Raw genomic sequence first — 72089 nt, 5'->3', positions numbered from 1 at the left:
AATAATTTAATTAATTATAAATTAATGTAATTAATGTAAATATCTTATAATAAATTATTTATACACAATAACTTTATCTTTGATTAGAAAAAATTCACATTGCTAGTCCATATCATTGTTGAGTGAATGCTTTTCTAATAAAAATATATAATTAATATAAATATGTCAATCTGATCTATTTAGCCTTGTTCAGGATTTACATATTTATATTAATTACATATATTTTAATAAAAATGCGCTCACGAAACAGTAACAATATAATATTCACATTATAGTATGATATTGAATTCGACAATAATCTAAATGTTTTGTAAATATTCCTGCTTACAATGTTTATTAATAATAAATATTTATTTATTTCCTCTTATTATATAAAATATAATATATAATAATAATATATAAAATATAATATATAAATTATTAATATATTTGGAACAACTTTGTAAAATTAATTTTATATTTGGTGCAATGAATTAAATAAATATAAACATGTACACATTGCACGGAATAGAGTCAAGTTATGTATTCAAAATCTCTTTATATACATATATTGAGAAATCAAAAGCTCTTACTTTTTTAAATAAATTTATCTAAACTGTGTAAATATAAACATAAATAAAAGAAGTTATATACAATTAATATTTTTTTATTTTGAATTCAATTATAATTGTTGTTTAATAAATATTGTCGGAATCATTTATTATTATTATTATAATAAGTCCATTATAATTTAATTATACTATTCAATTAAAATTTGTTTTTAATATTCATAATAACATGTTCTACAAAATTTTTGTACAATTTTTTTATATAATTTTTTTTCATTGGTATTCACTGCTTCGTGAAATAATTTATCATATATCAATATTTAAAAATAATATTTCTAGTTATAATATAACTTTTTGAATCCATATTATCTCTATTGGATTTAACTCGCAATGATATGGTGAAAACTTTAGAACAATATATTATTTATATATTATATTTTTTCTTTTATATATATATTTATTTTTTTACTATTTATTTATATTTATTTATTCTATTTATTCTTTTCTTTTTGTTATTTCATATATATATATATATATATTCAAAATATTATTTTTTTGTTTTTTTAATGATATATAGCAATTATCTTCATCATATCTTTTAAAAATAATATATCATTATTTATTATATGTTGAATATTGTCTTTTTTCTACTGTTATTTTCTACTGTTAAGAATTTTTTTTAATTTTACAGTAATGATATAAAGCATTGTTTACTACAACTAAATTTTCTTCAATTTTCTTTCTTTCTTAATCATTTTTGTAAGTCATTTTTTAAATTTTGTTGAGTTTATTTCTGATAATTAATTGATTTTTGGATTTAAAAGTCCATAAAATATCCTCTACGAAACTATATTAATTATATAACTATCGATATGCGTAGTTATTATAGATAGATGCTTTCTCTGAATCATCTTAATTGTCATAAATAACTTCTTCTCCATATAGCAATTTTTTATCTTTCAAGAAATTGTTTCGTCCTCATTTTTCAAACTTAAAATTAATACTTTTTAATAATTTATGAAATAAATTTTCCTTAAAATTAACAGAAATTAACATTTATTATTTAAAACTTTTTTTATTATTGGTATTCTGATGATTTAATTAGTAAATTATTTGTTTTATTATACTCTTTAAAAAATCATCTATTTTTTCAGAAATTTTCTTATGATTTTTCATTCTCTGACGAAATAATATTCTTTCTAATATATAATTTTTTTGTTTCGATTGATCAAATAATAAAAACATGATCACAAAATTAAATAATGCTTATATTACAAAATATATGTTAAATTTTATCTTTCAGAAATTGAAATACAAATAATTATTTTCATGAATATATTTTTAATGGATTATTTTTCATTTCTTCTTTAAATATTTATGGCAATATTCTTCTGATTTGCACTAAAATAATCTCTTAATGCGTTTTTTTAACATATAATATATTAATTTTCCCGTTCATCTTTTATTGAAAAAGATGATATAATGAAAAATATGTATAGTAATAGAATTGTAAAATTTTTCTATAATTGTAAAAAAGAATATCTTAACTTTATTAAAATTGAATATGCATAAAAAAAAATTCAAAATCTTATACTCTATAACATATCTAAAAATAATCAAAATTATTAAGGAAATTCGTTTTTTAGATAATTATCAAAGTTAATATACAAAAATGTAGATTGAAATTTATTTATTAAATATAAGTATATAATTATTAATTTATATATAATAAGCACATAAAGTTTGCATTAAACGAAGACAGAAATAGAATCAAAGCTCTTTTATATTTCCATTATTTAAAAGGAATATTTTTATACTCTTTCTATACATATAATTACCTCTAACTAAATGTCTAAATGTTTCTTCTAAATAATAATGTTTATATAGTTATTTCTAAATGCTTATGCATTAAATGCTTCTTTTGAATAATGTCCCTTTGCATGTTTTTTATCATATGTCCTGCCAGTATAACGAACCGATAATTATTGTCGTCGAATTAATTAGCAGTAGAAGAAATAATAAGATATATTACTATAAGATATCAATATCTAATATGTTTTCATATGTATGCGAAGTATAATTTATTAATGGAAAATACTCTATGATCAAATAATATTCTATATTGCGTTATTGTCTATTAAAATTATATTTATTAAATTCTATTTTGTTCGATTTCTAAGTTGAATAGTTTTTAAAAATTATGTCAAAATAGATGACATAGATGACTAAAAAAGGATTATATTTATATTATTTGGTTTTTAGCTTTTTTTCTATATTAATTGTTCTTATTAATAATATCGGAAAGCAAGTCATATGAAAAATTCTATAGACTATTAGTACCATTATGTGTTTTTATGGTTCATTTTTTTTAATTTAAATACAATTCTTATTTAAATACAAATGATTTAATTAATTTCTCAAATGTATTTGTCTGTTATTATTAATATATTTCAGCATATTGTATGCTATCATATATTTTACATATTTTATACGAGTCTTCATTTATTCGATTAAAAAAAAATACTTTAATTAATTAAGTTGCAAAGTATAATTAAAGAAATGATTCTATATGTTAAAAAAGAATAAAATTTTGTGCATATATGTCTTTAATAATCTTTTATATGAAAAAATCATTACATTTTGAAATCGCGATTGATTTTAATTAAGATTAGAATTTACATTCTTCTAGAATTTGTTCCAATTTTTCTGTTCCATAATAAACAGATACTTTAAAATTTTATTATATTGTTTTTTTTACTTATCAATATGCTGGATATATATATATATATATATATATAATATATAATATAATATATACATAATATATAATATATTTAAACTTATTTCTATTCTGATTCATGGTCATAAGATATGAATATTTAATTAAAGAATTAAAAAAAGCTACAAATATTGATATATATTGATTATTTATTTTAGAAAACAATTATTTTTAGAAACTATTTTTTTAGAAACTAAGTTTTTTATGTTTAATTAAATTTTCTCATTCATCATAACAAACTCATTTTTATTTGTTATAAATATATAGTTTCTTTATCTAGATATGTAGAAAATGAATTGTATGTCATAATAATCGTAATTGTTATGATTCTGATATTATAATGATTAAAATAAATGAAATATATTATATAATACTAATATATAATATAACGAAATATTATTGCAATTTATAACATATTAATAGAATTCACCACTTGTTGTAGTAAAAATATAATTTTTAACTACAACTATTATATTTTATTTATATTATATTTTATTATATTATATGTTATATTATATTTTTTAACTATAACTATATCTCTTCTCGTGGAAATTTATATGTATATTTATCAACCGATCACAAATTGCTGGATATATCAAATTTATATTTTGAATAAATTAAAGGAAAACAAAAAAATGATCAATCTTTAAATGATTATAATTTTGTCAAAAATTATATAATAATTTATTTAAATCACATTAAATTAATCATCCTTGAAAATTTTTCAATTTTTCAATCAAAAATTTTTCATCAAAAATCTAAACAGAGTACGATAATAAAAATGATTATTCTAGAAAGTCAAACAAATATTATGTTAATTTAATAATTTTTGTTCATAATTTAGGTTTGCACAAAAAGATCATGTTAAGAAAGAATGACACAAAAAATTGCATGATTGGATTTTTTTTGTTTAATCCAATAATAAAATAATACAATAATAAGATACTTTATAATTTTTGAGTATATATTGCTTTTATTTGAAAAAATAACATTTTGATAACATTTAAAAAAACAAAAATTTTCGTTATTTTAAAAATCTAAGTCTATCTTATTTGTAATTATATAGGTGTTCCAAAAATGTGGAAATATCCATTAACCGAAGACATTTAATTTCAAGCAATATTTTCCTTTGCTTTATTAGTGCTTTATTAATAAATTATTAACATTAAAAAACATTGGCTAATCATGGAATAGCTTAGTTGCATAATATTGTATTTCTATTTACTATTTTACTTTTTTTTATTTTATCATATTATAAAATACGAATAGTTTAAATTTAATATCGTTTATATTAATTCGTTAATATCAAAACTATGATTTACTAGTATGATTTATCTTTTTTGTTTTTTTTAAAAATATAAAAATAAATTGGAATAAATTTTATTTATAAAAATCGCATGCAGAAATTCCTTATTATTATTAAAAGATAAAGTTTTCATTAAATAAAAGAAACATAATTATCAATAATAATTGTTATAGAAAAGATTTTATTTTTATCATAATATGTGAAGTTTCAAGTTTCATCATTATCAAAATTATTAATATTTTGTATAGATTAGAACCTTGTATAGATTAGATATTTCATATTTGTATTCTATGTTTATTTCATATTTCTACTCTATATTTATTCCTTTCCTTCTATGTAATTCAATATAATTTATTTATTTATATTAAAATATAATATTTACTAAAATAATATTAAATTAATAATATTAAATTAAATAATAATATTAATTTTTATTAAAATAATATTTTTTATGATATTTATGATAAGAAATTTATTATTATATTATATTATTATATTTTTATAATTTATTTTTTTAAAAATATTATATTTTTTAAATATAGAATTAGAAAGGAATCATAATGATATTTTAATATTATATAATGTATTACATAATGTATATCAATATTAAGAAGTATTACTTATTTAATAATTTATTCGATGAAATAATATTTTATAGAATAATGTTTAGAATAATTAATTTATTCTGTAAACAATTATTTTATAAAAAATAATTTTTTATTAAATTTAATTATATAATAATTAAATTTTTTTTATTAAAAAAATTATTTTAAAAAAACAATTATTTTATAAGAAGATAAGTTTTTAATTTCAATTTATACATTTTTGTTTGTTATTTTATAAATATTTTCTTTATTTAGATATGAGCAGAAGATGTAAGTTATATTTGTTTTAATCATATAATATGTTATACCATAATATTAAACACAATTATTATGATTTTCCTTGATATAATAGTGATTAAAGTAAGTAAAATACATCGTATATTAATATATAATATGAAATAATACTGCAATTTATAAATAGAATTTATTTGTGAAAATACAATTTTTAACTACTAAGTATATTTCTTTTCGTGGAAATTTATATATATATATATATATATATATATGTATATGTATATATAGTTATATATTATATATATATATATAGCTTGCTGATAATATGTTAAATATAATAAGATAAGTTTATATTTTGAATAATTAAATTAAAAAATTATTAAAAAATCATAAAAAATTATCAATCTTTAAATTTAATTTCATAATACAAATTGTAATTCATATAAGTTATTTCATTAAATTAATTTGTTATTAAATATTCTCATTAAATTAATTTATTGTCTTTTTTTAAAAGTTTATCGAAATTATGTCGCAAAAATCAAGATATGATAAATAAGTATACTCGTTATAATATAAAAAATTGCTATTACTTTATTAGTATATTTGTTATATACAACCATCATTGGTTAACCATCATTGAGAATTTTTTATCAGAAAAATGAACAGAATACGAGAGTAAAGATAGTCCATTTTTAAAAAAAAATCAAGCAAATATATAATTCTAATAATTTAATAATTCTTATTCATAATTTAAGTTTACACAAAAAAAAATTGTGTGCAAACAATTTACTTGAAAAGAAATATTAAAGGAGAAAAAGATTTAAAACATGCTATAAAATGATAGGATTTTCTATGATTTTCAATATTTTTCGAAATTATATGTATTTAAATTTTACATTCATATAAAGTATTCATATACATTCATATAAAGTATTTTTTGTTTAATAATATATATTGGACATAAATACACTTAAAGTAATTACACTTAAAATACTTAATATTTAACTTTATTCTTATAGTATATTCTTATTATATAAACCTAGTATAATTTTTTATAATTATCCCTACATTATATATACATACATGCATACTTCTCTCTTTTTTCATGTTATATTCACATTCGTATTTATTAAGCTTCATTTATACTATAAATAAATGCCAATCACATTGATTGGTATAATTACACATTCATACTTTTCAATTTTGAATTGTTTTTACGAAAAATAAATAGGATAAAATAATAAGACATCTAAAAAATAGAAGACCCAAAAAAATAGAAAAATGAGTTTTTTTTATTTCAAAATGAAAAAATTTTTAATATATTTTTGTATACTTAATTTGAATTCGGCTGTAAAAAATATCATGTTAGATTTTTGCAAAATATATTCTCGAAACTATAGAAAGAAATCTACATTGATTTATAAAAATGTTAATGGTATATTATAGTTACTATAATAATTTTATATATAATTATAATTACTAATAACTATAATATTACTATAATTAATAGTATAAGAATTTTGTTACTATTATATATAATATATATATATAAATATATATAAAAAGTCAATTTTTAAAATTAGTAAGCACTACATATGGGGTGAGATGTTATTAAGCAGCAAATACTGATTATATTTTTATAAGTAAATGATTTTTTGTTGTTCTTTATCATTCAATCAAGAAAAAATAACAAAACATTATTATTAGGAAAAGTAAATAATGGAAAAAAAAAAAAGAAAAAAAGATTTTTATTTAAAATTAAAACTTTTTTTTTATGTGTTAATAGTATCATCATGTAAATAAGGTATCTTAAATCTATTTATCATATCCGGCGATCAGAGTACGACCTGTTCTCTTTCAAATCAGGCTTGTGCCCTCAAAAAATTCTTTTCCAATCGAAAAGATCATATTCGGTGAGGCATGATAATCAATAATATCACGACTTTTAGAAAAAATTCATTTTTATTTTCGCATTTTTCATTCATATAAAAATATACAAAAAAATTAATTTAATTAATAAAATTAATTTAAGATGAAAATAGAAATATTTCTTTTTATGTTTATAATTTTATAAATATATATATAATCCAATTTTTTTTTCATAAATAACGTTCATTTCAAAATATTTTAATTTTACCATTGATTATAAGTGATTTATAAAACTCACTTTTTTCTAAGAACAATCGATTTTTCATAATTTCTAAAATATAAATATCTTTCACGAAGTATATATGATTCAATATAGTCCGAACAAATATTAAAAATGCAAAAAATTTTGTTGACTACATTGATTTATCAAATACTAATAACTTTTTTAATTAATATTTTGTTATCAGAACTTACTTTGTATTATTATTGTATTGTTCGATAAGAAAAGTTAATGTTCAAACATATGCAAACATTATGACGAATAAATAAAGTATACTTATACATAAATATATATTAATATTTCAGTATATATTAAATGCTCTTTCCATCTTTATAATTTTGTGAGCTAATGAAAATAATTCAATGAATGCATTGTCAATAATTGTTATATAATAAAGTTTGTTATGATTAAAGGATATTTAATATTAATCATAATGATGATGATAACTTCATTATTTAACTCCATAAATAAATTATTACATTTTTGTATTAAAAAGAAATATATATAATTTTTTTGTTATAATGATACTTCAAATGTTAATAAATATCTATGTTTGTTAATAAATATCTATGCAAGACAAAACTATAAATGATTTTCAATTTCGAGACTATATAATATATATAGTCGAGATTCATGTACTAATATTCAAATTTTATACACAAAGTGTTAAAAAAAAAGAAGAATTCAAAAAATACTAAGTATTCATCGAGAAGAGCAAAAAATACTCAATCAATATATATTTTGATAAAATACATCAACGAATTTTTGTTACTTGAAAATGAAATGATTACGCATTTTTATATATTGAATCTGAAAAATAGTAAAAATTATGTATCTATCATCTATCATGTAATATTTAAAGAAATAAATGAAAAAAAAAATATCAATTTTTTACGAGCCAATTTTAGAAAATATAGTCAGAGAAAATATATTATTTTTTAAATATTATAATATTTAAAATATAATATTTTGATCAAAAATAGAAATATCTTATAAATAATATTGCAATATCATTTATGTAATAAAATTTCTCAAAGAAAAGACGATAAATTTATATATTTTTAAATAAATAACTTTCTTATATATACGATATATAATAATTAAAAGCAACAAGCTTTGTATAGAAAATCATTTAACTTTTTAATACGAAATCTTAATAAGAAAATATTTTAATTTGTTTCTATTCAAACAAAAATAAACAATAATGATTTATCTATGATTTTAAATGAAACATCAATTATCATACAATATCAAATATCATGAAATTTGCTGTATTTATTTGAATAAATAACAAATTACGTAAATTACAATTTGCATAATTAATAATGAGAAAAATAAACATGAATATATTTCACATTATATCATATTTATGTATATTGTACGATATATTATATCAGAATTCAGAAATAATCATTTGTATATCTAAAATGATATGAATTGCTAAAAACTTTATTATATTAGCGACACTACGATATTATCACATATCAAGCTGAGCAATCTTTCATTGTTCTTTCATTTTATTTAATGCAAACTTAAAATATTTATAACTCATTAATTAAAAATTAATGAACATATGTATAAATAAACTTTTTTTTACTTTTGTTTTAATATCTAAAAATTATTCTCTTAAAATTAATTTTTCAAAGAGCAATAAATACAAATAAAATATTATCCATAATTAATGGAATTATAAAGAGTAAAATTAAATTTTCAAATTTATTGTAATTAAACAACAAAATTTTTCTAATTCTATACAGTTATTTGATTTTTTAAAAAAAATTTTTAGTATTCATATTTATATTTTAATTATATAAACAATTGTTTAAAATATGTTATTTGATATAAATAAAATATGTTAATTGAATTTTCATTTATCAGTGATAACTCAAAAAAATTCTTATATGTTATAAAAAAAGTAATAAATTATTTTAAATTTTATATATATATATTTATATAAATTTTTATGTAATATATATATTTTATATATATATATTTATATAAATTTTATATCATTTTAGTTCTCTCGAAGGATATTTATAGATAATATTTATAAATATATATTTTTAATTATTAATGATTTCATCAAATTTATAAAACTTTATCCATGCAAATCAATTACTTAAAACGATTAAACATTAAAAAATTATTTTCGAAATTATAATTAATATAATATACATACATAGATTAATTAGCAAAAAATGAATATCGGAAATGTTTAAAAAATTTTTTACTATAATATTTTTAATATTATAGTAAAAGTTAATATTATAGTAAAGTTTAATATTTCATTATTTCAATTAATTTTAATGATCATTATAGTTCATTAATGATTAAGTCGAATAGTGCGCTTCGAAGTTGTTTACGAAGTTATGTGATTCCTCCAATAAATAAGAAAAAATTTTAAAGCACATGAATAATTCAGTAAATTTTATTATTTAGCAGACACTATAAATGATAAATTACGTTTTGGAATATTTGGAAACAGATGATGTCGAAATGTTCTTAAAAAAATATCAGGTTTGGAAAATCAAAAAATTAAAAACATGCAATATTTCATAGTGTGCAATCATAAAATTGATATTATATTAAGAAACTAAATTAATAAAAATGAAATTAGTGTTAAAATAAAATTGTAAGGAATAATATATATAATATAGATAATGTACGTGACAAGTTCAATATAGCGATTGATATAGTATATGAACAAATAAAAAAATTAAATAAAAGAAATATGTTTCGTTTATTTAAAATTTTAAAAAATCATGAGCTCAGAATAGCTCTGAATAAACTAAAAATATAAAAAACGAGTAATAGAAGGTAAAAAAAAAGGATTAAAAATAAAAAAATAAAAATAAAAAATATGATGTCAAAGTAAATACGAAAATACTATTTTGATAGGCAAATCGATCTAGAGGAAAATACTAATTTTTATAATTAGAAATTTGTTCTGTTGAAGAAAGAAAGTATACTAGAAATTTTTGAACAGAATAACAAAAGAGTAATACATTATAAAATGCTAAGCAAAAATATATAGTACAAGTACATACTTGTATTATATAGTACAATATTATATCTGTATGATAAATATTTAAAATATCAAAAAAAAGAATAGATAGCAAAAGAAGTGATTAAATGCTTGAAAAATATTAAAAAGAGAATATATTATAGTAATAGAAAAAGTATATTTAATAAATTAGACTTAAGAAGAAATTTATTAACATTAAAATATAATATATTTATAAAACATATTATTTTTTAAAATTTGTTACTTTAATTATAAATAATTTTTAATCATAAACAAAATAGATTATTAGCGTAAAAATGAGACAAATATATCATTTATTGCTAACCATGTCACAATATAATGAAAATATGATAATTGAAAATGTAATAACTGAAAATGTGATAAATGAAACAATGAATGTGAAATCATTAGATTTCACAAAATTATATCTTATAGATATCAAAATTAAATAAGAAGAAAAAAATAATATATATATAAAATAATTTTCAATATTTTAAAATAAATCAAACAAATAAAATAAATCAAATAAAACAAACATTATAAATGTCATAAAAAAAGCTACAAAGCATAAGATTATAAAATAAGACATGTAAATTATTGAAAGAATAATAGACAATAACAATAAAAACATTGAAATCATTTGCAGTCATATTTATATATATTTGTATTTATATATTTTTATATTTTGTTTATTTATATATTATTTATATATTTGTATATATTTGTATTTGTATGGAATATACATTCGTTGCAATGAAAAAAAAATAAATAATATATAATAATATAATAAAATTTAATAAGCTAGAATTAGATAAAATTAATGGATTCAGAATTTAATAAAATAAATGAAAAATATAAAACTGAAAAATGAAATTAATATTAAAATAACAAAATGTTATAAACAAAAGCATTGTAATTTACAATGAGTATAAAAGATAAATATAAAGACATTAAATATAACATTTTATAATTTAAATTATTCCATAATATAGTATTTATAAGATATATTTAGAAAATATATATATAAAGAGATATAAATAGCATTCAACAAATAAAATGAAATAAGATGTAAAAATAAAAAGAAATCAAACATAGGAATACAATGAAAAAAATAAACTACATACATAATAAGAAGCATTAATATGAATATTATATATAGAACATCGGATTTAAAATTTGTATATTTAAAAAAGAAAAAATTAAAATTTATAAATTTATTGATTTTAAATATCTATAAATCATATATAAAAAATAAAATTACCAGAAATAAAAATATAGAACAATAAAACTAAAAAACTTATCCATATTAATGTAATAGACACATATCAATGGAAAAATATAATTTTTTTTATTCTAAATTTTTTTTATTTCAAAATTATTGATTATTCATATTTTTTCAAAATACATTTATTAAGATAAAAATCAGAAAATAAGAAAATCTAATTAAATATATTAAAAGAACAAATATTTAAAAACAAATAAAAATAAAGAAAATTAGATGCAAATTAAATAATAGATGTGAACTTTTAGCAGTTAAAATTTTATTAAAAGAAAAGAATAATTATAAAATATACATAGCCATATTCATTCTAATAAAATCGAATCTCTATAAGAATGAATCAAACATGTTAAAATAGAAATAATGATGAAAGAATTATTAAAATTCTTAAATTTTTGGAATACTTAAATATTTATGGAATAAAACAATATTATATACTGCATTAATTTTAAATAGATGTTTATCAACAGTATGTCAACATCAATAATTAATAATAGAATACCTGTATAAATATACATTAATACATTAAATGAATCAAAAGTGAATTAAAAGTTTAATAATCATATCCAAAAATAAAAATTAGAAAAAAAGTTCAAGAAATGTTTATGATAAAATATGATAAAAATGATTATCAATTATGAATTTTAGACAAGAAATTCTAACATTTAAATGATTATAAATTGTATATAATTTTGTTTGATGATGGAAAAGAATCTCAAACTATATAATGAAATAATAAGTAGAGATAATAATTGAAAAAATATAAAACAACAGGAATTAGAAATCTCAGAAAAATGAATATATGAACAACAGATTTGCTAAAAGAAAAAAACATAGATAATAAATTCATATTGAATATTTAAAATTAAAGAAAATAGAACCAAAAAAATTTGCAATAGTAATATCAGAGAGTTTCAATAGTTAGATACTTTTAATATAAATTTTAATAACTAGATTATCTATTTAATACAATTTCTATTAATAAAATAATACAAAAGAATTAGAAAATAAGACAATTAAATATACCAATTACATTTTTAAACAACGAAGTAAACAGTGAGATATATATGAAAATAAGAATTAAAATATAAAAAGAAAGAATAAAAATGAATAAATAATTGTATGTGCTTAAAATAAATCCAAAATGCTAAAATGCAAAATTTAATTTAATTTAATGATTTATATTGAAAATTGGATTACAGAGATTTAAAAATAATTTTAGTTTATATTGATAATAAGATAATATATAATTTTTGTTGATGGTATATTAATTAAGAAAAAAGAAAATTGACAATTAGAAAAGAATTGAAAAAAGAATTTAAAATTAAAGATTTAGGAGAATCAATTTTTTAGAGATAAAAAAAAAGACAAAATAAAAATAAATAAAACACATATCAAATATATTAAAAAAAATTAACATAGAAACTTATAATGACGCAAATTTTTTTAATAGTTAAATAATTTCAAGTTAATAATCTTGAAAAAAAAAAAATCTCTCAGAGAAATAATAGATTAATATTTGTTAGTACTGATCTAGCATATTACAAGTAATTTAAATAATTTCTTAAAAATTATATAAAAAAAGTTTAAAAGTTAAACAACTTTTGAAATATTTAAAACAAGAGATAATTTAGATAAGAAAGAATGAACAATACAAAAATTAGAAATATTCAAATTTTGGACTGGGAAAATGATAAACAAAATAGAAAAAATATCATTGGATCAATAAATCCTATGCTATCTTATGCTGTAACTTTGTATTTTGAGTCTCACATAAATGAATTTGTATAGCTTTCTTTACTGTAAAAATTAAGCATATTATATGATTGCAAACGATATGTGATTTAAGAAATTTATGAGTTAAACAAAAAAATTGATTGCATTTTATATATATATAAATAATAAAGAAAATTGAAATGATTAAATTATATATGAATAATGAATTATATATATATTATATATTGTTATATATTAATCAATATTAATATATATATATATAGGTTTCAGATATCATTATTATTATTAAAGATACAATAAACAATATAGATTAATAAACAATATAGATCCTAGAAACAATCTAACAGATATATTTATTAAAATCATAAATAATAAGCAGTATATAATATATAAATATAATATATAAATATAATATATAAATATAAAATATATAAAAGTGATAAAGACTAATATTAAACAAAAATTTTATAAAATATTTATTTTTCTTTGTATTATAGTGATTTTTTTAATTTGCCAAAGAAACTTAAAATTGAAAAGTAATGTTAAAGTAAAGTTAATTCATAAAAAATATGTAATAGTATTGATATATAATGAATGGGCATGGTGTATGTTTAAGAATATTAAATAAAAGAATTAAATAAAAAAAATTATTACATTTATTTATGATTCATTTTAAAATCTCAAAAGTTATTATATATAATAGATTTTAATACAATATATTATATTTTTATAACATTTTTATATTTTTAATTGTTTAATTAATGTATGTATATATTTTTATGAAAATTAAGAAAGATTTTAATTTTTGATTTACATTAATGAAATCAATAGAAAATTAAACATATAAATATATATATTTTTTAATATTTTATAAATATATTATAAAATGTTTTTACACTGATATTCAAGTAATTATTATTTTGAAACAGTAAAGTCGTTTTAATAGCAATAATATATTAATATATGACGTAAGTACACGTGCTACCCGGGATTGTATGACGTAAGATTGCACCGTAACCTGTACTTTCTTTATTTTTCTTGTAATTATTTCTTAAAAATAGTAATTTAAATAATATATCAAAAAAATAATGACTGTTGAAAGTACAGAAAATAAAGAAAAATCAATATCTGAAAAAAGTAATACTGAAGCTGAATATTCCGATCTTTATCCAGGACGAAAAGAAATACGATCTCGTACTTGGCTTGATAAACTTTTCTTAAAAGAAAAAAGAGAACAATTAGAAAAAACACAATGTGAAATTAATGTGTACAACTGTGTGCAAGATAGTAAGATTTCTACATATACTTTTTAAGAATTTTTGATTAAATTTTTTTGATTTGACTTTTCATATTATTTTTATTATTGTCATTAGATTACGAATGCTTTTTAATTATATATAGTAGTTTACGAATCTTAATATTAATTATTTCTGGATAATATATTTTTCACTGTTTTTGTGAACAATTTGAGTCATTTATGATCATAACTATTTTGTTTATAGTTTCAGATCAAAAAAATGTAAAATAATATACAATTGTAAAAATTGTAAAATAATATACAATTCAATATATAATTGTTCATCCAGTGAAATATTTATCATTAAAAATAAAAATTTCATTAATAAAATTGTGCAATAAAATTTTATTTTAGATAAATGATTTAATTTAATAAGAAAAAAGTAAAAATATAGAAAATATTAAATGGCAAAGCAAAATATAAAATACTATATATAATATTAAAAAGTATTATTATTATAAAAAATAATATGATTATGAAAAATTAATGAAGTAAAATGTAAAAAATTCATATTTGATTCTTTCAATCTTGTCTTGATAAATATTTTGTATTTATTATTTTGTCTATATAATATATGTGTGTGTTTGTATATATATATATATATGTATATATATTGATAATTGCAACAATTAACAATATAGTTATGAGATAGATAATCTTTATTTCTATCTTTCTAAGTATTAGAGTAATAGAAATTATGTTTTTAATTTTATTTTATAACCGTTAATTTCTTCCATAATCTTTTATCATAATCTTTTTATTTCTCTGTATCTTTTATTATATCTTTTATTATCGAGTTAATTATTGTGATAAAGATTTCAAATTATTATGTTTCAATTCATTCATAATCTTAGAATCATTGTCTTTTTTGGCATATATATATTTGAAAAGATTTTTTATTCTTATTTCTAAATACAATTGAAAATATATGATTTAGTTATATTTCCAGAAGAAAAAATATGTTGATAATTGAAAGTTTTATAAAAAAAAAATTCTTATTAGTATATATGTATAATATATATATATATATATATTACATATATATGTATATATAAATATATATAATATATATATATATATATAATATATATAATATATATTATTATTAATATATATTTATAGGACATTTATTTTATCTATATAAATACTAGTGAATAAAAAGATACAATATTAATAGTTTTTTTAGATTGACAAGTGAAATATAAAAGTTAATTAATTTTTTAAATAAAATTGTATAATTTTTATCACATTAATCTATTTACCTGTTTACAAAAAAATACTAAACTATTTATATTGAGAAATCTTTAAGTTAAGATAATTTTAAAGTTTATAAAACTTCAATATAATAAAAAAATTTCTAGATAAATAAAAATAGTAGAATATTACCTTGTGTGTTTTTTATCTTTCATATGAATAGTTTTATGAACTTCAAATTACAATATCTTTTAAATTGATAATTTTTCGACATAAATAACTTACTACTTTTTTGTAAGAAATGGCTATATCAATTGGTAAAAAAATTATTTCATTTAAAGAATGAAGAAATGAATATATGACTTCTACATATTCATTTATAGTGAAACAATGATTACTATATAATCTCTCTCTCTCTCTCTCTCTCTCTCTCTCTCTCTCTCTCTCTCTCTCTCACTATATATATATATATATATATATATATTCTCTTATATAATATATTATATATTATATAATATTATATATTCTAATATATAAATATATTTATATATACTAAATAAATATTTCTATATAAATATTATACAAAGTAATTTTTCTAAGAATATTATTTTCATAACTTTCTTTTCGTAAAAGATATTTCTTTATATTTATAAATAAACTAGTATGTAAATAATACATTATATTTTGTATAATAAACATATATAGTATTTTAATTTTATTTCTTATTATATTATAATAATAATAAAAGATTGAAAACATTTTATATTATTTAATTTCAATGACATATCTGCATATTCTATTATATCTTATATCTATTATATCTTATTTGTATGGATATGTAAGTTTTGCTCTTAAAATTTTCACAGAATTTTCAAATTTGATATATATATATTATACACTATATATATTTATATATTCTTCTTATTTAATATTATTATTTTTTAAAAAAAAAAAGAGAAAAAAATTAAGTTGTAAAAAAAAGTTTAATTGAAATTAGTTTGAAAGTTAATTATATAAACAAATATTATACATATATATATATAATTGTACATATATTTTGTACATACAATTATATCATTTATATAAGAATTTTATACAGAATTTTACTTAAAAAATTAAATATTTTAGGTTCTCTGGTTAAACTAATGTTAGGAGCATTAAAGGGATCTGGATGGTATGTAATACATTATTTTTTTTCATTTATACTATTCATTTTAAGTATAATATATCAAATATAAAAATTTTCAAAATATTTGTAATGTTGTGAATATTAAAATATGAAATATGAAATTATTAAATATTTGAAAAATAAACATTTTGGATATTATTTATTACTATTTTTGATCATTATAAATATTCACATATTGAATATTTTTATTTATAATATAATTGTATAATATCTTATTTATAATATATTGTATAATATCTTATTTTAATTTTTTAAAATAACAATTATCTTAAATTCTTAAAATGAATTTATATAGTTATATATATATATATATTATTTTTAAATGGATTTATTTATTTTTGTATATATATTATAAAAATAAAATGAATAAGAATTAAAATTAAAGAAATTAAGAAATTTTATAATTCATTAACATTCAAAATATATTAAATATAAAAATTTTTTCTTAACAGAAAAAAATTTAAAGATAATCTTTAATATTTTTTTGTGCATACTAAAAAATAATCAACTGTTGAAAAATAATCAATTTGTAAAATTATATTTTGTTAACATATTATATTATTTATAATATTTTTAATAATGATTTATAGTAATTATTATGTTAGTGTAAAAAAAAAGAAATAAAAATAATTTTGCTTGTAGAAAAATAGACAAATATTGCAACTTAATTTTTTATGATTATTCTGATACAAACGATATTGATATTTATTATTAGTTTAGAATAAAATTTATCAAAGATTCATATTTTTAATTCTTATCTTGTCGTATTTTCATATTAAAAATCATAGATAGAATTAATTATATAGTTAATGTAATAAAAAATGTGTTTCATAAATCTTTTTTCTTTAAATATTTTATAAACATAAAAATCAACAAAAAAGTCATAAAAATAATATAGTATTTTATATAATTTATAAAAAAGATCTTCAGCAATTGGCAAATACCAATTCTAATATTTAAAACTTATTAATATTTTATGAAACATTAAAAAATTTATGAAACTTATATGTACTTTTCAATTGAGATTTATAAAATATTAATAAAAATTTATAAACTGAAAAAATATATTATTTTAAATATTTTTTATACTAAATTCCATATATTCCGTAATTATTGATAGAAATAATAAATTTGTTGATTAGCTCATTTATCCACGATTTTAATAATCTTAAAATATGTTATTCCATCATTTAGACAACTTTTTCTTTTATATAGTAATCAGCGATCGATTTTTTAACTTATTGAGCAGAAATTTTTTTCAATATTATACATTTTTATATTTTATTTATACATTCATATATTGAATTCTGTCTATATTTGTCTAGATTTCAAGACAAAATATATTATGTTATTATTTTTTGATATTATATTTATTTAATTTATTATATTTATATTATATTTAATTTAAAAATATTTAAAAAAATGTTTCATATTTTTATTGTTTTATTAAATTAAATATTATTTTTTTTATTTTTATATTATTTTATATTATTATTTAAAAATATAAAATAAAATTCAATCTATATATGTATAAAGAAAAATGGAATAAAATGGTAAAATAACTTTTATTTTATTTTTTTATTTATTTTTTATTTATTTTATTTTTATTATTACTTTAAAATATTTTATTATAATAATCATATGTGATAGTAATAAAATTATTTATATAAAAAAATATATTAAATAATATCTTAAGAATAATAATTATAAAATTTTATATATTATAATTAAGATTTTATAATTATCTTGAGATAAAATGAAAAACTAATTCATGAATATATATATATATTTAATTATTTGATTCAATAATTGGATAAAATTGAATAAGATCATGCTAGAATAAAATATTTATATTAAATTAATAAATATAATTTTAGTAATTCAAAATATAAATTTTGAAATATGAATTTTATAATCTATTTATGGTCACAATGATGCATATATCAATTTATAATATAATTATCAAGAAATAATGCATGCTAAGATAAATTCATTTATATAATTCATTATGTAATCTATTAAAGTCAAATATTTTAAATTTTAAAAATTAAAGGGCATATATACATATATATATTTTGAAACTAAATGTTTCAAGAAATATTATAAATATAAAAATCAATATACATTGTTACAAGATTTTTGATATTTTTACAAATATATTTAAACAAAAGAATGATTTTATTCACTAGAAAATAATTAATATCTAAAATATTGCGACAAAATTATGCAAACTTCTTTTTGATCATGAATCAAAAAATTGAAACGTAACCATTGTATTGATATTTATATTATTATTATCGATATTTATATCATTTCCGATATTTGTTTAATAATTATCTAGTTACATCAATATTAATGAAATGTAATGAATTAATATTTAATATACATTATTTTGATTAGAAGATTGCAAAAATTCTTTGTCTTTCATTTTTTTTTAATAGTTACTATTTATGAGAAAAAAATTGGCCAGTAATAATATGAATATTATAAAAAATTATAAAAAAAAGATTTTATGTTCTCTTTGTTTTTTATTTACAACAATTTTAGTGAAGTCGATCTTGGTCGTCATATTGTATGTGAAGTATGTGATGAAACAGTTACTGGTGGTTATGATCCAGAAACAAATCAGGTAAATGTTAGTTATAAAGTATTTATGTGTCTATATTATTAATATAAAATATTTTATATGTTTCAGATTATAGTTTGTCAAAATACTGCTCGTACCAAAAATTATGTTCAAAGTACTTTAAGTCATGAGATGATTCATATGTTTGATTATTGTCGTAATAAATTAGATTTAAATAATTTAGATCATTTAGCTTGCACTGAAATAAGGGCAGCAAATCAATGTCACTGTAGTTTTCTTGGTGCATGGTTTAGAGGAACTGCCTCACTTTTTAATATTAAAAAGGCACATCAGGTAAGATGCATTTTTTATACATAAATATAGGCGATATATATATAACTACTAAGACTGCTTAATAGCTCAGTAGATAAATGTTTATTTATAAATTGAAGATTTTTTGTCCGAATCTGAAAATTTTTTAATATTCTGTATTCTATTTTGAATTATGACTTGTAAACTTTTAATCAATTTTAAACTTTTAATCAAATTTATTCAGAAATAATATCTCTTAACAAATTTTAATTGTAATTTTCTGCTGTGTTCAAAAATGAAATGTTTCTAGCGAATAGTGTGATCTACAAGATTAAATATTATTAATTGAGATTATGTTATTAAAATATTCATTGACAATTTGATTAGATATTTTATGCTAATTGCAATTTTTTCAGATTTTCAAGTTATTTTACAAAATCTTTTTTTGTGATACATTGTTCATTAATTTTGTATTTCTTATATTAAAATAATTGAGTGTAAATCTTTTGTTCAAAAAAAATATTCTTTCTTTTATTCCTGATTATAAACTGATTTACAATTGTTTAAGTATATTTTTGAATGTATCGAAATATAAATTACATAATATTGATTATTTTTTCATTTATTAAACAGTCTTAAGTTATAGGTCTTGGCTATATGAAATTTATCATTATATAAAAAGGATGTTATATAAATATAATTTAATGTTATATAAATATATTATTTTACTTAATAATATAGGAATATTTTTTTAAAGAAAAAGTACTTTTTTTAAGAAAAAGTAATATATTAAAAGAAATTAAAATATTTTTCATTATTTCTTATATTTTGAAATTATTATTAAGTTCATTATTATTATTTGTTATTAAGTTACATATTATCAATCTCAATGTTATAGCTATATATATATAACACGTTATGTTAGTATATAATTAACTGTATTCAGAATCACATGAATTATGTGATTAATTAAAACATATTGCTAGTATTGATTATTAATAGTGAAATGAATTTGTCTGTTCGATCATAATTATATAAAAATATTTTGAATATAGAAACTACATTATTACTATAGTTTTATTATTTCGCTCAAAATCTCAAAGTTCAGAGTGTAAAAGTGTAAAAAAAATTATATCTTACTTCTGTTTTAAACATTTTTCTTAAAATTGTTATTTATTAAGTTATGTTAAAAACCTAAAATTTTTTTTATTTTGAATTATTTCTTTTCATTCACTCAATTGTTATAATGATTGTTATAACGATAAATTCTTATAAATTTTGTTTATTTTTGGATTTAAAAAATATATAAATAATTTAATTTAAATATTCAGTTTTTATGTGATGTTTTAACTATATTTGAGTTTTTTCTTTTCAAATTATTCTTTATTTTTCGTTATGAATGGATTCAAATATCATTAATAAGTCATTTTTGCATAGAAAAGTTAAATAAAAAAATAGAAAAAGAAACAAGACTTAATTTTTATCTTTAAATTTGTAAAAAAATAAAAATGAAACTCATAAAACATGAAATTTATAAAATAGAAATTATATTATTACGGTGACAAGTTTCTAATATTAATTCCTGATATAATGTTTCATATCTAGAAAATTCTTTTCCGATATTATTGCTGCTTATTGTATCGACCATTGTCTTCATTTCCATATATTTTTATAATTCCAAGTTCAAATCTTTACAATTTATTTTATAGGATTTTTGCCGAATTGTCTTAGCAATAAAGGGAAACATATGGATTATTCTCAATGGAATAATATCCATGAGAGAATCCATAATATTTTAGAATATTCATGTCTGAATTGTCTTTTGTATCATTAACTCCTATGTATGTTTGTAATCTTTTTATAGTATTATATGATATAATATTATATTAGTATATAAATATTGATTAGATAGTTTATTGTTCTTACTTTATGTCTGTTGGATAATTATTGTATTTCTTGTTTCACAGAGTTTTTTTGTATGTCTTAATTCTTCATTTTTTATGCACCATTGTTTTGTTTACTTTCAGCTAGTTTAATTATATCATTATTAATCTTGCTGATTGTTTTGTTGTTTATTAATCTTTTTCATTAAAAATTTTGTTATATCGTTTGTTGACGGGATTTAAATTATTTTATATTGTGACTTTTATATATACATTAACATCAGTAAATGTTTCTGAAATTTTATATAATGCTTTTATTACCTAAATTTGCAGTACTAATTGAACATAACTAGATTGAATTTCTATGTTAGATGTAGAATCATTTAAAAAAAATTTGTATTATCCATATTGTTTTTATTAAATTAAACTAGTTTTTTATTTTCATTATTAATTAATGTTTATTGTTTTAATAATAAGATTTCGCATTAATTAGTTACATAACCTTTCTGTTTACATAAAAAGCATTCAACTTCATCTATAGATGAGAAAATTTTGTTATTATAGATGAATGTTATTATAGATGATTAAAAAGGATTCAGGAATTTTTGATATTTCATTTTCTAATTCTTCAGGATTGATGAAAATTTGTTTTTCAAAATATTCACAATTCACAAAATATGAGCTTTTTGAATTCTCGCTCGAAAATCATCTTGCTTAATTTTGGCCATAGCAATATCTATTTTATTATAGTTTATAAAAATATTTTCTATGTGTTCATATGGACCGAATATAAAGAAAGAATAATTTTTTGCATGTTTCATCAATTATTAAATAGGAGTGACAGTGATAAACATATTGTTAATTGATAATTAATTGATAATTTGAAATGATTATTATTAAATGCAAAAATATTGGTTGTATTTTTATTATTAAGATAAATACAAATTTGACTATCTGAAATTTGGAAGGCAAACCATATGATATTATTCGTAATTTTGATCATAGCAAGACCATAATTATTTATGTTTCTTGTGTCATCAATTACAATGATTTTTTTTTTATTGGAGTATATAACACTCATTGTAGCAAAAGTATAAGATTTTGAAGATTGTGAATTTGATTGATTTAATAATTTTTCATTCAATAAATTATTGATTTCTATATTTAAATTTTCTTATACTCAGAAGTCTTGTTATCATATATTAATATTCATACACTATATATTACTATATTTAATGATAGAAATAAAATAATAATTGTGATTAATAAGACAATTAAATGTGACTACATACATGATAAATATATTCGATCAGTATGTTTCGAAACAACTGAGAAAATATTATTAAATATATATTGTGTTATTTATAAGTAATATAGCGTGGAATACGTTTTACATAATTATAATATACAAATATGTTATATATGGTATTGCGTTAATCTAAATTGTGTAATTTTGACATTTTTGTTTATTAATTTGAATATTGTCATTAAAATAATATATTCATTATCCTATCTTATCGATTGTATATGCTGTTCTGTATATAATCTAACAAATATTATAAATAATAAAAATATTTATATTTTACGAACTTTGTGACAAAATTAAACACGATAAATAATTTTTAAAAATACATATAATATATATATATTTAATAATGTTGAATATTAGGATATAAGTATTTTCTGTTAAAATTTTTATATAAATAGTGTTATTATTGAGATATAAGTATTAAGATATAAATATTATATTAAAAAGATTATAGATGATGCATTTTCGTCCGAATATTCTGAATATGACCAATCAATTCCATGGATTTTTATCCAATTATATTACACATATTTGCCTAAAAAATAGATAATTTCATGAGAATATTTTTTTATATATTGTGATTCTACATTATTAGAATTTGAAAGTTGGAAAAAACTGACTAATTGTTTGTAATTGATTCTAATTCAGTAGAAAAATTTTCGTGAAGAGATATATAAAAATAAAATATTGTTTACGAAAGTTTTATTTGAGAAGTTGTATTTACTTCTGTATTTAAAATCATCAAATAAATCATTAAGAATTGAATTTCTATCATAAAATATTCTTTTATAATACTACTATTAGTTTTTGACTGTATATCTATAATAAATATATAATTAATTTTGCTATTTTTTGTAATGCCATTATTTGGCAAGGATGATTATTTAATATCCATAAATCTGTTTATTGTAAAAATTGTATTTATTATTATTATATTATTATTATTATTATATTGTAAAAATTTGAATGAACTAAAAACTAAAATATTTAATGGAGGTAATGATAAGTGAATAATGATAGTATAAATAAAAAAGTATAATAAAATAGTATAAATAGAAATTCTATTATTTTTGCAAAATAAAATAAATTATAAAAAGACTTATATTATTATCAAGAACGAGAAAACATTTTCATGCCTAATGAAAATTTTCATTATTAGATATTTAGCATGCCTAATGAAATAATTGAGATATTTAAAATTTTTTTTTATTATTTATTTATTTTCACTGTGTAATTGCAATGGAACTTAGGAAAGTTCCTTGATTTGAGAGAAAATGAAAAATGAAAATCTCCTAAAGAATTAATTACACAATATATTAATCAAAATGCATTAATCAAAATTCGGTAAATATGGTTTTGGAAGTTTGTTTTTCTTCTTTTATGCTAATTATTTTTCATGGCTTATGTGTTGTGATTATCCCAATTTCATATATATCGTATCTATATCAAAAATGTCTTTTTCAAATATTATTCGAAAATTTTCATAAAAATATATTTATTAAAAGTAATTATCCTATTTAAACTAGTTGTTTCAGGAATACAAAAAAAGAATTGAAAGTTCCGAGACATAATGTTTCAAATCATGCTGCTTTGTTTTTTGTTCAATTTTGAGACATATTTTTGTTATTTTTTTTTCACAAATAAATATGTAAATTTTCTAGTTTGAATTAGTAAAAGACTATAATTTAAAAATAAGATTTGAAATTAATAAATATTTTGTAAATAATTTTTGTTTGGATTGATCTTCTTATGTTTCTTATTAAAAAATCTCTTATTTAAATTTTTGACTTTATATCAATATAATGCAACTTATCTTTATAAATTGATTGGTATTTTATTTTTTCTCTGAAATAACTTTTCTATGCATCAAGAAAACAAATTCTGTGAAATATTTTAGTAGTCATTTCTGTGAAATAGGTACAGATTCCTAGTTTTTTATATTTTATTTAATTGGCTGAATATTTCAGATTTCATCATATTTCAAAATTCGTTATTGGACTTTTTATCTTGTTTAATTTTTGTTTTTTCCGAATTCGTATTTATATGTAACTAATTTTCTCTCTGTCTGTAATAGTCGAGTTTTAGTTTATATATGATATATATATATAATATAATATCTTTTAGATATTTCATTATCATACTTTGTTTAGCTATTCAGTATTTGAATTTTTCATTTTCCTATTCAGTATTATGGTATAATTATATCCGGTCTTATTGAAATTGTTAAATATATTAGATTCTCAATAATAACTTGAAAATTATTATTATTGATTTTCTAATTTTTCATATCTTATTCAGAATGTTTGATTCTTTGATATTATTCAATTCATATGTCATATATTAGGGTATCCCATAAGTTTCTTTCTTTTTTTATATGAAATGAATATACGATATTTATTATTTACGATTGATTTATTGTGTTATATATGAATCGTTCTGTTCTATCCTTCTTTCATCTCTCAGGAAGTCTTATTATTCTCTCTTTCCAAAATTGTTGGAGCTTATTTACAAAATATTTCTTGAGATGCGTTTTTATTTCATTTATGGATTGGAATCGTTTATGGAGACAATTTTTTAATGACAGGAACAAGTAATAGTCAGAGCAAGATTTGGAGAGTAGATAGATAGAACATCCAAATGTAACAGCTTTTCTCTTACAGCTAATGCAACATGCGATTTTGCATTGTCGTGATGAAAAACGCTTCGTCAATTCTGGCCGTTTTTCTGCTATGATAGTTTTCAATTTATCAAGTTGATTGTGATATTTTGCATAATTGATGGATTCACCTTGAGGAAGGAACTCATAGTAAATTATACTTTCCAGTTATATCAAATGGACAAAAGAACTTTCTTCAGAAGTCTAAGCTTCTCGACAGTTGAAGATCTATTGTTTTTAAATCAAGTACGTTTTCGATACACATTTTGATACAAAATTCAAATCTCATCTCTAATGACAAACCTTTTTAAGAAAGGATCTCTTTCATGTTGCTGAAGAAACAAATTGCTCATAGAGACGCGATTCATAAGGTCGATCTCCGTCAATAGCTGTGAAATCTAAACTTTATATCGATCGACATATTCTATCCTGATCAGGTTATGATTATGTACTTTGTTGTCTTGGGAATATTAGTGGCATTCACTATCTCGTACTACTATCGCGGATTTTCAACGAGCATAGCCTTGATAAGATTGCTGTTGGCCGGTCGCTATGGTCTTCATCTTTCAATTTAAAATTGCCAGCCTCTAAATCTCTTAAACCAATTGCGGATGGTCCCGTGTATAATATCACTCCCGTGTAAACGGTACAAATTTTGTCTGCAGTATCATTTGCATCTTTTTTAAAGCAATGAAGCATAACATGCCGCAAATGCTTCCTTTGGCTATCTATATATATTAAACGATATAGAAAAAAATTTTAAAAGAATCTGTGTCACCAACGAAACATACTAAAGAGTTCTTAGACGATTGAAACTGATGCCAGAAACGGCTCATATATACGATATATAAGATATATAATAGATAAGCTTGCATGTTCATATAAAAATGGCCAATTAAAGTCATTCCTAGCGTGGTGCAAAAGTAATTTATGGGAAACTCTAATATTAATAATTTATATATCTTTTTGATATATGTAATGTATTCCATTGTTATTAGTCTTCATTGAAATATCCGAATAATTGTGATTTTATCTAATTTTATGATTTCATATAATTGCGATAATTAAATATTTTTATGTAATTTGTTGCCTATATAATATCGTCTACGTATAATGTTGAGTATAGTCTACTAAAAAATATATTTGAGTAAAAGAAATCATACAGTACAATCATACAATCATATAAGCATACATACAAAAGTTTCATCGATAAATTCGAAATTAATATGTACAAAAAATATTCAACTGAATTCAAAGTTCTTCTATTTTCAGACTTTATATTTTTCTCATTCTGTCTCTATTTGATTTCTTGTCCATACTTGCTCTCTCTCTCTCTCTCTCTCTCTCTCTCTCTCTCTCACTTATTCACTCACTCATTCACTCATTCACTCACTCACTCATTCATTCACTTACTCGCTCGCTTATTTATTCACTTATTTATTTCTACATGCACTCTCTTTATTCATACACACTAAATTGCAGAACTATTATAATATTTATTCTTTCTATTTTATTATATAATGTAGCTTCTTAGGTCTTTATTTTATTTTATATTACATAAATTATAAAGACTCGTTTTTTTGCTTTGTTTATAATTTCTTGAGTTTTATGATAATATATTTATTTCATATATTATATTTCATATTCGCTGTTTGTTTTAATTCATATAAAGTCTTTTTAAACCTATATCTGACTATATGTTTTCTATATGTTTCATAACTTCTTTAGCTGTCTTATATATATTACTTTCTTCAACATCTCATTTAATGTATTTTTGATATTGCAGTAGTATTTGTAATCTTTTTTCAATGATTAATAGTATTCGCAAGATTACTGTTTTATTTTTTAATTTTTTTTATTAATCAATTTCATATCTCAATATATATTTTAATGCCACTAATCTTTCTTTATATCACATGTTTTTGTTTTATTTTGAATTCGCATTCTATTGCTTGACTTTCTTTTGATGATTCAACTATGCTTTTTTGCGATCTTCTTAATTCAATATTTCGTGTTTTTTCTTTATCTTCTTCTTTATTCTTTATTCTTTATTCTTTATTCTTTATTTATATATATTATTGAAATTATTTTCTTTTCCGATTTAATTAGTTATATTTTAATTTCAGATTTTGTATGTTTATGGGAATATTTTAATTAATTAATTTCAGTGTGATACTTTAATAAATTTTAATGAAATGTGATATTTTCTAAAAATATTATATTATATTTCTATTTATAACTTTATTTGTTTTATTTATTAACTTTATTTGTTAACTAAAATACTTTTGATTTTTTATTGTAATGAAATGCAATTTTTGTACCTTCCAATCATGTAATGTCTGTGCTCAATCTTGACAATGTTTCATATTAGAATTTATGATTTTTTTTTAATTGTAGCTTTCTTCCATTCAACAGAAAAATTAAAATATTAATATCACTTCATTTGTTTTTATATCTTTTATATTAACTTGCGTCATTATCGCTTTTATTCAAGTTTAGCATTTATGAGCATCTTTCTAGTAACTAAAGATTTTTTTTTCAGCTTTTTCATTTTGCGAAAAAAAATATGCTGTTCGTATTATGCTATTTCATTTTTATAATTGATTATTTCATCAATATATATATTATTAAATTAAATTTGTTCTTTACTAATTCTACATAAATTTTAATATCTTAAATATACCATTAAATATATTTTTATATAATCGTTATATTCGTATATTATGAATACATATTGTTTTTTCTTTTGCATCAATTGTATAGACTTTCATGTATTCTTTTCTAGTATTTCTTCTGCTTATCTTTCTACTTTAAAAATGGTTTCTGACTCATCTTTCTTTTTAGATAGATTTTGTGTACTTACTAACATATCACATTCATACCACTGGAATATATTGTAAAAATATCAACAACTCTCTCGATAGTATTTGGATCTAATAAATTTATATGTGTTTTTTGATTTGTTTTTTATGACTTGTGTTATATATATATGCATTTATGATTATATCATTATTATCATTATTATTATCGTTATTATTATCGTTATTATTATTATCGTTATTATTATTATCGTTATTATTATTATCATTATTATTATTATCGTTATCATTATTATTTGTTGATATGACTTTATGATCAATCCTGAATTAAAAATTACTTATAATCTGCTATTATAATTATTTTTTTATTTTTTAATATGTTTTTTATTTTTATTGTTTTTTACTTTCGAGTTTTATTTTAAATCTATTTTTTATAATTTTTTTTTATATTTTTGAACAGTTTTGATATATAAAATACATTAATTATCTTATTGTTTTTGCTATATTTATTTGTTCTTTTTCTTAAGATTATGTCAACTTCATTTTTAATTTCTTACTATAATTTTGTTATAAATTCTATGTTAAAAAATTCTTTGAAAAGTATGACTTATTGATATATGATCAATATATTAAGAATCATTTGATTTGTGCTAAAACACAAACACAATTTGTTTCTTTTGTGCCTTGTTTTCCAAATCTTTACTTTTTATATATTTTTTTTTTTATATGTATAATTCTTCTACATAAAAAATATTATTCATTCTTCATATATCCATTTCTTACAAATCTTATCTCTTAAGTACTATGTTATTTTTTTTTTGATTTTTGATCTCTTTCTTTTCTTAAAAATGATTTTTCTCTTTCTATGTTCATTTATCTCAAACTTCTCTTTGATTAAATCTTTTGGTTTTATATCTATATTTAAAAATTTAAATTATTTAACATTTCAACGGTAAAATATATATTTACAATAATTATTTTTATTTGACAAAACTTTTATTTTGTGTGAAATAATTTTATAAATCTATCTATCTATTTCTAAGATAAGTATGGTTTTTAAATTTTTTTTATATTTTTCAAATTTACTATAAAAATTTAATTATAACTGATACTTTTGACATAATATTTATTGATGTGTAAAATTTCATTATGAAATTTTTTCTAAATCAAAAAATTTTTGAATTTCTGTTAAAATAAAAATAATAATTTTGAAATCATAATTGATTCATTTCAAATTGAAAATATTCTTTATATTAAATTTACTTAATTTTGGTAGTTTTTATTACATTAAAATATTTTAATTTCATATTTTTATATTATATATTTTAAATTATTATACATTATTATTACGTATGAAATGAATATTATTATAGTCATATCTTTCCTTCAGAATTGTGTTATAGATAAGGCTGTTAGATCTGTAGTTGCAATAAAAAACATATCAAAGGATGAAGCCACAGAAGTTGTAATGCGAGTTTTCGATAAATGTTATAATGACTTGGAACCAGTTGGAAGACGACTTCGTAGAAATTCATTGGATATGGAAAAAGCATATTATGAAGGGACATATTATGGATATGCAGATTAAATATAAAAATTTTTTCTAAGTGTAGTATTTTATTTTATTATATCTTAAAAAATACTCATTCAAAAATAATTTGATCATTCTGAGATTATTATATTATTATTGCATTTTCTTGATATCTAATGTCGAAAATAATTTAAAAATAAAATTGTATTTTAAGATATAATAAAATATGTTTATTAAATTACAAAAATAATGATAATAATAAATTACAAAAATACATAAAGATTAATATTTGAAAAGCAAATAGTTTTATATCGATATGGGAGATAAGTACAGGATTTTTTTAATCTAAAATTTCTAATCTATATATAATTTCTATTATATGTATATTAATTCAAGAATATATCAATCTAACAAATAAAAAATATATTTATATATGTTTATTGATTTGTTATTTAACCGAATTATGTAAAATTTTATCTTATAATCACTATAACATTTTTTTTGTTACAGGCCATCGGTTCGGCAAATTTTAAATCGAATATTTGCAATGTAATGAATGAATGTAATGAAGAAATATAATACTTTACATAATGATCTCTTTGTTTTCCAGATTTAATTCTTTAGAAAATAATAAAAAAAATCTTTTATTGTTCAGACTATGAATAGTAGATAAAAGAATTAAATATGTAATATTATAAATATAACATTTTAACAAAAATATAATATTATAAGTATATCTTAATTATCTTAATTATAGTATAAAAAATCTAATAGATATAAAATTTGAATTGCAATAGTTCCCAAAACAGTTATAAAATAATTTTTCAAGCGAGAATATACAATATATATTAGAAATAAAAATATATAATATATATTATGATAGAATAGAAATTTTTAATTTTAAATTTTTAATATATATATATAATATTTAAAATTTGTATAAATATATATAATATTTAAAAAATGAAGTCAAAATTAAATATATATATTTTTTCATATATTTTTATTATGAATCTAAAATAAACTTTCATTATAAATCATGTCAATGAAGAACAATACAAATAGTAAAATGTAAATTGAATAACAGTAATGGAACAAAAGTTTCATTCCACAGTATTTTATAAAAATAAGTAAATGTAAAATGCAATATTATTGTTCGTATATTTCTAAATATAACAATTAAATATTAATTTATAAATATTAAAGAATAAATAAAATCATTACAATCTATTAATAATATATATATTTAAAATATAAATTAAAATAAAGATAATTAAATAAAAATTTCTTGAAATAAATAATAGTAGTAATCATATGATTATATTGGATTTATCAGAAAATTTAAATAATATAAGAAATAAAGATTATAAAAACTAAGGATAATCCGAAAGTTCTTAGAATAATAAAAGAAACGTTAAAATTAAAAAATGAATCCAATTCTATCTCAAAATCTTTTAATATTTTTTAATATTATATTATCAAATCCAAATTTATACAAATTTGATAATCATTTATCAAATCATAGATTTTCACGTCTTTTTTTATGGATTTCTACATTTGATTAAATATAATAACATATGAAAACATTTTTAAAATTAAAAATTTAAGACAAATTTAAAAAATCATACTCTAAATGCAATTATAGCTTCCGAATTGATTTTCGGATCACAAATTAAATTTTGATTCTGAATTAAATTTTGGGTTTCGAATTGATATTTGAATTCTGAAATTATAGGTTAAATTTTTGAAATCTTGCCCTATTTGATTCAAGGCTCAAATATTTAAAAAATGGATATTCGCACATCCTTAATATAAAATTCTTTTCCACATAATATACAAATTAAATTGAATCTTCGAATGACTTTAGCTTTATTACACAAATTACACATTATCTTAAATTCTGTACTAGTAATTTTGTTTATGTGTTTTTTTTATTGATGATTGATATTTCTTTTCTTGTTTCCATTTGCATTTTATTTTAGAAATATGATATATATTGAAAGATTAATATATTTTTTCCCACAATCTTTATCTTATATATTTACATATACATATTATTATTAAATATATATATTATTATTATTACATATACTTTATATATTACAATTGTATATAAATTTAAGTTTTTCAAATATATTAAATATGATTTTTTCCCAATATTTAATGTTATGACGTTTATTTAGATATGTTCATAATATCATTATTCATCAATTACCCATACTATTATTTGCTTGAACGATGGATCGTTTTATTTTTTATCTTTATTTATCGCTTCATGTTTTATTTATTGTCATAGTTTTTATTGAGATTTAAATAAAAATATAATAAAACAAGTTTTGTACAACTTTTTTTAGTATAGCTACATAAAACAATATTTGATTATATCAATTTTTATTTCTTTGTTTTTGTTATTTCTTCTTATTGTATCTATTAAATACATATATTTTTAGAATATAAAAATTTAGCTAATTTAATTTCGTATTCGTAAAAAAAGTATCATATGTATCTTTTATTTAATATATATATCTTTTATTTATTTAGCAATGTTTGATAAATTAATCACAATGTTATAGCCAAATTTAATTTTTATTAATCTATTAATCTTTGATTTCGCACTTCAATAATAATAAAAAATTATGCAATAATTTGATGTTATCTAAAACTTTATATCTCATTTAGGATGCTTCTATGATCGGCAAATATTGTATAATACATAAATGAATAATTTTTTATCAAGATTCCTCAGACAAATCTTTATATACCTATAATTTTATATATCTTTTTAGCATGTTAATTATAGAATTAAATTTTTGATATATAGATTTTTCATAATTCAATGGAAAATATTTCTTATTATTTAACAAGTGAAAATTTACTATACGTGAACACTTTAATGTAAAATATATAAAATACTTTGAAATCTGTTCAAAATCACAGTATATTTTTGAGTTAATTTTGAATTTTCAATCCAATATAAATATATTGTTTTTCTAATTATATCTATTTCTAAAAAAATTGCTACAAATGTTTTTATTTTTAATATCATAATTAGATATCAATTTCTTATTCTAGATATAATATTATTTCAAATAATATTAATAATTCTTCTGAATCAGTTATTTTTTTAGAGGATCTCAATGTTTAAAAAGAAGGAATAAAAAAAAAATTGAAATATTCAATCTATAATCGGCTTAGAATTATTAAGCAGAAAATATTTATGTTTCAAACTTATACGCAAATCACATGAACTATTTTGATCATAATATTGATCTATAATTCTAATAAATTTTACAATATGAATTGAATATTTATAGATTTGAAAATTATCGGTATCAGAATTTTTAAAGATATTTATTTTTTTTTTTTAGATAAAATAATAGATAAACAATTAAATCTCACAAAGAGGGATTATATGCCATCGTATTTCTTTATTTAAAAAAAATTGTGTGATTTTTGAATTTCTTTTCTTGTTCGAAATGAGTCTTTTAAATTCAATTAACTCATTTCGTATCTCAACAAAATTAGTTTCATTGTCTGAATAAATATTGTGGCATAATCGTGTGCAATAAATCTTTTTAAGCACTTTAGAAATGCATATGAAAAGATCAATGGCTAATTCAATATGAACCTTTGCTTCAAAACGTACGAATAAACAGATGTACCCCTTAGTATTGACTTTAATGCGCATCTTTAATTAGATATAGACTTGCATATAGACTTCCATCCCGCAGCAAAAGAACGTACAGATAAATTACCCATTATTTGTCTTATTGCCTTAAGTTTTACTTAAAAGCACTTTAAACATTTTTGAATGATGCTCTTTATTATCCTTTTTACATAACAAATATGTGTGTGTGTGTGTGTGTGTGTGTGTGTGTATGTGTGTGTGTAAAAGAATAAAATGACAAATAGTAAAATTATTTGCAATGAAAAAATTATAGTTTGATGACCCACATGCAACAACCGTAAGTGTTCGTGGACAATAAATAATCTTAATTTATGATTTGGATGAATAATAATCGAATGTTTGTATACAAATTTAATCGAGGTATTGTTTAATCTACTGCCCGCTCTAAAAAATCTAAAGATATTTAAGAATGGATTTAACGAATGCAATTGGATTTAACGTATTGTCCTTAAGAATTTCTAAATTGTTCTTTAAATTGAATTTCTATTTTGAAGTACGTTTGTTGTGATATTTTGATCAATGCTTCTCGTGCATGCATGAATTCGTATATAGAGAGTAAATGAGATCGAATCATTGGATAGAAATAGATTTTCCTTACGCAGTAGTTTCCTTATGTTTTCAATGGTGAAGTAGTCAAGTAGGATGAAAATTTTGAAAAAAGTTCTATTTCCTTATCTTCAAATACCGGAAAAATGTAATTGTATTGTCTTTCCTCTGTAGCTCTTCGATATAGGGATCTGTTTAAGACCATTGCATATAGTCTTGCAACATCCATGTTGGTCCATTCCATAGAGTTGTCATATGTAATTCTTATGGGAGAAGATCTTGGAAAATCATATCAGCCGAGTTTTAATTTGTTGGAACATGATTCCAGATGATACTCTTAATTGTTGTATTTCTGCAGTTCTGTTTGCAGTGCGACGAAAGTCTTCCATTATGATACCATAATGATACCTTAATCTAAAATATTACAATTATTGGTTCAGCAAAATTCTGTTTAGACTCAGATTACGCACTTTTTTCATAAGTTGTGCAAGTAGCAAAGCGTACTGACATGTCATTGCCCATTGTCATCTTATGAATGTAAATAAACGCAGGCACTATGTACCTTTTTCAAGGCACAAAGTCTATATAATTCGATTATCCTATGGTTGATTGTGGCTCGTCTGAAGACCGCAATTAAATTTATTTCAGTTCGAAATTTTATTCACGTATGAATATCCTGAGGAAGAAATTCATCCCAGAAAATTTTTAATTGTCATAATTGTTGCAGCAATAATTTCGCGTGTAGAATAACTATTCCTAATAAACCTAATGGATCGAATATCTGTGATATATCGAAAAGGATAGTGTGTTTCGTAAACGTGAAATCTATTGGAAGATTTTACAAAGTAATATAGTTTATATTGATGCGCATTCCAGAAAAATATTTTTATCCAATATTTTTGTTTCTTTTCCAGATTTGATTTTGACATCCTTCTGATCTTCCGCCATAATTTAATAATTTATTGTTACTGATGGCCTACTTTCAAAGTATAAATTCTATAGTACGTAAAATTGTGATCAATTCGTCCTTAAGAGTTTGTGCACGTATTAGAGAGTCTGTTCCTGTTAGCAAGTCATTGGCATAAAAATCGCGAATAATGATTGCTATAATAGCTGCTGTTAGGGAAGCTCTCACTTTGATCACTAAAAAGTGCCGATGCAGTTCTATAGTATTCAATTTGTAAATCTTAAGTGATTTTGGTTTGTGTGACTTTTAAAATATACACTGAAAACGATCCTCTTCATTGACAAGTATTTATTAGTCAATATATTTTTTCGATATCAATCAATAAGACATATTTATGTTTACGAAATCTAACTATTATTGAAAATAAATCCTGTTGTAGTTAGTCTAGAGTATTGTGTATAAATGTATTGTACTTGATATATTTGCAAATAATTATCGAAGAAATATATATACTAAATATATATGTATCTAATAATAAAAATAAATAAAATAATATATAATGTTTTGAAATAATATATTTATATTATATATTACATAATATATAATATATATTATATAATATATTAAATTATAAAGAAAAATAACATATTTTGCAAGTATTCAAATTTTACACGAATACATTTTAATTTAAAAAAAAATAAATATATATATATATCAAATTTTGCTATCTAATATCACAGATGGTACATTATTAGTATTTGTAGAAATAAAAATGTTATGTAAAACAAAAAATATATATATTTTTTGTCAATTCGATATATTTTGTCAATTTCGATTTATAAAATTTTATAATAATAATTTTTAATAAGAAAATATATTTACATAGAAATATAGAAGATCAATTGAATTTTTTATACAAAGATCGCAACATATTTTGTTACGATATAATAATGAAAAAAATTATTAGTCTTAAACGTGTATAACAAATGCGTATTTTTATAGAATATATTGATATGTTTTTTTTTTATTTTTTTAAATTAAGAAATTCTCTATCTTTTTTATAAATATCACGTGTGTTATAGACAAAGTAAGTATTATATATATTATATTTTGATGTATAATATATGTATAATATACAATATACAATATTCGTTTTCTGTTCTGAGTGAAAGAATATTTTTCTAAATAGTTAAACTAAAATTCACGAAAAACTATTAATTGTTAAAAAAAGTTTTATAATAATTCAATTAGATTACTTTTCAAAATAAAATTTATATTGTTAAATTGATTTTTCTTGTGAATTTTGTGTCAATAATATGAAATATGAAAGTAAGAATAATTTTCTTTTTTCTAAAAAAATTAAACAATTATTTGAAATTTAATAATTGTTTTTAATTTAAGTTACTATGAAAAAGCGATTTTCGAGATACATATGTATATTATAGATATATATCATTAAAAAAATTATATATTTATATACAATTTAATATAATATATAATATATATAATATATAATTTTTTTTATATGTGCATTATTTTTGATGAATTGATATAGGATAATATTGTTATGAAGCAAAACTTCTAAGTGTTATTTTAAAATAAATAATTTACAATATACTTTTAATATACAGTGAAATAGTGACAAAATATTACATGGTAATATATGAAATTGTTATATTTTTATATATATTTACAAACGCAATGTATTTCAAATAATAAACAAAATTTTTTTAATTTTATAGATTTTTAAAAAAATTTCCTTTTAATATATAAAAAAGAAATTATATAAAAAAATTATTTTTATGAACTAAAAATAAAAATGTTTCCTTTCAATGTTATAGAATTTTTTTTGATAATTATGCAGATTATCTCACCGAATGATGATCTTAAAATATATTGTTAGGAATCCTTTTTTGTGCAATTCATATTACGTCGCTCAATTTTAATTAGTGATTTATATATAAAAGTGTATTAAGTATTCTTAATGTTTAGAATATATTTGATTTAATTTGAATTAGGTTTATATTGATTTATGTTAGATTTATGTTAGATTTATGTTAGATTATTTAATTTAAAGTTAATTTAAATTTAAACTAAACTTGAGAATATCTTAATAGTAGTAAAAAAAATTTTTTTAAATCACATGTTTTAATTATCATTATGACTAAGATTTAAGTCAGAAATAAACAGAAATACAGAAATAAACTAAAGAGATCAGTTAAAAAGATTTTATGCGAATATCTCAAAATACATTAAAATTATATTATTTTTAGAATAATATATATTTAAAAATAATATATATATATATTTTCTATATATATATATATATATATATAGAAAAAGTTGTTTAAAATAATGAGTTTGACAACATATTTCAAGTAAATTGATTCTTTTTTTTTCATAATTATTTTTTCTTCATAAATATATAGTTAAAAACTAAAAAGTTTAATTAAAAAATCCTGCTAATTACATTGACGTATCAAAAACCAGTAACTTTTTCCATTAATATTCCATTACTAGAGATTATTTTATGTTTATTTTACATTATTGTTGTTCAGACACAATAATATTCAATTAATATTCAATAATATTCAAATGTGCATTATGATAAAAAAATAAAATAAAGAAAACTTAAATATAAATTAATAACATTTCAGTAAGTGACAAATATTCTCTCAATTTTCAAGCTTTGTGAGCCAAGTGAGCCATGGTCAAAGATAAATGAATATAAATGCATTTTAAAATTAATTTGAAACTGCAATTCATAGTTAGAATAGTTCATATAGAATATATATGTTTAACTTTTTTTCAAAATAAAACTTTTTCTATTTTAAAATCTTAAAATCTTTTACAAAATATTATTATATTATTTTTTACTTATTTTTTAATTATGATTTTTAATCTCACATTTCTATAATAATATCTTTTTTATTTAATATTAATGTAATAATTAAATAAATTAAATTTCAAGTGTATTATCACATGAATGTGATATAAGAAATTTATAAATGGGATTCTAACATATAATAAATAATATATAATATATAATAATTATAAGATGATCACGTGATATATATATACACGAGAAACAAACGATTATTTATATTTAACATTATTTTTGCTATATTATATTCTGAAAATAAATCTTTAAATACAAGATAAAAAAGATATGACATTTTATGAGATTTCTGATTTGAAAATAATAAATATATATACATATTTATGTAAAATGTTCATAAAAATATGAGATATCTTTGGAAAGATTTTCAACATTCAAACAATGAAAAAACTATATATTCGATAAAGCTTAGTTATAATAAATTATAAACTTTTTAATTTTTAGAAATTTCAATAAAACACTGCGTTTATTCTATAATATAATTTTAAAAGAGAAAAATTAATTTTTATCCAGAAAAATTTGTATCGAGTAGCAATTTGAATCAAAATAAATCATCAAGATTTATTAGACCATATGTCACATATTTCATTTTGTTTGAAATTATATTTTAGCAAGTTTAAACAAAATTACATACATGATGCAATATATTCATTAAGACTTACAAAATAACATTATGCGAAAAAATTTTTCCAATTTAACATAAAGTAGTATTAATTAAATTGGTTAATAATAAAATATATAATATCATCATGAACATTTTAACTGCAAAAAAATATATTAAAAGATAAAAATATTAAAAATTTATATTTGTAATGTGATTTCAAATTACAAATTAATAAAATTAAAAGCAATGGACATAGAGATGTAATAATAAGTAAATTCGAATTCGATTTGTTTTTTTTTACACGCAAGATTATTTGAAAATATATTTCACTTATCTTGTAAAATATTCAAAATTACATTTTGAAAATATTAATAACAAAAATATCAGAAAAAGATTTTTTGCTAAAGTCTGAATTTTTTTTAAAAAAATATTAAATATCTTAAATAAAAAATGAATTAGTTAGAAATTATAAATTTTACCCTAAATTCTATCTAGTTAAAATACTTATTTGGTAGATTTTTCCATAAAATATATCAATTTGATGTCTATGCTCTTCATAGACTGATTCAATTTCTCTTTTAAAAAATAACATATTAGGGATGAAAGACGAACGTTAGTTATTGAAAATTTTTATTTAAAGAAAAAAAGATTTTTTTTGTACGTATTATTTATATATAAGGTTAGAATTTCAAATACAGAATCAGAATTTAATGATTTAAATAGAAATTATTATACATTTAATGCTAAAATGTAATAATATGAATGGAAAATTAAAAAAAATTAAAATCAATTCTCCTACTAAATTAATGTGATATGATCAATGTGAATGATTGTGTAGTGAAATGAACGATAAATGCATTGATCTAATAATACATTGCCTTCATCTATGTTATTTTATGATAATATTTTATCTATAATATTTGATCAGTTTAGTATTATATGCAAATCTATCAAAAATTTAATGTTCAATGTTAAGGATACCACAATACGATTAATGTTAAATATATACGATAATAAGATAAATGTTATAATTTATTAAATTGTTTATTTTTTATTTCAAACACATTTATCGCTCATTAATTAAAAAAATATTACATATATTTTTTTTACATAAAAAATTTACAATTTTTGAATGAAAAATAAATTCAATATTTTAATAAAAATATATTTATATTTATAATATTTTTTTCAATACATGTTACTTGATTTTTCTTCGAAATCGACTCATTAGATGCGATTCTATTAGTTTATGTAATTGATCAGTGTTTTTTTATTAATAAGTCATTAACAAAACCATAAACAAAAAGTTTTTGCAAAGGAAAGTATTACTTGAAATTATCTTTAGAATAAAATTAAAAAAATTAATCGGTGTTTCATTATTTTTAGAATATTTTGTATCAAGTTCTGATGTCTAACTAACCATAGATAATATATTATTGTTATTATTATCATTATCATTATCATTATCATTATCATTATTATTTAGAAATAAAAGTGTTATATAAACAAAAAAATATATAAATTTTATATTAATTTTGATTTGTGAAATTTTGAGATAAGAATGAAATATATATATATATATATATAAAAAATATATTATCATATATATATGTAGTATGTATCATGTAATATGTATATATATGAATGAAAATCAAATAAAAGAAAATAAGAAAATATTTTAGCAAGAAAATATATAAATTTTCAAATCACAATTAAATTGTATATTTTTTTAATAAAATAATCTTTCGATTAATTGAATGTTTTTCTAATATGTTTTTTCTAATAAAATAATTTTCTTTTTCAATCTTCTTTAATTGTAAATTGTATAAATATTTATAAAATTATTTTTCATAAATTCTTTAATTTAATTTATTATAAATTAATTAATTTATTATAAATTATTATAAATGAATTTATTATAAATTCATTAATTTCAAGATTAATATAATCTTTTATTAGAATTAATTCAATACTTTTCTTGATTTCTATAAAATAAAAAAATAAAAAAATAATACTTATTAAGAGAAAACAGAATAATATCATAAAAATATTTTAGATGATGATATTTTTCTGTTTTCTATATATTTAAAATATCGAAGAAATTTTTTATCTTTTGTTACTAATTAGATATCTAATAAAATGTTTCATCTAACTTGATTATTTCAAATAATCAATAATTGCTGAATGTTGTAATGAATTTTATGAAATTTATAAAATATGGAATTAAAATAGCTTTGAAGAGAATATTTTATAAAAGTATTTTTTTAGTAGTGATTTCTCAGTGATTTTTTAGAGATTTTATGTTCATTTTTTTAAATGGAATGATCTAGTATCTAGAAATGATCTAGTAATCTAAATCTCATATTTAATGAAATATTAATAAAGTAATGTTTAATATATATTTATATATTATAAATTAATATATATATTATAAATTAAAATAAATTTACTTTTTAATAAATAAACAGCATTTTTAAATATTTATGAAGTATGCATATCACACACTTTTTAAATTGTTTGTTTAATATTTTCTTATGTCATAGATGAATTAAAGTACATTTTATTTTTTAAAATTCTTCACAAGAAAAAATCTAACAGACTAAAATCTAATGAATCTACCACGGAAATTCTCCTCATTAAAAATTTTCATCATTACGATCGATTTATCGACTGGGAAATTGTTTCTGGGAATTGTTTGTAATTCTAATATGCAACAATTATAATGCTGAATTATATTAATAAGCGGATATATTGTTATACATCTATAACAAGTCTAATAATATATCCATAAACTTTTGCATTTCTTCTAGTATTCATGAATATGTGATTCAATTATCTTATTACTGAATATACTATATTATAAAATTGATATTGTATTGTTGTTAACAGAAATTAGTAAATTAGTAATGTAGATAGAAATTATCTAATGCTTTGTGATCAATAATACATGTTTTTTTTTAAATTAATATGTGATTAATAAAAATGTAAATAAAATATTTTATAGGAAAGAATCATTTTTTCCAAGTAATAATAATAATAATAATATAATACATAACTATTTTATTTATTTATAAAAATTTTTGATAAAATCAACTATGAACATATTATATTGAAGTTAAATGATATCAATTCGAGCAGCTATTTACTTCTAGCAGCTAATTTCGTAATAATAAGTACATATTAAAAATTATTTTGTTAATAATTCGTTAAATATATATTTAAAAATAAATATATTGAAAAATATGTAAAAATATAAGATTCAGATTCATTATTAGTTTTAATACATTTTTAAAGAATAAATTATTCCATTTAGAAAAAATCAAAGTAATCTTGAAAAAAAAATCTTTATAAAAAAGCAAATACCTTATGATATGTTTACATTCCACATCTTAAAATTTTAATAATATAAAATGTACTTTATTTAATAATTTTATTTATTATTATATATTATTTTTATCAAATTAATTAATATTCTATTGCATATGTGAAGATTGAAATAGACAATTTAATAATTTAATAATAGCAATAATATTTTTGTTTTTCATTTTGTATATACATATATATGTATATAATTCTTTGGAATTGTTACTTTTCAAAATTTTTATTCTGTGTTAATTAATCAAAAGAATATTCCATAAAATAATAAGCAATAATACATTAAAATAATCTTGCAATAATACATTTCAATAAATTTATTTCAGTGAAAATATATTTGATTTCTAAATTATATAGTCATATCTCAAAAAAAATTATCTTATAAAATAAAATACCTTATAATATAAATATGTTTGTCATTAAATTATTCCATGATATTTTGGTAAAATTTCTTATTTTTAAGTAAAAATAATTTTATAAGTCATATTTGTTTATTTTAACTACAAAAATTATTCACATATTTTGATTATTTGTATTATTATTCATTTTGTCACGAATTCTGATTAAATATCTATTATATATTAGTAATTATTTATATTTTCCATTTATCGTTTAAGATTGTATTCATATCGTAATATTTCTATTTTGTAACTATCAGTTTTATGAGAAACGTATATTGTTACTATACGATTAAATTACATTAAAGTCTCTTTAACTGTAGTTTTTCATAAATATCACGTTTAAGCTATTATAGAAAAAATATTTGTTTTTTGTTTTACGTAAAAGAATATTTTTTTAAATACTACTTCCAAGAAAATTTTAGTTCTGTTGCAAAATAATTCCCCTTTGCATCTGTCTTACAACATATGCTACGCTAATATATAATGCAATCGATAATTATTACCATCGGTTTACCAGAAAGAATGTGTTACAAGAAATCACCAACATGTTATTAGTTGATACACTGAGTATTATTTATTAAATATTCTATGTTCAAATAATATCCTACATATCTCACTACTGTATCAGTTGAATTATATTTGGTTTGATTCCTAAGAGAAATAATTTCTTGAAACTATGTTGAAATATGTAACTCCAGAAAAGAGTATTTATATTGTTTGGCTTAGTGTAGCTTTGTCTCTTTGTTGGCCACTTCCTGCCAGTAGTACCAGAAAAAAAATTATGTGTATAAAAATTTTACAAATTAGTGCCATAATTAGCGCTTTTATGGTACTTTTACCTTTAATTTACGCAATTCACTTGAATATACACAATTTAATCAATCTTTTTAAATATATTTGTTTATTGATATGTGTATTTCAAAATATTATACAAACTATCATATGTTTTATAAAATATGATGTTTTACAAGTAAGTTTTTATTAATTTATTCTTATTATTTGATTAAAAAGATATATATCTTAATTACAAGTTATAGCGTGTAGTCGAAGAAATGATGACATGTGTTAAAGAAGAACAACTACATAAAGTTTTATGCATGTATGTCAAGAAATGTAATATTTTCTACGGAGGAACTATTATATTAACATATGGAGCTGCAACTGTTTTTGTACTAGGACCAACATTCTTGCCAATTTCTTTTCCATGGGAAACAGAATATCCATTTCAAATTAATGATACCTCAAGAAATATTATATACGTCCATCAATTTTTCTTTACTTATCAATGTGCTGCACATATATGCTTAAGCTTATTTGGAGCACTTCTTCTTTGGTTTGCGGCTGCAAGATTTGAATGTTTAGTTGAAGAATTACAGAAAATTACAAATATTGATATGTTGATCATTTGTTTTAAAAAACTATTACTTTTAAGAAGGTATGTTTTTTATGTTAGTTAAATTATTCATTTTTTGTTTATTTTAAATAATTTAAAGTATTTAAAGTATAATTTTAAGTAATTTTTTTGTCTAGATATGCAGAGGAAGTGGTGAGCTGTATTCGTTTTTTGGTATTTTATGCTATAGCAGTAGGCACATTTATGCTGACTTTATCTGGTATTATAATGATCATAGTAAGTAAAATTTATGATACTATGACTACGATGAATTAATATTGCAATTTATAAACAGAATTCGCCAACACTTGTAAAAATTCAATTCATAATTATATGTATGTCTTCTCTCATGGAAATTTATATGTATGCATGGCCAGCTGATCACATACAAGATACAGTAAGTTATATTCATATTTTGAATTACAAAATTAACGGATCACGAAAAATTGTTATTCGTTAAGAAAAGTTTCATAATTCAGTTAGATTGTATTGCAAAATAAAATTTATATTGTTTAATTGATTTTTCTTGTGGATTTTTTATCATTACGTGAGTTTTTTATCACGAAAAGTTTGGTTTTCTTTTTTCTAAGTAAATTGTATTGAATTTAATAATTCTTAATTTTAAAATTAAATTAAAGAAAAAAATATACTAGCTTCAAGATATATCAGAAAATTGTATGATTGAATATTTTTTATTTTATTTATTTGTTTAATGAATTTGTTGAATCGATGTATGATAATATTGTTATAAGTGATGAAGTGGTACTTTGAATTAAATAATTTAATATTAATAATAATTTTTTATTCAAAGTGCAATAAAATAATAAATCTGATTTAGAAAAAATCCATTTTTACATTCATTTTTTTAATATATAAAAATATATATAAATTAACTTAACAAAGTAAAAATAGAAATGTTTTCCTTCAATATATGTTATATAATTTTTTTATAAAGGTACAATATTTAATTTAAAATATTTAAATTCATTTACGGTGTGCAATTTATAAGATTTATTTTTTCTTAAAAATAATCAATCTTTCATAATTTCTAGAGTATAAACATTTTACGAAGTGCATATAACTCAATATGGTATGAACAGAGCTTAGATATGCAAAAGGATTTGCTGATTATATTGATGTATCAAAGACCAGTAATTCTTTCCATTAATGTTCTGTTACCAGAGCTTACTTTACGTTATTATTGTTCGGTAAGATAAATTCAACATTCAAAATGTGCATTATGATGAAGGAGTAAAGTAAACAGAATTAAATATAAATTAATAACATTTCAGTATGTGGCAAATGCTTTCTCTATTTTCACAGCTCTGCGAGCCGTGGTAGAAGATAAGTGAATATAAATGTATTTTAAATTGTTATATAATATGTCTTCATCATAATAATAATAATCATAATAATAATCATTATGATAGTCATCATTAGAAAATGTGATAAATGATCATGAAATTTTATAATTCTATAAATTCTATAATTGTTAAAATTATCAATATTCTTATATTATTGAAAATAAATATATTTGTATATCTATATATTAATTTTTTTATATTAATAAAACATAAAGTTTACTAATATTTCAGTATACTTAATTAAATAAAATTATTGTATTATACAAAAAGTAATTTTATTTTCTTTTTAATTTTATCATTTTTTTAATTAGAATATGTATTAAATCAACATACAGTAAATATTTAAAAAATGAAGAACATTTTTATGATATTCTTATGATGTAACATTTTTTATAAAATTAGATTTTTTTGTAGTTGCATCATGACATGTTTAATTATTTCTAATTTGATGTTGGTGTCAATTCATATAATGATATATAAATAATTTTTTTCATACTTCTAGATAGAATTTTTTCTACTTCTTTAAATTCTTTTGTGAAATACTGTTATTTTTTTACCAATTTCGTAATTTATATTTCTTTAATAATAACAACATAAAATATCAAAAATCTTTTATTTAATAATAATTTAATAAATTGAATCTCAAAAATATTATCACATATATAAACGAGATATAAAAAATTTATAGATGAAATATCCTATTTAATAAAAAATTATATATATCTAACTAATTACTTTTTAACTAATCTTATATCCTATATCCTATGTGATATCCTTCAAAATAAATCTCAAATAAGATACAAAATAAATATATCTTATGAGACTATAATTCCATATAATACCGATGGCGAATCGGTACGATATTTGGAATGAATTATTGGTTTTTAAAATATTATTGAAAAACTTTTAATAACATCTGTTAAAAATTGTATATATAGACGTTATTAATGTATTCAATAATACTATTAAGATATTATTAATGTGATATGTTTTTGCTATAATATAATGGTATTCAAGTGACTAAGTGAAAAAATGCTTGCTATCTTAAGATATTTTATTTATAATCAATCAAAAATTTAACAGTTTTTTTCAAAAATTAAAAATATATGATTTATTAAATACTAATACTTATACTAAATCAAATATTTATATAGATTTATGTTTGATTTAATTATTTCATTGTTGGAATAAAAAATTGGAATTAATATTTTTAAAAGAATATGAAGTACAAACAAAAGTAAAAAAAAAATAATGTAAAAATATTTGCTCTACAATTGCTATGGACATATTTCGAATTGAAACTATTTTGTGTTGGGTATTAAGTTAAGTAGGAATTAATTGAAAGCAGTTCTCGTGGAAGTTACAAATATTTGTGAATATTCATGAAAACATTTAAAAGTTTTGCGTAAAACTTAGATGAATGAAAAACTTATACGCTATAGATAATGACAAAGCTGTCATTATGTTATCAGTTATGTATGATTTAATTCGATATACAATGACAAATGATATAATGAAAATAATTATGTTAATGATATTTGTCTATGCAGCTTTTAATAATTTCAATATATAGTTTTTTATTAATATCTTGATAAATTCTTGAATCTAAAATATTTGCCTCTTTTTTCAATTTTTTCGTGATAATTCACACATTTCATCATATGAAATTTTATTCTTTTCTGGTTACATCATAAGAATATCATAAAAATTTTACTTCATGTAACATGTTTTGAAATACTGATTTGCAAAAAAAAAGCACATTGTTTACTATAACTAGACAAGTAAAATTTTAATTAAAGTTAAAAATAAAATTACTTCAATTTGTAATTCGAACTTTTGAATAACTTCAATTTACTGTGCCAGATGAAACTAATCGAAATTATTTGAGAAACGATCAACTAGTTATGAATAAAAATTAATCATCGCAACTATCATTTTAACTTAATTTTATCAAAGATTCCAAATATGTCAAAAGTGAGAAATTTTTATTTATTATTTATTATTTATTTTTATTTATTTATTATATAATAAATAATAAATATAATATTTTTATTAAAGACAAAAACTAAGACTGAAACGGCTAAGATAGTTTAAATTATTATTTTACTTTTCAATAACTTTATTATTTTCAATAATTTATATTTCCTCAATTTAAATTTTTAGCAATAATTTACAAATAAATATAATTTACATTCCAAACTTTCAAAAGCAGTTATTCAAGAGATTAAAATAAAATAATGATGATTGCAAATTATATTTGTGCGCCATGCTTTATAACGACTTCCAGAAAAAAACGATTGCATGAATTTTGCTATTCCTGAAAATCGCATTTATTATTAACTCTTTTTCATCCTCTTTTAACTACATTTTCGCCAAAAATAATTATTGAAGATAAAAGCAAAATCTGCAACAATTTCCGCAAAAATCAGAATTCATATCAAATCGCAATTAGTTATCGTAGAAGTCAAATATATTCAATTTAGATAAGTCAAAATATAGATTCCGATCTGAAAACCGTGAAATCAAATTACATTTGGTTAGCAATTAAATATCAGATAGAAACTGCGGAATTCAATCAGTTATCAATTAGTCGTAAAAATAATATAAAGTCGATTATCATTAAACTCATTCAAAACAATATAAACAGTTACATAATCTTATAACACATCCTTTGAGCGATAGTATTTAGTCAAGACATTCCTTTTCGTGCAATATTTAAAGTCACATTTTGTTGGACTTTAATATTCGATTCTTTCAGTCATTCAACATAATCAAGAAATGAATTCAGAAATAAACTCAACTAAATCAATACCCATTAAGTAATTAATAATAGGAATTATCATTAGGAAGGAATTCATTCAACTTCATTATTAGAGATCCATTACTGTGTTGCTGATTCATTCTGAAAAGAAGCCATCAACACAGAAAGCTACATCCATTTACATTCAACGACATTCAGCACAACAGCATCAAATCTCAACTTGCCGTTTCATAACCAATATTTTGACAACAATCAACTTTTAGCATCATTAATCTATTTTGCCATCTAATTCGGATAAGTGAATTCTCATTGCTTAGCGGAGATGGAATTCAATTGACAACATTAGTGAGTGAATGTAGTTTCATTACGATATCGGTGACAAAATTTAAGAAATTCTTCAAAGAATCCGAATTGCAATTGGTAGCATTTATAGCGCTTAAAAATGTATGATGTATAAAATTCTTAAGACAGATATTATAGCATTTACAGCATAGAATAAATTATCGCATGTATCGAGTTAGAATCATTGCATGTAGCTTTTCGCGATGATTTTGAAAATCAGAAGCCACAGGAGGCGCACGTCAATAAAGAGAAAAAAGAGTCTTTTTTCATTGTTAAGTTCGATTATGTCTTCCGAATATTGTTACCCAGCAGCAATATCTAATAATTTCGCCGCAAAAAGATTTCCAATGATGAAAAAAAGTACCAAAGATTGAATCAACTTCAAATATACTTTTATCTTATTGATTCAGAATAGTGAATGAAAAGATTCGAACTTGCAAAGATTATTTGCAGGCAACGAAAGAATTACGCTACTTGTAATAATAATTCAATCTTTGGACGTATTCAAAACAAACTATATATATATATAGTATATAGTATATATATAGGCTAATTTGAAAAACAAACGCGATATGAGATGAACGCCGTCATCACGTGAGCGTGTTTTAAAAATTATTATCGATTAAAAATAAATCCTGCATCATATTAACAGGATTTATTAATTTGATAACACGAACAATCATGTTCTCATGTTGAGAAATTAGACAGTAAAAGACAAAATCGTAAAATATTTTCGTATTGGAAATCTTTGTATTGTATCTTTTTAGAAATTTATTTTTTTTTTTTTGGACATTAGGAGAGTCTAAAAAAAAAGCGGATATTAACTTTAATGCATAAGCTTATATTCAAGGATTTCTGCGATTTCTTAGAGAATCGGTCAATATATTTAAAAAATTTCACGGCGAATAATCAACAACATTCTAAGCTCAACATGAAACAAATCCATCAGTATATCGATCGGAACAATCAGCAGTATTTGCAATTATATCTCTTCTGTATGTTCATCTTATCTGGATAACCACCCTTTATTACAATAGAAGATGTTCAAAAAATTAAACTTAGAAAAAAAAAAACAAAAAATATTACAGCATGTAAGATTTTACTTCATTTGGGATTTTACAATTAGAATAAACATGTTGATTTCATAAGTGCAAACATTACATATTATTACATCAACATAATCTTCGAACAGAAAAACACAAAGTTTCTTCTACAGAAAGTTTCGGATTGAAAAAGAATAGTTAGAATAATACAACAAATATATCAACTTCATTTGTATCACAAATATTGTATTTCATTTATTGAAAAAAATATTTCCATTTATGAAAAAAATATCATATTATCAATCGCATTTATAGAAATAAACAGAAAAGTTGAATTCTATTAAATTCAAACTTTCAGCATAATTTCATTACGCAAAAATATAAAAAATTGGCAATAAAGTATGACGAACAAAAAATTAAATATTTCGATTATCGGGAGTTTATTAATTTCATAACATATATTAATATTTTTTCCAGATGAAGTAAGTTTAGCATCAGCATCCTATATCTGATTATAGATAAAATTATAATAGATATATCGAATCTCCTGTTAATTAGAAAAATTAAAGATATCGCCACATATAGGATTAATCAATTCTTAGTTTAATTAGTATATAAGAATAAACATGTTTATCGGAGCGAGTACATTTTGGATATTATTATATAGAGCAACATCAGCAAGGTTCTCGTAATAATAATAATATATATATATAATATAATAATATGTAATATAATAATATATTCCATATTATACATATATATAATAATATATTATATGTAATATAATAATAAATATTATATTATATTAATAAATAATATTATCGTTGAGTGAGCAATGATATTGGTTCATAGTTTGCAAATATTGAAGAAAATCATAGAAAAATGTAAGAGATAATAAGATGTTTCAAAATTTTTATTCATTCAATATAAAGTGAGTCAATTACTTGCGGCGTAATGTCGGCGCGATCGTTTTCTATCTGTAATTTTCTATGCAGATCCGTCTTTAACACGTTTAACACGAGTATGTTAATTTATAGCCAAAATTATTCAGGACAATATTTTCGGACAATGGAATTCGATTTTTATAGGCATGTGAAATAAGTTGCATGAGTATGTACTTTTACTAGTACTTTACTAGTATTTTTGAAGAGTAATATAAAGATATTATTATAAAGATATATAATATAAAAATATTGCATTGGAAAAATACAGCATAGAATGGCATTTGAATTTTTCGCATGCGTTATATTTTGGCTATAGAAAACAAAATGAACTCTATAAAATATAATTAGCGGCATATTGTTTGCAAATAAAAACTAACATTTAAAGAACTATACATTTTGCTAATTTAAAGAAAATCCTACCTGAATTTTCATTCCCTAATTTCTCTATGATCTTATCTGATCCCGATAAATCTTTCTATATCTTGATTGGTGATATATTGACCGTAAATATCGGAAGATCATTATCTAATTCACTAAATATTTCAGCATACTAATTATATTAGAGTAAGGAATATCTACAGTAATATCTACAGTAGTTATAACAAAACAAAAATAAGTTTAATACATAGTTCAAGTTCAATAGGCACTTGTAAATGATTTAATAACAATAGGAAAAGAAAATTTATTCTTTCTACAATGAGTAGAATCATTCAGCTATATCTTCTTTTTATTATGGGGAAAATCCTTATAGAATAGGATACCCTCATAGAATACCTTAGTTCCCCTGAGGGGAGGGGAGAGAAAACTGAGATGCTAGACTTTTATCGGAAAAATAAATCTTCATAGTGATCTTCTTTAGGACCTCCGGGAAGCACCGGGAACTCTTAGCGAATACTTCTAGTGCTCGTCTTTGAAAGATTTGATCTTCAAGTTCAATAGAGTAGAATTGATTTTTAAATTCAGATGAAGTTGATCTTCAAAATCAAGTGGAATTATCTTTCAAGAACAAATGGAATTGACGTCAAATCCATCTGTCTTTGAAGGTCAAATTTATCATCTATCTTTATTCTGCTCAACTCAACTCAGCTCACCTTACCTCATCTCATCTCATCTTATCTCACCTCGATTCGACTCGACTCAATTGAATTGAATGAATTGAATTGAACTGAAATCAACTCAATTCAACTTAATTAAATTCAACTTTATTTCATTACATTAACACTCACATAACTGTGAAATACTGCTCGAGTTCAATAGTATAGACCATCATGGGCCAAACGGTGTTTTAGGCCTGCGTATTCGTGAATGTAAAGCTCATACTACATTGTTCTGTAGTACATCTTTCTGAGTAAAGCTTTAACTTATCGTTGGAAGAGAGCGCCATCATCTTTTCCTCTGATTCTTTACCTTGAAGCGGGTTGCTTTCTTTCTGCAATATGACTGTTTCAGAAGATTGCTGCATATCTATTGTTTCTCCCCATCAGCATAGATGTAACGATGGCTGATAGGGAGAAATCCGTTCTTATCTGTCTCACCAGATCAAGGCTGTTCTCGAATGCTTATTTTTTTAGAGTCACATGCTATACTGATACGGCCGCCGGCAGTACAAAGATGAGAAGGTTCGCTGCCTCTATGTAGAAGTTATGCAGAGAATGATGCTATACAGAGCGCGTGTGTGAGCTGCAGATCTGATGACAAACTCTCGTGGCACCGATAAATTGTGGCAAGTGTCGTGCCAGTACATCATCAGAATCGTTAAACAATACCACATAATCTTCTATGCTGTGGCGATGATACTGGCGGAGTTGCTGCTCTTCCATCTTTTGGCGGAAGCATATGCCAAAGTGTACGATTTTGTGAGAACATAAAGAGATTCATAGAGAGTAATCGAATCAGCGAGACGCTAAGTCCGATGGTGCGGTGAGAGTGAAATGACAAACCTTGCTTCGCAACAGTTCCTCTCAGCGCATCATCGTAGGATCTTTTTGGCTTCAGATAAATGATTGGTCATGAAACATTCATCTTCCGAATAACGCAAATCTTGACCTTAAGTTCACAGTTGTTTTGGAGTGTTTCTGTGCCATATCAATTCTACGACGTCTCGCCATCAAGTCTGCGCTCACATGGATGCTTCATATTGCGCTATATGTTTACATAATTTTCTATAAGCGAATCTTCTTATGCTCCGATATTGAGCATAGTGCAACCATAGTCTTCTCCAATTGCGGGATTAGATTGCAGAAGAAAGAACATCTAGACAAAAGTAATCTTATGGTATATTTCAAAATTCAAATTGAATTTTCCATAAATAACTGATTTTATTTATTTTATAATTTTTATAACTTTATTTATAACTTTTTTTTAACACATTTATAACATTATTTATATTATCTTATTACCTTATTTGATGAATTGTTTTATAATTTATATAAGGTAGGTTTATATAGGCTATATAGGCTCATCATTTATCATTTATTTTTCTATTTCAAATATATATTATTTTTTTATATCATATTATTTTTTTATATTCATTTTCAATATTGAATAAATGTAATTTATTTATTCTACTGAATAGTAATTAATCAGTTTGAATAAACTTTTCCTTGAATAAAGTAAAATTTTTTTTTTCGATAAAAAAATATTTAATTTAATACACTTCTTTCAATGAACTTGGCCTTGTTTATCGAGATTGGTCGGCAGTATATATTCAAAGCTATCATCACAGCTCGACTATGTGCTCTGTGATTTATTAATGTTTTTTCATAGCTCATTAGTATAATAGTTAATCTATTAGTTAATCTGTTAATTCTTTTTATTTTTGAGACATTTTGTATATCAAATTTTGCTATCATAAATGACATATTATTATTTGTAGTAAGAAAAATGTTATGAAAATTAAATATATATATATATATATATATATACTTATACCCTTTATATATACTTTATATCAATTTTGATATACAAAATTTCCTGATAAAAATATTTTTATAAAGACATATAATGAATAATAATCAAATGAAAGAAAATAAAAAAATATTTTAAATTAATAGAAAATATTTCAAATTAGCAAAAGAAGATTTTCAAATCAGAGACATTATATTATATGAAATAATATTTTTAAGTATTCGTAAAGTATATTATACGTTTTTTTGAATCATTTTTGTTAATATTTTCTTATGTCATTGATTAAGTTTTATTTTTTAAAGTTAGTTTAATCGATTAGATTTTAATATTAAGATTAAATGAATGCAGTGGTCTTGAAAATTCTCTATCTGCAATTGATTTATTGATTGAAAAATTGTCTTTTCTATTAGAAAATCTGTATTTTCATTAAATTTTCACTAATGACAAGTATGATCCAATTATCTTCTTGAATATACGACATCATATTCATACTCTATTATTGTTGCTAATCAATTTATCTAATGCTTTGTGAAAGTATGTTTTTTAAAATTAATAAAGATAGCCTTATTCGCAAATAAAATATTTTGTAGAAAAAAATCATTTTTTTTAAATAATAATAATAATAATTTTTCTATACAATAAATAATTATTTTTATTTGTTACAAAAATTATTGATAAAATCATAACAAGTATTAATGCATTATATTGAAATTGAAGAATATCAATTCGAATACCTATTTTAGTTTCTTAATAATAAATATAAAGAATAATTAAAAATTGTTTGGCCAAATATAAGATTCACTATTAACTTTAATACATTTTATTTTACAGACTTTTCTATTGATTTATAATATCAAAAATAGATTATTCTGTTTAAAAAAATCAAAGTGACTTTTGTAATTTTTGAATTAAATTTATCCTAAATTTATAAAAAGATATTTTATGATATATGCTTCTTCCTCCTCCAAAAATCCTTTAAATCCTTTAAATTACATATTTTATAATTTTCATAACATTTAACAGTTATTCAAGATGATCAAAATTTAATTGAAACATTTTGGATGTACATATGCGAAAATTAAGATAGATAATTTAATATAATAATAATAATTTTCTATATATATATATGATTATTTAGAATTGTTGACTTTTTTAAATTTTTATTCTATTATCTCTATTGATTAATTAAAAGAATGTTTCATAGAATGATGAATAGTTTTAACTAAAATAATAGTAATTTCAATAGATATATATTTGATATTTTTGTATATGTAGTTACAAAAAAGATTATCTTAATGTTTAAGAAATTTAAGTGGCTATTATATTACTCTAGTTATTGTGATAATAGATAGTAGAGATATATTGCTATTTTTTACTTTTCCTTAAATCAACATAATTATTTCAAATACAGCGTTATATTTTTTCACTTTTTATTATAAGTGAAGATTCTCTCTCAATCCAACAAATCTAATTGTGTTTGCAACATTAATAAATATTTTTAATAACTATTTTTTATACTAATGAAGATGGAATATTTAAAAATTTATAAACTGACAACATAAATTAGATTTTAATACTAAAAAATATTTAAAAAAGATTTTATAAGTAAATTTCTTGCTAAAAATGTAATAAAAATAAATAAATAACTATTAACGTCGAAAATGGTGAATGACTTTGAATATTGCACAATTGGGGTGCCTAAATTGATACTACTGCTTGAAGTACCACCTACTACTGTAGGACTGTATATTCGTTTAGATTAGCTAGTTTAGATTAGATGAGCTTTGAGTAAACGAATGGTGGTACTTTAACTCTTTGCGACTAATTGTAATGATTCTAACTATATTTTAATATATATTGTGTCGTCGTCGAATTTTATTTTTTCAGTTTTCTATTTCTATTTTAACTCAATTACAAGACTGTCGCGAGCCTTGCTTTTTCCTCTAATTTTTGCTTTTCGGGAAAAATGTATAGTGAGAGAGAGTTGGATGGACCAATAGTCGCATTGGAGGGCGGCCTCGAAGGATGGACTCTTTCAAGGTCGCGTCCTAGCGTATACAGGTCAAGACTTTCGCGTTCGCTCCCATGATGGTCCATCGCATGGCAAATGTGGCTTGTGAAATGGCCTTTGTTGTGGTATCTTTATTTAAATTAAAGATTTGAAAAACATTAGGAAAACCAGCCCTCTCATAAATTATTGTTAGGCCATTAATGGTACTCGAATTGTTAAAAATAAAAGTCAGGTTACGCGACCGCTTTACAAGCTCAGTCCTTAACAGTAACGCTGTAAACTAATTCATTTTTTTAAAAAGAAAAATATTGCATATCAACCAAAAGAAAAAAGAACATACAGAATGATAATAGAAAAACCTACATTATTTTATTTTAATATTTCAGAAAAAGAAATATAAGAAAAATTAAAGTTTTAAAAACAATTCAAAAAATAAAGATTTTAAATATTTAAATTAGAAGTAACATAAACTAGAAAACCATAACTAGAAAATAAAGAAATTTTTATTCTTATTTTTTATTGATTAAAAATCCAATCATAAAAATATATGAAATCGCGTATCTATTATATTTATAGCAATATCAAAGATATGATGATATAATCATATAAAAATATATTGTATAAAATTCTATTGTTAAATATGTTAAATACAGAGAAATATTTTTTCAAGGAATGAGAAATATTTTTTCAAAGTCATTCATCTATTAAGTACTTTATATAAGTAAGATTAGATAGATTATTAGATAAGATTAGATAGATATTAAGATAGATTAAGTATTTTATATGATGAAGCTTATCCAAATTATAAAAATTACAACAATTATAAAAAAATACAAAAAATTAGAAACATGTCAATCAATAAAAGACATATATATCGAAATCATATAGAAAGAAAAAACATAAGTTATGCTAATGTAACGAAATATAATAGCAAAAACAGATAATTAAATTAAATTAATATTGAATATTAAATATTATTGAAGAAGATAATATACTATTTAGATCTCTTAAATCCTGTTAATTAAATTTGAAGTCTTTTTAACCCTTAAAAATAAGATTGGATATCTGTTTTTTTCGATTTATTGACAAAATCAATAAATTCTATATGATAATTTCTTTTAAATTTTGGAAGACAAATTTGTTGAGGGAATTACACGAAGCATCTCGAGTTTGAGACTCGCCAATTCTAAGGACAAAAAATTCTATAAAATTTTGCAATGGAAAGAATATAATAATGTAAATACTGGTATCTCAATATCTCATTAGCTTTCCGACATGTCAAATTTTAGATATTTTTTGTTACAAAAATATATCAGAAAATTAAATTGCAATCTTTTATTTACACTTTAAGATTATATTAACCATAAATTCGACTCTAATAGACAAAATAAGAAAAATTTCGTTCCATGATCATAAAATTATTAGATGATTAGATAAAATTCAATAAAAAAATATATAAATATAATAAAAAAATAAATATGTAAATCTAAAATTTCAACTTAAAAATACAAATGACGAAAAAGGAATAACTCTGATACAAAATATTTAACAAATAAAACTAAATAATAAATATTTCAAACTGTCTCAAACAAATAAAAATTAAATTTATAAAAAAAAAGTGGTAGGTATTTAAGGACTTATCCCTAATATACAAATTTAATAAATTAAATAAAGGATTAAAAAAAATTTTATATGAAGATAAAAATGAAAATATAGAAACGAAACTATAAAAAAATCTTTTAAAAAGAATAACATATGAACTAGAAATAATAAAAATATCACAGAAACATTTAATACAATACATCTTTCTTAAGACATTGAATAGGAATATAGAATGATGTTGTATAAGGATAGTATTTTTAAAAGAAGAATTTAGAAGACTCTTGAAATTGTATATTTTTTAAGAATACTTCGGCGTGACTGAATGTATGAACATAAGGCTTGAGACATAGCATATTTTCTATGTCAATTTCAATGAAATATTCAGTGCGTCATATAGATCAATGCTACTTTTATTACTCAAAATTTCTTGAAAAATATAATTATAAAATGTATTAAAATTTTTGTTGTATAAAAAATAAAATTCTTCAACATTAATTTGGATTGTATGAGAAGCATTTAATAATTGAAAAAGTACATAGACTTGAAAATTAAATTGAAAATTATCATAAACAGCAAAAATTTCTGCAACACAAAGTACTTTATAGATATTAAAATATAATTATATAATTAAATTATATTTTCTATATATTTATTATTTTCTATTACAATCTGAAAAAAAAGTCGAAAAGTTTTTTTTTATATTTTTTTTCACAACGTTTTCTAATAGCTTTTCAAGTTTCTATTCTAATGATTGTTTTGCAAGTTGTGCCCTTGAATCAATTCTGTATTAGATTTTTATAACAGATTTTCCTATCTCAAATAGTATATTTACAACTATTTATATGAATAAGTTTTGCATAAGCATTCAAAAATCTTATAGAAATCCATGAAATCAAAGCAAATGAAAAATATAACAAGAATGAAAATCAAAATAATGAAGTATTAATAATAAAGTATCATATTAGATATTTAAGTATACATTTAAATAAAAAAATTTATCTGGAAAAAATATTTATAACATTTGGAAAATAAAATTAAATAAAATGAATTATCTTAAATCACAGTTTTTATTAGAGAATAAATTTCTTTTATATAAAGTCGCATTTATCTTTATATATAGAACTTAACTATACGAAAATTCTAATAAATTCAAAATAGATATCATTCAATGATTCCGAAATAAAACTTTTAGCAGAGATAATAGCATCTTCTTCATACACGAGAAATAAAAATCTTTCTAATGACTTAAATATAGAGTTAGAATGTATCAATATACAAAAAAATATGTATATAAACTTAAATTAGTAAATCTTCCAAATATATTGAAAAGCTTATTGATAATTTAATAGAAATAAGACAGTTGAAAAGATTAAACTTCCAAAATTTTACATACAATAAAATCTAATTTTAAACATTGAACTGTGAACAATTATATTCAATAAATAACAGTTATATATAATAACAATTATATTCAATAAATAAAATGTATATATATTTGTTAAATAAATGTAGTAAAAAAACTAATATAATGCGGATTTAAAAAAATGAGTAGAAAAAAAATTATATTGTTTCAATTATGATAGTCTAATAAATTTTTTTGACTTTATAATTAAAAACTTTTATAAAGTGTATCTGTTTTGTTTTCATAAATAATTATAATTCAGAAAAATTCACATATTTCATACTTTATTATTATATTATTGTCTTGATTATTTTATATATTTATTTATATATATTAACAATACTTCTTGCCTGAGATAGAAATATTAGAAGAGTAGTTTAATTTTCCATTCGAAGATTTCTATCGTAATAACTGTATTTTGTGACAATAGAAAACCATTATGAAAACTATCAATCTTATCAGAGATACGTATTATTACGAAATAAAATAAATAAATCGATACATTAATAAGTATTCTCTTTAATTATAAATTTTATAAATATCATATAATATGTAAGTTATTATAGACAAAATAATTTTAATGTATGCATTATTATCATATGCAACATTTTCCGTTTTATGAAAAAATATTTCTTTTAAGTATTATTATACTTCGAAGAAAATTTTAATTCTGTGCATGATGCAATGATTTCTCTTTGCACCTGTTTCATACCATATGTTATGGTAATATATAATGCAATCAATAATTATTGCCATCTGGTTGACCAGTAGTAGGAAAAATACAAATTACTAACATGTTATTAGTTGATACACTGAGTATGCTTTATTAAATATTTTATATTTAAATAATACCCTCTACATATCGCATCATTGCATCAGTTAAATTCTATTTCATTCAATTCTTAAGACAAACAGTTTCTAGAAACCATGTTGAAACAAGTAACTCCAGAAAAGAGTATTTATATTATTTGGCTTAGCGTGGCTTTGTCTTTTTGTTGGCCACTTCCTGTCAATAGTAGCAGAAAACAAATTATGTGCATAAAAATTTTACAAATTAGTGCCGTTATTAGCGCATTTATGGTACTTTTACCTTTAATTTACACGATTCATTTGAATGTGCATAATCTAATCAATCTTTTCCAATGTATTTGCTTATTGATATGTGCATTTAAACATATTATACAAACTGTCATATGCTTCATAAAATATAACGCTTTACAAGTAAGTTTTTTTTTACTCATTTTTAGTGTTTGATTAAAAAGATATATATTTTACTTATAAATTATAGCGTGTAGTCGAAGAAATGATGACATGTGTTAAAGAAGAACAACTATATGATATTTTGTGCATGTATGTCAAAAAATGTAATATTTTCTATGGAGGAACTATTGCATTAATATATGGAACTGCAACTGTTTTTGTATTAGGACCTATATTTTTGCCAATTTCTTTTCCATGGGGAACAAAATATCCATTTCAAGTTAATTATACCACAATAAATGTCATTATATACGCACATCAATTTTTTTTTGCTTATCAATGTGCTGCGCATACATGTTTAAGCTTATTTGGAGCACTTCTTCTTTGGTTTGCAACTGCAAGATTTGAATGTTTAATTAAGGAATTACAAAAAATTACAAGTATTGATATGCTAATCGTTTGTCTTAAAAAATTATTATTTTTAAGAAGGTGAGTTTTTTGTATCACTTAAATTATTCATTTTATTATTGTTTATTTTAAATAAACAATAAAATTTTAAATAAACAATAAATTTATTTTAAATGGTTTTTAGATACGCAGAAGAAGTTGTGAGTTGTATTCGTTTTTTGGTATTTTATGCTATAGCAATAAGTACATTTACTCTGACTTTATCTGGTATTATAATGATCATAGTAAGTGAAATTTATATCGCTATGTCTATAATATAATGAATTAATATTGTGATTTATAAACAGAATTGCCCATTATTTATGAAAATAGAATTCATAACTATATCTATATCTCTTCTTGTGCAAATTTATATTTATGCGTGGCCAGCTGATCACATGCAAGATATGGTAAGTCACATTTACATTTTAAATAATAAAAATAAATAATCATAAAAAATTTTTTATGATTATTTATTATTAATCAATTAAAATCATACAATAATTCACTAAATTATTTTGAAAAATAAAATTTATATCGTTAAATTAACTTTCTTTATGAATTTTTTATTAGAGAAACAAGCGATGAAAAATATGAAAGTAAAGATAGTGCTATTTTTTTAGAAAATTATTTAATTATATGAAATTTAATAATTCTTATTTTTAATTTTGATTAAAGAAAAAAATATATCAATAATTTCAAGATATATCAGAAAATTATATTGTAGTTGGATATTTATCTTGTATATATATATATATATATATATGAATTTTATGAATTTTATGAATTCATACGTATTTAATGTTGTAATGAAATGAATTTATAAAATTGTACTTTGAAATCAATGTAATATATGAATAATGATATATAATAATAAATATATAGTAATATATGAAAATAGTGGATAGTAATATATGAATAGTATATATGTAATATATGAAATTCTTATAAAAAAATATTTTATTTCTAAATACAATATAATTTGAACAATGAACTAAATTTTTTCAATTTCATAGATTCGTCTGATTTTTAGAAAAAATCTATTTTCATTTTTATGTTCAATTGCTTAGTATATAAAAATATAGAAAAATTAATTTAACGAAATAGAAATAAAAATGTTTTTCTTTAATATTATAATTTTCTTTTATAAAAATATAATATTCATTTTAAAATATTTTAACTATAAATTTTAAAATTCTAAATTTAATACTATCAATTAATACTATAAATTTAATTACTATAAATTTATAACTATAATTTATAAAATTCAGTTCTTCAGAACAATTGATCTTTCATAATTCCTAGAGCATAAATGTTTTACGAAGTGCATACAACTCAATATGGTATGAACAAACATTAGATATGCAAAAAACTTTGCTGACAATGATGACATATCAAAAACCAGTAACTTTTTCCATTAATGTTTTATTACCAGAGCTTACTTTACGTTATTGTTGTTCGGTAAGACAAAATAATATTCAAATATACATTTTGATAAATGAATAAAGTATTTCTAATTATTAATTTTATTCCTAATTATATATTATTAACATTTCAGTATGTATCAAATGCTCTTTCTATTTTCACAGCTTTACGAGCTGTGATAGAAATTACATGAATATAAATGTATTCTAAATAATTATTAATATATAATGAAGTCTTCATTATAATAGTCATTATTAGAAAATATGTAATGATAATTATGATAATCATGAGCAAATTCCATAATTGTTAAAATTATTATGGAATTTATCAATATTCTTGTATTATATTGAAAATAAATATGCGTATATAATGAAATATTAATTTTTCTATGACAGTAATACTTTAAATTTTTTAATATTTAATTATAAATTTTAAATATTTAATTATAAATTAATAATATTTAATTTAACAAATTAAATTATCATAAATATTATGCAAAAAATATGTTTTATTTTTTCTTTTATTATCGTTGTTGATGATGATGATGATGATGTTCTTATTGTTATTGTTGTTTTAATAGAAAAATGATGTGATGACAAGTGGAATTGAATGAATACGTATTGAATGGATATTGTATAAATTGTTTTAAATATTTAAAAAATGATGATCATTTTTATGATGAAATTAGATTTATTTTGTACATTATGGCATTTATTAATTTATGATTCTTATTAATTTGAAGCTAATGCCAATTCATAAAATGATATTTTTAAGTTATTTCTTAATTATCATATTTGATCATATATTTGATCATATATTTGAACATATTTATTTAATAATAATAAAATAATAAAATAATAATAAAATAATATTTAATAAAATATTAGAATCTTTTATTTAATGTAGTAGTTAAATAAATTAAATTTTGAAGATATTATCATATTTATCAATGAAATATGGAAAATTTATGGATGAAACTTCTCATGATATAATATGAAATGATTATGTAATATATATAGAAATAGATAATTATTTTTTTCTTTTTGTTTTCTTTTTTGTTTATTATGTGATATTTCTGAAAATAAATTCCCAAACTTAATATAAAATAGATATGATATCTTATAGAATTGTATTGGAATTTTTTACAGTATCAGCATATTGACAGAGAAATATGACTTAGTGAAGAGAAGAAATAAAATTTTAAATTCATAATTTTTTTGATTTCCAAGATAATAATGAAAATATTTTTTTTATTAAATATTGAAAATTGCATATGTTATTGATATTATTATTAATTAAATTATCGACGATCCATATAATTATTAACATAATAATTGTACTATAATAATCGTTATTATTATGTGATAATGAATTGTGGAATTCATAATAATATAATCACTGTACTATAGTAACTATTATTATTAAGTGAAATAGCTAATCATATTTTGGATATCATACTTATAATTCATTAAAATTTTAATCATTCGTTGTCAAAAAATTAAAAATATTGAAATTAAAATATTAAAATTTAACTTATAAATATTTCATATAGATTGATATTTTATATAGATATTTTATATAAATGAATTCAATTTAACATTAATCTGCTCCTGAATAAATTATTTCAATTAATATCCTCATAATTTTTAGAAAGATGAAATACAAATAAAAATAAAAAAATCAATATGTAGATAGAAGTATTTATCGTTATAACAATTTCTATTACTATATTTCGAAAAAAACCATCTTGATTGAATATTAGATTATATTACTCAATTAAAATTACAATCTTGGAGCTAAATTTAAGCGAATTTATTTTTTCTTCTTTTTCTTTTTAATGATTTAAAATATATAAAATTATAATCAATTCCTCTCATGAAATTATAAATAAATTTGTTGACATTGTATGTGAAATTGTGAAATTTATACTGTTATATTAGATTATTGTATTTATAAGTTTATAGATAAGTGATAATATTAAAATTAATTAGTGTATTTATTGACTAAATTTAAAGAAATATATCTTTTTAATCTGTAATCGTTAATATCGATATGACCTAATTTTTCAACTATTCTAGTGAATTTTTATGTTCTAATAATTAGTATATGATATTTGCTATAGTTTGATATTTCTTTTAACGGTTTATTTGTTTAAATATTGCAAGGTCATTGTATTATGTCATAGAGACATATTGAGACATTGTATATGTTACGAAGAGTTTTTGATTGAAATCTTTGTATGATTTCAATGTTCGAATTATGTATTGTTGTATTCCATAATTGTATTCTATAGACCTAAACAGATTTCATAATGACCTTGTATATCAATAGTGTGTTTTCTAATTTTAATTTAGAATGTTTTTTTAGTACTTAATACAGCTTTTCTACTTTTATTTTAAGTGCACATTTTTTTTGAATATATTTTTTAGTTTTCTATCTAGAATCATGCCAAGATATTAAACTGATTCATTTTGTGAAATTATTATATCATTTAATTTCACCAGAGAATATGTGTTTTTGCGCAAGGTAAAAATGATGTGAATGATCAATTTATTTTCATTTATTTGTATGTTCCAGTTTTTAAAATAACTAATTATATTATTCAGATAATGTTCTTGTAAATTTTTAGAGGCTTCAGAAGGAACGTCATTGAGGCAAGAATTACTGTATTGACAAATGTGGATGTGATTGTTTTTGAAAAAATTAAAATATCTGTACTATAGATTAAATACAGAATGGATCTAAACATACTTTGCAGAATTTCAGAATTAATTGAATAAATTGAGATAATTATATTTTGATATCGAACTTTGAATTTTCTAATTAAGTATGATGATATTTCTCTATAATATAATAAAATGTGAAAATTTTTTTTATTTTATATAAGATACCAGTGTGTTACACGATATCAAATATCTCTTTAAAAAAACAATATCATTTGTATTTTTTTTTTATATATAATCGATTAGTTGAATTTGTTGAAAAAGTCGAAATGCTGTTTTTTAAATTATTAGGCATTATGTTTGATTCAGTTAGAATAGGTTCTATGTGTTTTATTAACAATTTTTTAAATAATTCTTGGTAATAGAGCAATATTTATATAGAGTTATAGCAAATTAAATTTATCAAACTTAATATTTATTATCAAACTTAATTATTATAATATGTAAAATTTTCCATTGATTAGAGAAGTATCCAATGCGGCATTGAATATTGAAGTTAATATGAAACTTTTCTTAAAAAGCTCTAACTATGTTACCTATTAGATCAATTAGATCATGACTTTTAAAAGTTTATTTTTGTAGTTATCATTAGTTTGATTTCTTTTGATGAATCATTTGACAGATGGAGAAAGATAGAGTTTGCAAATACTCTTGAATTTCAAATTCTGTTGTTTAAGAATTAAAGAGTTTAAATACTTTAATAAAAAGTATTAAAAAGTATTGCTAAATGCATTTACTTTTTCCTAAAAAAACTCAAAATCTTAACTCAAAATCTCTGTTGATCTCAAAATGGTAGAAATCTTTATTTGTAATTTTGTAATTCTTTGTTACCTTCCAAAAAGAGTAGTTGGTGTTTTTAGTTAGTGTCAGACTATTTAAATACTCGCTAAAGGATTTATTTATATATTTTTATATTTTTGTTTTTGTTTAGTAATCGGATGAATTTTCTAATTGCTCTATTTAATAGTCTTTTATTGTTAAGAGATCTAATATTTTTCCATGTTTTTAGTTTTCTCTTTTCAGTGATCTACTTCATAATGAATTTTGATTAATTGGTACTATACTGACTGATATATTGAATTATTGCAGGAGTTGCGGATTCAGTTGCTTCTATAATAAAATATATAAAATATTTCACTGCTTTTGATTATTTTAAATGAATTTTAGTGTAATATAATATAATGTACGTATTATGTCACTTTTTATTTAATAAAAACTTATCTCGAATAAGATATAGTAAATTCCAAAATATTAACACATATAGCACATTATTTAAATCCATAAATAAATCTATAGGAGTAAATCGAACTTCCAGATTTCAGATTAGAAAGGTTAAATGTATTTTTCTATACATAAATACATTATCCCATATACAAGAAAATCAAGATAATGATACTTGAATCATCATATATTTGAATCAATTTGAAATTCACAGATCAATTGAAGAATCAGTTGAAAAACTTTTGTCTCTATTTCATTTGAATTCAATGTTTTTTATTCCGATATAAGATTACTAAACAAAAAAAAAATTTTTTTTAATTGAAATTCAATATCTATATTTTAATCATATCATATTAATACCATTATAAATCTTATATCTTAAAAAAAAAAACATATAAAATACTAAAAAAATATTTAAAAAATCATATAAAATAAAATAAAAATCATATAAAATAAAATAGAAATTGCACTTTTCTTTTTCACGTTATTACACGTTTGCATGTTAGATACTTTTTTATTCACTATTCACATTACTATTTCGAATAAATCATATTTTAATTATTATTTATTATTATATATTTTAATTTTATATGAAAATTATTTAATTAAAATTTTATTTTAAACAAATATTCAAATATATATTATTTCATCAAATTCTGAATTTGATTCCGCGATGCGATAATATATTACTGAAATAGCGTTGCTAATAATTGAATGCTGGGCGTTAGAAAAAAAGACTTGATACAAAGAAAAAATGAAATAATAATATTCGAAATCGAATGTTATATTTGTGTGTATTGAATATAAGAATATGAAGTTTTCCCGTTACTAAGATTTTGTTCTGGATTTGGTTCGTAACGTTTATATAACGTATATTAGAAATAAGAATATAAAAAAAAAAAATTAGTGAATTTGTAATATCCATTTAAACATACATAAAAAAAGCAATTAATATAGATATGATATTAATAGTAATATTGATTCATTTCATATTATTAATAAGTGATATCTAAATTGATTATTATTTCTCTCTGTATAAAAATAAGAAATATTGAGTACAAATGAAATAAAGATAAAGATAAAGATTTGATAGTGATATGATTGGATTAATAATCTGAAATTTAAATTGATTCAAATATTTCGGACTTTCTTACATATATAAAAATAATTAAAAAAACTTTATACATATAAAAACACATTCAATCTTTTTAATTCGAAATCTTATTAAACTATGTTTCGTTTTAGAAGTATGTTATGTTTCTATGAGTTTCGATAAGTACGACAGGTTGAATGAAATATGATTTATCTATGATTTTAAATCATATCATATATTATCATATATCATATAATTCTAAATATAAAATTTGTAAATTTGTAAAATTTACTATAATTTGTCTAACGTAAGTTTCTGTTAAATAACAAATTACAAATTACATAGATTTCAATTTACATAATTAAAATTTTTTTTAAATAATGTAAAAATGTTGCATTACATTATACGATATTTATATACATTATATATTATTTTATACTGAAATTTATTTGAAATAATTAATTGTGTGTAAAAAAATATCAGTGTATTTATTTTTTTTATTGAGGCTAAGCAAACGATATTGTAATACGATATCATCGCGCATCCAGCTGAGCGTTCTCGCTCTCTTACTCTATCTAATACTCGTTATTTAAGCCTTAAAACTCGATAGTTGAGCCTTATTGGACACGTATATATATGAACTTTTTTCATGATGTTTAAAATCCACTCTTTAAATTTATTTCACATTTTTATAAATACCCTATATAATCTCAATGTTATTAACAGATTATTTTTGAGCATGATGAAAAGAGAAAAAAAAACAAAATCATAAAAATGTTTTTGCCATTGGAAATTTCACTATAAAATCGTAAATCATAATAAGAAGTAATAAAAATCATAATAGAAATCATCTGATTCAAAACAATTTTTAAATAAAAATTTTAATTCATTAAATGCTATTTTTTATTTATTTTTTACAAATTAGAAACATTTATAAATTGTAAAAAACATTATAAATTGTATAATATAATTTTTTAATTGTTTCCATTGTTATATTCAATAATTTTTAATAATTCATATATGTTTAAAAAAATAAAAGATTTTAAAAAAATATTAAAAAATTATTTAAGAAAAAACTATTTTTTTATTATATATATTAAATAAATATATTAAATAACATATATTAAATAAGTTTGGTCATTATTATTATAATTTAAACAGACAAACAAAAAATATTATATATATATATACACATAATATTATAATCATAATAACATATCTTTTTATTTCGTCTCCTGCAGCATCTACATTGGCTGAATCTATTGATATCTATCAATCTGAATTGTATTATTATATATCATGTAATATTTATTACATATAAATATATAATTTTTGATATAAATATAAATATTATTTATAATTATTATTTATAAATTTATTATTATATACTATAATTAATTATATTTATTCGCAAGCACTTATTGCTCGCGAGATTTATAAATAGAAAAAATTCAGAGAAATTCTTTATAGATTCTGTTATTATCACTCGTAAACTTCTTTTGGATCTGAATAAGAGATAGTGTTAGCTGGGAGATCTGTTATTTTTGAGAGTTTAGTCCATTGTAATTGTATATTTTGACATAATTAGTCTGGCTAGATCAACCCTAAAGATAACATATTCCAAACATGATTGGCAACAACTAGTATCATTTTAGTTCGAGGAAATCTATAAAAGAAATATGCTATTTTGCTTGTTCTTGAGATTTTTGTATACAGATCACTACTTCAAGCAAGGAATTTTCCTTTAACTTGTTTCGATCATCAGACATGATTATATATATATTGTATATTGTATATATACCTATTGTAAAATTGTAAGAGACTCAGCTCTCTTGTAGAGGTGTAATCATTTATATATGTCCACTCATCTTTAAGAAATACATTAATAGTTAGTAGCACTTGCTTTTTCATATACATATTCACATCTTAGACGAAAGAGCACACATATACATACTTATATATATATATATATATATAATCATGTATAATATATTATATATATACATATATATATATATATATATATANACACACACACACACACACACACACACACACACACACACACACACACACACACGTATGCACATGTATGCATGTGTCTCTATCAAAATTTATTGAAGATTTCGAAATATCAATTTTAATTGTTGAATGAAATACAACGATTTATTTATGATTTTATATGAAATATTGTATAATCATCATATAACTCCAAATATTGTGGAATTTGCTATAATTTTTCTGAGGTAAGTTTCTGTTAAACAATTAATTAGTTTCTGTTATAACTAATTACATAGAATTTAATTTGCATAATTAAAATTTTTTTTAAATGAGTATTTCATAATTATATTACACGATATTTATGTACATTGTATATTATCTTATATTGAAATTCATTTGAAATAATCAATTGTATATAAAAAAATATCAATATATTTATTTTCATTGAGAGGTTCCGTTACGCAAGTGACATTGTAATGATCATATTGCCACGCACCCAAAGCGTTCTCGCTTTTTTGCCGTCTCGCTCTATCTAATACAAACTTAAAATGCTTATAATTAACTCTCGTTAATTAAGTCTTATGAAACATATGTGTATATGAACTTTTTTCATCGTTTTGATATCTAGAATGCACTCTCCAAAAGTATCCCACATGTTTATTAATACTTTGTATATATATATACAATGCGATATATAAATATAAATATATATAAATACAAATGCAATAGGAAAAATATATATGATACAGACAAATTTATTCTTGAAATTGAAAAAATCTGTATTAGAAAATATTTTATAATTAACAGAATTAACAATATTTTTTAAAATTAACAGAAAGGATATTTTAAAAGCATAAATATCAAATTATGAAATAAAATTGAAATATAAATATATAAAAATTCGAAAAATTTGACTATTAAATAAAATTAAGTATTCATCATTTTTTTATTTATTGTATTTAATATTTTTGTTTATTCGAAATATGTTTATATTTAATATAATATATATAATATAATATAATATAATATAGTATATATCTTTTTTTTTGATATTATAAAATATTTTATCTTTTGTTCGATAAGATAAAATTATTTAATAACATAATAATATAAAATTCTAACAATAGTATATTTTCAGAAAACTAATATAATACAATATAATTATATAATATAATATAATAATATAATTTAATATTCATATGATTCTATATGATTTAATAATGAATCATTAAAATTAAAATAATCCCTACTCTTTATGAAATTATTTAAAAATAATTAACAGCTTTAATAATAATATTTTCAATAAATTGTTTGTTAACTAATAAATTTTATAATATTCTCCATTTATTTAATAATATTTCAAGTGTATTTTATACATCTTTTTTATACATCTATTAATCTGTATTAATTAGAAAATTGTTGATTATCATTGAAAATCTTATAATTAAATTTGGATTAAAATTTTTCATTAAATTTTTAATCTTCATCTTTAAAAAATGGCAAAACAAGATTATTAGTATTTATGAATGGCTAAGCTGAATTATTTTTATTTATTTTCTTATATTGAATTTTTATTTAATAATTCAAGAAATAAAAAAAAATAATAAAATAAAAATAAAAAAAAAGTATAATTTAATATAATTCAAATGTATATTTTCATATGATATGATATACAGATAATTGAAAATGGGATAATTCTATATCAAAAAATAAGTTGAAAAAAATAGAATAAAATTTTTTTGAAATAAATTGTGAAATATTTTATTTTCGAGACTTTAAATATTTGTCGAGTTGCACTTGATTATATTCCTAACGAATTTATTTTTTTGATTCAAATTTGTTTATTATATTAGATAATTAAAAATATATAATAAAACAAAATATTAACTTATAATAAATTTTTTTATTACAGAAATTATTGACCATTCTGTCGAAAACGCAATTATACTCTAAATTTTTATGAATAATTTTTAATTGTTCTGCTGTTTTCATCGATTAAATGTGAAACTGTTCTTTCCTTTGATTAGTCAAAATTTGTAGCTCCAAAATAATTGATTTTCCATAAATAAAAATCAAATAATATGAAGTAAAGAGTATGATAATCTGCATCACGACCAATCCAATCTTCAAATTAATTATATTAAATCAATTGAAGAATAAATAAATTTAACTAATTAATAAGAAAAAATTAATTTCGTATTAAATCATTTAAAATAGCAATAAAAAAATGTTCATGAAAATTTAGTTCGTAAAATATTTTATTATTATATTATTTTCAATATTTTTAATAATTTCTATATTCTATATTATATTATATAATAAAATTTATTTTAAATTAACATTCTGTTTTATGTGTATATGATTAATTAATTAATTATATAAATAAATATATATACAAATTAATATAAAAATAAATCAAAAAAATAAATTATAATGAGATATATTAAAACATAATTATAATGTTAAAATAATTTAAAGTATAACAATAGGTATGGAAAATTAAAAAAAAATTATAATCAATTTTTCTACTAAATTACAAATGATCAATCATTGTTAGTGATCATATAGTGATGAAAAATGAACAATAGATACAATTTAGGTGTAAATTTGTTGTAAAAAATGTAAAAATATAAAAAAATAATTAAAAAAGAAATATTAAGAAAGGATATTCGGAAATAAATCTTAATAGTATTTTCAAAATGAATTGAATTGAATTTCCTGTTTATGATTGATATATTTTTTTATTTATTTAACTTTATTTACTTATTATTATTATTTTATAATTTATAATAAATATAAGAAATATAAATTGTAATTTATTGTTCATTTTTTTAATACTAATAATTTTCTAAATAATAAATAAATATTGTTTATCGTTCACTTGTTAGAAAAGTTTTGTATTTATTTTTTTATATCAATTTTGGATTATTCATTTTGAAATGATTAACTCACAGATTTATTCATTCTATAATAGTAATTGATTAGTTTATTCATTGTATATAGAATAATTCATTATTTGTAAAGTTTAATTCAATATAGTTTTCCTTTAATAAAATAATACTTGTTATATTCAACATTTTTTTTAACACATATTGTTTAAATTATTATTTATTCAAGCTTGACCGGCAATATACTCAATATTGCCTCACAGTTTAAATAATACTCTGTGATTGGCGCGATTCTAGTTGTTTTTTTTTTTAACAAAACCATAATGAAAATTTTGAAAAGGAAAATATTGTTTAAAATTTTCTGAGTTAATTGATTTTATTTTATTTATTTTTACATTTTTAAAATAATATTATACATACATATTATTTACAAATTTGTTATATTATTTTACAAAAATAGCGTTTTATAAAACGTTTTTACATT

At 19.8% G+C, this 72089-nt stretch overlaps 3 protein-coding genes across 3 annotated transcripts; all 3 read left to right on the top strand.

Moving 5' to 3' along the window:
* Positions 1–14629: 14629 nt before the first annotated feature.
* LOC122713657 (mitochondrial inner membrane protease ATP23 homolog) lies at positions 14630–30594 on the top strand. Its single transcript, XM_043934325.1, has 5 exons — positions 14630–14949; positions 17282–17327; positions 19890–19971; positions 20038–20262; positions 30278–30594. The coding sequence occupies exons 1-5, from the start codon at positions 14751–14753 to the stop codon at positions 30473–30475; spliced, it is 750 nt and encodes a 249-aa protein (XP_043790260.1). The 5' UTR covers positions 14630–14750; the 3' UTR covers positions 30476–30594.
* Positions 30595–43504: 12910 nt separating this feature from the next.
* LOC122713669 lies at positions 43505–45583 on the top strand. The gene is made up of 6 exons (XM_043934343.1): positions 43505–43808; positions 43876–44273; positions 44369–44468; positions 44527–44628; positions 45284–45445; positions 45521–45583. The coding sequence occupies exons 1-6, from the start codon at positions 43515–43517 to the stop codon at positions 45581–45583; spliced, it is 1119 nt and encodes a 372-aa protein (XP_043790278.1). The 5' UTR covers positions 43505–43514.
* A 13949-nt stretch (positions 45584–59532) lies between these two features.
* On the top strand, positions 59533–61972 carry LOC122713665. Its single transcript, XM_043934339.1, has 6 exons — positions 59533–59828; positions 59896–60296; positions 60400–60499; positions 60563–60664; positions 61560–61715; positions 61813–61972. Exons 1-6 carry the CDS (start codon positions 59535–59537, stop codon positions 61870–61872), a joined length of 1113 nt encoding a protein of 370 aa, XP_043790274.1. The 5' UTR covers positions 59533–59534; the 3' UTR covers positions 61873–61972.
* The last annotated feature ends 10117 nt before the right edge of the window (positions 61973–72089 follow it).

The sequence above is a fragment of the Apis laboriosa genome, unplaced genomic scaffold (assembly GCF_014066325.1).
Source record: "Apis laboriosa isolate Shangri-la unplaced genomic scaffold, ASM1406632v1 scaffold262_cov140, whole genome shotgun sequence".
Taxonomy (NCBI): Eukaryota; Metazoa; Arthropoda; class Insecta; order Hymenoptera; family Apidae; genus Apis; species Apis laboriosa.
The sequence above is the reverse complement of the archived record's forward strand: the minus strand, read 5'-3'. Positions and strand labels throughout refer to the sequence as shown.

What these genes read in the sequence shown, in the direction of transcription:
- LOC122713657 (XM_043934325.1), top strand. Translation starts at nt 14,751, where the DNA reads ATGACTGTTGAAAGTACAGAAAATAAAGAAAAATCAATATCTGAAAAA. An exon ending in GTACAACTGTGTGCAAGATA is followed by an intron (nt 14,950 to 17,281) that starts GTAAGATTTCTA and finishes TAAATATTTTAG; the next exon opens with GTTCTCTGGTTAAACTAATG. An exon ending in ATATTAAAAAGGCACATCAG is followed by an intron (nt 20,263 to 30,277) that starts GTAAGATGCATT and finishes TCTTTCCTTCAG; the next exon opens with AATTGTGTTATAGATAAGGC.
- LOC122713669 (XM_043934343.1), top strand. Translation starts at nt 43,515, where the DNA reads ATGTTGAAATATGTAACTCCAGAAAAGAGTATTTATATTGTTTGGCTT. An exon ending in AAACTATTACTTTTAAGAAG is followed by an intron (nt 44,274 to 44,368) that starts GTATGTTTTTTA and finishes TTTTTTGTCTAG; the next exon opens with ATATGCAGAGGAAGTGGTGA. An exon ending in GTTATTATTGTTCGGTAAGA is followed by an intron (nt 45,446 to 45,520) that starts TAAATTCAACAT and finishes TTAATAACATTT; the next exon opens with CAGTATGTGGCAAATGCTTT.
- LOC122713665 (XM_043934339.1), top strand. Translation starts at nt 59,535, where the DNA reads ATGTTGAAACAAGTAACTCCAGAAAAGAGTATTTATATTATTTGGCTT. An exon ending in TAAAATATAACGCTTTACAA is followed by an intron (nt 59,829 to 59,895) that starts GTAAGTTTTTTT and finishes TATAAATTATAG; the next exon opens with CGTGTAGTCGAAGAAATGAT. An exon ending in CTGATCACATGCAAGATATG is followed by an intron (nt 60,665 to 61,559) that starts GTAAGTCACATT and finishes CATAATTCCTAG; the next exon opens with AGCATAAATGTTTTACGAAG.